General features: G+C 38.4%; 2 protein-coding genes across 2 annotated transcripts; both read right to left on the minus strand.

The window, feature by feature from the left end:
* Window positions 1-41,649: 41,649 nt before the first annotated feature.
* LOC149188318 (putative LRR receptor-like serine/threonine-protein kinase At5g48740) lies at window positions 41,650-43,317 on the minus strand. Its single transcript, XM_089412991.1, has 5 exons — window positions 43,102-43,317; window positions 42,940-42,999; window positions 42,656-42,845; window positions 42,394-42,526; window positions 41,650-42,280 (listed from the first exon to the last, which is right to left on the minus strand). The coding sequence occupies exons 1-5, from the start codon at window positions 43,151-43,153 to the stop codon at window positions 41,966-41,968; spliced, it is 750 nt and encodes a 249-aa protein (XP_089269117.1). The 5' UTR covers window positions 43,154-43,317; the 3' UTR covers window positions 41,650-41,965.
* An 18-nt stretch (window positions 43,318-43,335) lies between these two features.
* Window positions 43,336-46,740, minus strand: LOC149188319 (uncharacterized protein At1g24485-like). Its single transcript, XM_089412990.1, has 10 exons — window positions 46,469-46,740; window positions 45,738-46,305; window positions 45,119-45,583; window positions 44,891-45,017; window positions 44,712-44,783; window positions 44,364-44,432; window positions 44,192-44,263; window positions 44,013-44,087; window positions 43,663-43,848; window positions 43,336-43,549 (listed from the first exon to the last, which is right to left on the minus strand). The coding sequence occupies exons 1-4, from the start codon at window positions 46,551-46,553 to the stop codon at window positions 45,014-45,016; spliced, it is 1,122 nt and encodes a 373-aa protein (XP_089269116.1). The 5' UTR covers window positions 46,554-46,740; the 3' UTR covers window positions 43,336-43,549; window positions 43,663-43,848; window positions 44,013-44,087; window positions 44,192-44,263; window positions 44,364-44,432; window positions 44,712-44,783; window positions 44,891-45,013.
* Window positions 46,741-72,089: the final 25,349 nt, after the last annotated feature.

The raw sequence follows: 72,089 nt of genomic DNA on the forward strand, positions 1-72,089 counted from the left end.
CGATCCCACAGATTGATGTCCTCCTAGATGAGCTGAAGGGGGCAAAATATTTTAGCAAGATTGATTTGAAGTCAAGATATCACCAGGTACCAATCGAACCCTCCAATGTGTGGAAGACTACCTTCAAAGCCAAGGAGGGCCTTTTTGAATGGTTGGTTATGCCTTTCGGATTGACGAATGCTCCTGCAACCTTCATGAGGCTAATGGATGACAACTTGCAACCATTCACCAACTCATTTGTAGTGGTATACTTGGATGACATCCTAATCTTCAGCCAGATTTGGGAAGAGCACCTCTACCACATCCGACAGGTTCTCCAAACACTGCGGCAACACAAGTTATGTGCCAATTTGGAGAAATGCCCTTTTGGCATGACCTAGGTTTAGTATCTGGGATACATTATTGGTGAACAGGGGGTGCATGTGATCCAGCCAAGGTCCAAGTCGTTCAGGATTGACCATCTCCAACCACTCTGACAGAGCTTTGCATATTTATCAGTCTTGCCAACTTCTACCGCAGGTTCGTGTTGGGATTTTCTCATATCACTTGGCCCTTGAGTCAAGTCACCAAGGGAGGAGCGAACACAAATTTTTTTTGGTCTGAATCTCAACAAAAGGCATTCACAGAGATGAAAGATCGCCTCTGCTCAGCACCAGTGCTCGCATTACCAGACTTGCAACAACCATTTGAGGTCGAGTCAGATGCCTCTGACTATGCTATTGGGGCAGTCCTTACTCAACACGGGCATCCAGTGGCATAAAAAAGTGAGACACTTTCAGACACAGTCTGGAAGTATCCCACTTATGACAAAGATATGTATTCCATTATGCAAGCCTACCGACAATGAAAGCACTACATTTTGGGGAAGGAAACGGTCATCCACACAGACCACCGACCCTGGCAGTTCATACAGACCCAAGGGAAATTGCAGAATGATCGCCATCAGAAGTGGTCCACATACTTGCAACAGTTCCATTTGAATATCAAGTATAAGAAGGGCAACACCAATAATGTTACAGATTTCCTCATTCGACCACCGATCATGGCATTAACCACCATGCTCAACTATTGTGGGAATGAGACTTCTGATTCGCCACTTCTCTACAAAAGCGACCGAAAATTCGGCCACACATACCAGACACTCTTGGAGGGTCAGCATGTTCCAAATTGTCACCTCCAGGATGCCCTATTATGCCACCTGGGTCACCTTTGTGTTCCTTCAAGCGAGCATGCCAAGATGATTTGGGAAGCACACTACAGTCAGGCTGTTGAGCATTTCGAGGTTGATAAAACTGTGGCCGTACTACAGAAGTATTTCTATTGGCCGAATCTTCTACAGGATGTTGGGAAGTACATCAGATCATGCACTTCCTGCGCCATTGCCAAACTGACCATCAAGAAGCAAGGCCTCTATATCTTGCTGCCTACCCGAAGTCGACCTTGGGAATCCATCTCCATGGATTAGATGTTAGGCCTTCCTTCCACTAAGCATGGAAAAGACTGTGTTTTCTGGTTATCAACAGGTTCTCAAAGATGGCCATTATGGGGTCTTGCAAGAAGAATATCACAACAGAAGCCACTACTAAACTCTTCTTTGAACGAGTGTGGGTACACTTTGGGATCCCATAGTCTATCATCTCAGATCAGGACAGCAGGTAGTAAATTTTGGTCCAGTCTCTGGTCGATGATAGACACCAAACTCACTAAGTCCACAACCTTCCATCCTCAAACTAACGGCCTGACAGAGGTTGTCAACAAGATGATTGTACACATTCTGCGCATGTACAATTCAAATCATACACACACATGGGACGAGAGCCTCCCCTATGTTTAGCACAGCTACAACCGGGATCTCCACAACTTGACTGGCGACAACCCTTTTTAGGTGGGCTTGGGATTCCATCCACTATGTCCCATTGATGTGTCCATGCCATTTGCAGCTAGTCACGTAGATTCGTCTCATCTCCAGTCCAAAAAAAATAAGGCCAACAACTTCATTGAGCACATCCAACATATTCACTAATAGGTCCATGAAATTCTGAAGAAATCAAATGCCAAGTACAAGTAGCGACATGATCAACATCGGGTGCCACAAAGTTTCAGATGGGCGACAAATTCTGGTTGCATTTGCAAAAGGAACACCTTATTGGAGCCTATCAGAAACTCATACCACTTTGATATTGTCCTTACACTATTACCAAGGCTGTGGGAGACAATGCATTTGATCTCATCATTCCCCCATTCCTTAGCCTGCACGCAGTGTTCAATGTGGACCGCCTTCGGCCATACTTTCCGTCATTACTAGACACATCCAACATTGCAGAACAACTCACACCCATAGAGTTAAATCCAAATTGCATGGAACAAGCTGCAACTGATCGAATCATGGACACACAGATCAAGCACACTCGCCAATAAAATATGCAACTATATCGAGTTGTCAAAGCTGGCCAACTCCTTCACTAGGGCAAGTGGCTCACCAGGGACCAAGTTCAGCAGAAGTTTCCTCATCTCATGGAGGAACTCAACGCAATGGGGACCGTTGCTTCCTAAGGGGGGAGGAATGATACAGGTGGATATTGGTGGCCACCCGCCAACTCCACTTGGACCCCCACCATTGTTTCTTTCAGCTTTTTAGTTTCCTTAATTGTAGCACAATTTACTATTTTTAGCAGCTTTTCGGGTCTTGAACTTCCGAAGCCGTTTTGAGGCCCTAAGCAATGTTTTTTGGGAAAAGTGGGAGAAACATGGGTCCATGGACTAATTTTTCTCTTCCCAAAGTTGTATTTCTCAGATAGATCTTTCTAACAAGATATTGTACACATCAAATGGAGATCAGATGCCAAAGTTATGACCCCGGGAAGTTGATGTACCAATTTACTCAAACGGGGCCCACAGATTGGCATTTCATCTTCTAGGGTTAGGATTTTGGATGTTTAGGGTTTTCCATTATTTCTCAACAATAAATAAGCCTTCGAGCCTCATTGTAATAGAGTTTAGAGGCATGTAGCCACCACATCTCTTCTCAGAGATAAGCTACCATCGCCCTAGCTGGTTTATTTCCATTTCTGTTTGTAAGCATATTTCAATATTTTACATTAATGAAATGAAGTTTTTTTCTATTGCATCTTTGTTTTTATGGTTATCTCTGTAATTTTTTGCGTTCCTATTTAAATCTAGATCAGTGCTTGTTGGAACCAAAACTAGAATAATACGTGTGTCCATCACCTCTCTGATTTAGAGTATCTAAGAACCTGTTATCTCTAATCGTGTCATCCCTATCTGACCTATTCCCACCATGATATCTACTGCCATATACCCCATTAGTCCTATTCTCCTATCCATGATTGATCCTAAGCAGTCATTATCTTTGCAAATCTAATAAACTTTGAAGGATAATTGCATTAACCTCTGCTTGTTTCTCATCTTCATGCATGATTCTATCATTATCTGCCTTGCAACTCCTTATTTCCTCCTTCAAGCTTCTCAATGTGTTTGCTAAGTCATAGGAATAATAACCACCACACAATTCATTTGATCCATAAGGAGAGTATCGAGAATTGTAGTCTGCCATCTTACTAGTCATCTTTGTTGTTTTCTTCCTGCAAATCATACCATGTAAGCTAAACCAAAATATAAACACAATCAAAATACCTTTGTATAGTTGGGGGAGGATATCTCATCTGCAAGATCAACCATATTAGCACAATACATGTATAAACATAATCATAACAACATATAGATATCATCCTAACCATAGTCCAGTCATCAATTCATGACCATGTCAACCACATATCATGACCTCAAGCATGAAAACTACATCCATATCAATGTATGCATAATCAACATATGGGCAACATGTATGCATACACAATACGTACAAACATTGACATGCATTACCAATGCATACCCAACCTATACTCATGATAAACACATCTAACAACACACCAGCCACTTCCACATGGAGACATCACATTTCTAGTAGCTTCCCACTCCATGATAGCCCTTCTCTTCTCTAGATCCATTTCTATGCCTTCCTTGGAAACAACATGTCCCAAGTAATACAACTATGTCTAAAAGAAAGTGCATTTACTAATCTTATCATACGACTAATGCTCTCTCAACAATATCAATACTACTACTAAATGCTTGGCATGCTCTTCCTCATTCTTAGAATTAATCAAACTGTCATCGATGAATCCAGTAAAAAAATTGTCCAAATAAGGACGCTACACACTATTCATCAACAGCATAAAGGTAGCTAGAGCATTAGTCAAACCAAATGGAACTACAACAAACTCATAATTCCCATACCCGGTTCGGAAATTTTTCTTGTAGATGTCCTCTTTGATGAGCACCAGTATTGCAGCAAGGATGTTGCAACTCCTAGGCTACCAACTTTACTTATCAACCCAGGGCTCATACAAAATTGGAGGTGGCAGTGTTATATGCACAAGTAAAAGTGAAGCTCCTGCCTGTTGTCACTATTCATCCAGCGAGAGACCCCAGGAGTTCCAAGCCAGACTTATATAGAGTCAGAAGAAGCTTGATTCTTTGATGGAAGAAGAGAAAATCTATTCTAAGAGAGCTACTCTACTGTAGTAATGAGGAAAACAACATGTAATGCTAAATCACACCATATCATAATTAACCATTTAAACATCTATGCTAAAAAAAATTGCTAAATCAACACTAACCTAATGCTGCTATCTAAGTTGTAATGGAAGTAAAGAGCATCAAACCATACTAATGTGTGAGCAAGAGAACTAAACTAAATCTGTTTTCATTTTTTTGGGTTTTTTGGTAAAACCAAGCATGCAATTTATTTGTTCTTGTGGATGTGACAGGTGGATGGAAGGTGGTTGAGGATGGCTAAAAGACTTATGGAATAATTGGATGGGGTGGAAGGGTCATAGGAGGCTTTTTGTGACTTCCTAGAGGTTCCCCCATCATTTCGGCCTCAAAATAGGCCGTTTCAGGAAAACCTACAGGATGTACTAGAAACCTACTAGATGATCCTGTAGGAATTACAAGAAATCTACAAGATACAACCGAGAGCTAATTGTGAGGTGTTGGAGGTGTTGGGAAGCTGGAAAAAGGCATGTCATGAGTGGGATAGGGTGTTAGAATGTCTAGGAACACTCAGGAGTCAATATCCAAGAGAAGAGATGGCTAGATTCACTCAATGTGTCTAGGGGGATTTCAATGAAAAAGAACAAAACAACTAGTGAGGGTGATGGTGGAACAAGAGATGGTTAAGTTTGATGAGGTGGAAGATTGATGTTGGTGATGAATTCTAGACCTCCTCCTGAAGTACCTGTAGTGCTTAAAACATGTGTGTATTTCAAGAACTAGGCAACAAGATACATCTTCATAAACTAGAAAAGCATGAATCAATTGCCCATATTTTGCATGAAGAAAGTGTTGAAGGAAATGAGAACATGAGTGAGATCATATTGCAAAAATAGAGTAATGGAAAAAGATGAGAATGAGATGAACCAAATGCTGAATCAAGACAACAAACTCCAAGGCTCATGCAAGTGTTAAACTCACATGGACAGCTAAACAGATGGAAAGATAAATCAGTGATTGCATTTTTTATTAACATAAGATACACATTTATAGTACAATAGGTGACTCTTGGGATTCAGATCCCAAGGTCTCTTGGACTGCTTTGTCCATTCAACTTCCACGCTAACCCTTTAGGATTAGGTGTCCAACATTCCCCCCCTTAATCCGAAGGGTTATGTATGAGTCCAAGAAGAGAGTTGTAATAAAACATGTGCAAAAAATGCATGGCAGCACTAGGCTGAATGTGCTCTATGAAATGTTGGTAAAAAAGGGCGGTGGTTTAAGGATGACCACCAACACTGGAACGCTTAGTGCAGTTCCCGGAACTCTTCCAAAACTGGCAAGAAACTGGTGTCTTCTGCTAGAGGAAGTGATCCTATTGTTTTAAAGAGGGAAACCTTCAACCATAAAAGGGAGGTCTCACCCCGCATAAAAGGTAAAACTTCAACCTGAAAAGGGAAGTCTCAACCTGTGATGGTTTAAGGATGACCAACAACTCTGGAATGCTTAATGCAATTCCTGGAACTCTTCCAAAGCTGGAAAGAAGCTGGTGTCTTCTGCTAGAGGAAGTGTTCTCAATCTGTGATGGTTTAAGGATGACCAACAACTCTGCGATTCCTGGAATGCTTCTGAAACTGGCAAGAAGCTGAAGTCTTCTGCTAGAGGAAGTGTCCAAGATTGCCAACTGAAGGCATGTTCAGGCATCTTTGTCTCTGGCTACAACTCTGAAACTGGTGTGGCAGGTTGTGGCTCAGGCTCGCTTGATGTGACTTTGAAGCTTGTAGATGACCATCATTTCCCCTCCTGTCAGGTACAAGGTGAGAAGATGGAGAAAACTCAACTGCAAGACTGTTTAATACTCTGGAACAAGTTCTGACATGTGTTTGGAATATCTTCTTGGCTGTTGATGCCCATTGCCAAGAAGCGATCCATCCAAGATGAATCTTTGTTCTTGCAGGACGTTTGTTTCTGAAGCATCTGTGTGAAGAATGACTGGTTTTATGACAGTGCTTACATGGATGAAGATCAAAACAGTGATCTTTCAAATGGCCAACTCGTTCACAGTGTTGGCATTTCACGATCTGTTGTTGTTGTTGTTGTTGTTGTTGCTGTGGAAGAGGGGCAGAGTCTGGAACAGCTGAAGCTGAACTGTCATGAGAAGCAGGTGAACTGTCATGAATGAATCCAGCACTCTGAAACTGAATGGGCTTGGCATAGTCTGGAATATGAAAGGACAAGTCCTTGTCATATCCAAGACCAGTTCTGTGCTTGTTGTGGACAAGTTGTTCCCAAGGTCTGATGATGGGCTTGGGAAGTGCAGACTGAACCTCTGCATCTGCATGTAACTTTGTTGCTTTATCTGAATGAACTGTAACATTATTGACTTGTTGTTTATGGGAGTCTGATTCATTGTTCTGAACAGAAACTGGTTCAAAATGATGACTCCACTGGTGTAATTCTTCCTGCTGTAGTTTTGTTTCAAGCTGCAAAAACTCAATATTCTCATGTGCAGTTTGCAGAGAGGTTTGGATGTCAAAGAGAGTTTCTTTGTTAACTTTGACCATCTCATCAACAGTGGAATGAATTAGGATATTCAATAACTTTAATGCATCTTCAAGTCTGGCCATTTTTCTTCAATGTCACTTAAAAAACACAACTGAGGCAACAGCAACAGAAAAATAATATTGTACTCTTACTACAAGATATTGTAAGGGCTTATCAAGTGGCAACAATGTCGCGAAAATGGTTGATGGAGCAGGACCTGAGTAAGCTGGATGTTACCAAGTTAAACTACAATAAACATTTCTCGTCAAGCTACAATAAACATTGGTACAATTGGGCACATGGTAAATCAACAGTCCACAGTTTGTTTCAAGAATGAACTGGAGCATAACATCACCAATGCAAAAAATATATAAATGTGAAGATGAGCATTGTCCTCAACTTCAAACTTCAGAGCATCTAGCTGCTATGGAAATCATGCAAAATCTTTACAAGAAACTGCTCCAAAATCTCTACAAGAAACTGCAAAAAAATGACTTCAAAAAATGTCTTCAAAAATGCTTCAAATTCACTTCACAATGCTGATCACTTCTCCACGAATCACTTCACTCAGAGGTTGTTTCAAATTGTTCCATGGACAACACCAAATCTGCTTCGAGGTGGCTTCAATACTGCTCTTAAAATCTGCTTGAGCATGTGCCAAGTCATAAAAAAATTGTTGGTCATTGGAAGATCAACCCAACAAATCGGATCTGCAACAAATAAAACTCCTTCAAGGCAAACAATCCAGGTAACAATCCGAGTTCGAATCTGAACAAGTGCTCAACAGAATATTCACCTCAACAGAATATTACTTGAAAAAAGATGACTAAACTCAGAGATAGTGAAACCTGGTATACACACTGCCCAGAAAACTTCAACTCAATGTTTACTTTAGCAACAGAGGTTCGACACTTTGTGCTATTTAATGGATAACAATAGACTTCACTGGAATTTGAGTCCCAGAATACCAAAAACTCGGATAACAATAGACTTCACTGGAATTTCAGTCCCACTTCACTGTATTAGTATTTCAAGTCCCGCAATTTCAAAAGCCACTTGCAGCCAGGTCACGCACAGATCATAAAATAAAGCACAAAATTTTTGAAAAAATATCTCTCACTGTAATTCGAAACCAACAATCCCCGCAGGCCAAAACTTAAGTACTAAAACTGAACTTAAACGTTTACTTTCTCACAGAGTGCATACAGTAGAAAACCCCTTTACCGGGCAGCGGCTACCATGGCGTGAAGCCCCTCCAGGATACCACAGCTGTACCAATGACATTTGAAGCCCCCACAAGAGCACTTGCCGCAACATCAGAAGCAATACCAGCACTCCGAAACACATTAGTGGAGTAATAAACAACCGCATTTAAAAATCTCAGGTAGAAGTAAAGCTGGTACAGGACCAGCTCCCAAAGGAAAATGAAATGACATACATGACAGTCCCGAGAACAGTCTTTAAAAAACGCAGCGATACCAATTCTATCAATTACCACAGTCTTTACAAAAAAACGCAGCGGTTCAAATGCACCAGGTTACCATGTCTTTTGAAACATCCTGGATTTCCACCTTTGCTCGCAAACGATATTTCTTCAAGTGGTCAAGAAGCTCATATAGGAAATGAATGTCGACGTCAGCGAGCAGGGCAGGTTGATGTGGATCTCCGCCCGAGCCAGAGCCGGTCCCGTCGAGCTTTTCCTCGGTCCGGATGGGGCGATAAACGAACAAGTCATACAGAAATCTTCCCTGGGGAGTGAGAAACGCCGTATAGATTGAGCCGCTGAAGACTACAGGCTGGTTCGGCGTTGGCACAGGTTACGATAGCTTCAACTCATCAACGCATCAAGGTATCTCTTCAACATATATCACTTCGATATATATCAGTGCAAAAAACTGTTAAAGCATAATATATATCAATGCAAAAACTCCGCTCCAAGCATAATATTTTATACTATAATATGAGTCATACAATAACTTTTTCCGCTGCTAGCACATTACAAACGTAAACAAGCCTCAAAACACCGTCAGGCATCACACCACAGCCTCAAAACACCATCAGGGAATACATGATACCATAGAAGTTTTAAAATGCCAACGAGAGGGCGTTAGGTGGTCTCATCAACAAACAGGCCCAAAAGCATACAAAAACTCAGGCAAGAAAGCATACACAACTCGCATTACTCCGCATCTCCACAAACAGGCCCGATCTATGGGATTTGTTTTTCGACAGTTGTAGGTTATGCCACCATTACAAAAACGCAGAATCTTGAACGCAGTCTTCTTGCGTTGCTTCAACCAGCCAGATGCTTCATGTCACTGCTCTTCTCCTCGCTGTCCAATACCACCTCGCTGCGGAACAATGAAAAAGACTGTTGTGGAACTTTCAGTTCAACAATGAAAAAGACTCTTCGAACTGTGAGATCTCTGGGGAAAAAGGCAGCAGCGTCTTGAATGAAAAGGGCGCTATTTTGGATCTGAGACAGTTCGATAGTCCACGAACGGGTCGATGGGGTTCACCTACAGTTTGCATAGCTATATCCCTAAAAGAGCTTTCGCATCAAATGCAGGTCATGGCCTTCAGGTGATGTAGAATATGCAATTAGTGTTTCAAAAAAAAGACCAGCGGAAAGGGAGGGCGCAGTCTCTGGCAGTCAGAGAGCGCAGGGCGTTCAATATCAATCTGAAACGCATCAACGTTCATAGCTCAGGAAATACATTCAATATCAAAACGCATACCAATTATTCATGGTCTGAGGGCGCAGTCTCCATGTCAGGACAGAGGGCGCAGTCTTCAGCAGTGGCAGCGCTATGTCAGGCATATGCGCAGAGAATATTGTGGACAGATGCGTTTATGCAGACAAAGGGCCAGGACTGACATGCACATAACAGGCCACAGAAAACAAGTGGCTCTGATACCATGTTAAACTCACATGGACAGCTAAACAGATGGAAAGATAAATCAGTGATTGCATTTTTTATTAACATAAGATACACATTTATAGTACAATAGGTGACTCTTGGGATTCAGATCCCAAGGTCTCTTGGACTGCTTTGTCCATTCAACTTCCACGCTAACCCTTTAGGATTAGGTGTCCAACAGCAAGAACTAGAAATCTGTGTTTTTGGGGCTACTGAAGGGCCTATTCCTCAAGTCATGGTCCTAGAGCGAGGAAGTGAGGCCAAGGCACCTGCTGACAACCTTGTGGTGATTTTTTTTCTCCTTGCTAACCTGCTAACTGAAAGAAGGTACAAATGGAAGCAAACTAACATACAACCAATCTAATCTACACTGCTGTAATGGAAATGCAGCTACTTAAGCAAATGAACAATCAAACTATGAATCTATGCAAACATACTTGTACAATAAAGAGGAGCCTTGGCTGCTAGGGTTGGGCCCTAACCAAGAGCTTCAGTCCTCCAAGCTAACTCAGTGATGGCTCAAAACAAAACTCATTCTTATTATCAAAACGATAGATTACATCAAAAACTGTCACAAGTCTTGTAGCTTGAAAATAGAGTAGAGTTTTACAATAAAAAATCTGAATCCTATTGAGGTCCTAGGCCTCTCTACTTATACATATGAAGTCTCCAACAACTTCTTTAAAATTAGGGAGGCTCGGCTCCCAAAGCCTAGATAAACTGTTACTTTTTCTTTCACTTGCTCGGCTACCTTCTAGCCCTCATGATTTCGTTGTTTGCACTCCAAGCTAATGTAGGAATATTCAAATGGAGGGGTAGTAAATGAGGAGGATTTACCTCCTATAATTCCTCTCCCTTGTCCCATTCAAGTTTTGACCAATGTCTTTGCCAAAATTCCTTGCATTTATCCTTTAATCTTGCATTAAATGCACATTAGACCACAAAGCAACTATCATCTCACAAACAAAATATAATCAAAAGTACGCAATAAGTTGTGAGAATAGTTGGTTTAACTAGGCTAGGAGGTGAATTAAGGCCCATATAATTACCCAATGATGAGGCTCATCATCCCCCACCTACTAAAAGTGTTAATCATCCTCTGAGAAACTTAGTCAATGTCCATGTCCTTCATGGCTCTAGTAGCCTCTCTGACATCCCATGCCTCAGTTGTGGTCTCTTCTTCTTGTTCATAGAAGCCTGCTTTATTTTCTACTTCTTTCCACTGCCTCTTTTCCTCTTCTTCTTTTCTCCCTTATGGCGTCCGTAGGAGTAGTGGTGGACTAAGTTTTAGGCCTATCCAATTGACCTTCAACCTTTGCATTGATTGCTTATACATAGGTGTCATGTTGAGTTCCTCTTTCAAGCTTTGAGGGGAGTGATATTCCCTAATCTTCAAGCTGTGTGGCAGTGTGTTCCATCTCCTTAGGTAGGCATGTATACTACCATCTCCTAACAGCCTAAACATATCCTCAAAATGTGAAATTACTTTCTCTTGGGCAGCAAGATATATAGGTGCCAGCTGAGGATCATTTTCAATCAAATTATGGGTGCTGATTATGGCCATGGGATTTGATTGTTCAAATCTTATGAAAAGAGGTTCATTTTGCTCTCTAGCCAATATTCTTTTCATCTCTGCAGCCCTTGACTCCTCATGGTTCATCCATGATGCCAAAGCCATTAATTGTAGATCTCTTAGCTTGGCCTCAGGATCCCAAACATTCATGTCTGTGAATGCCATGTTGTGCAAATAAAACTCAGCCAAGTTGGCCCTATCCTCTAGTGTACTTTGATCACAAAGATCAATAAACTGCCTATAGTCCTGAAATGGCATGGTGACCCTTTGTGCTGGTGTTTTAATATGAAACTGCAGCCACTATTCTTTGAGGTAAAGAGAATAGGATTTAACTGGCATCCTACACTGGATGGCCTCCAAGGAGAGGCTGGCCATACATGCTAGTTGGTTCTCCCTTTCCTGCAACTGTCCCCTCAGCCATGCATTTTCCCTCTCAAGTTGGTCTCTCATTATTGCTTCTCTGTCCCTTAAGCCACTTAGCTCTTTGCCCATTTATTTGAGCTTCTCTTCCATGTGCCCAATGTCTTCCACCCCTTTTGACTTGGTGATTTGCATCCATCGGTGGGTTCTGGCCCTCTCCTTCTCAAGTTCAAAAAACAATGGGATGGAAAATTTTTGAGGTATCACCCTGCCTCCTTCAATAAACCGATAGTAGGAGTCTAGGTTAGGTTGGGGGCTTGGTTCCTTTGTTTCAGGGTCTTCTTATTTTGTTTCTTGCTACTCCCCTACCTTGACTTCCAATTTTTGTGCTTCTTGTAGTTTTTGCAGAGTATCCTGTAGGACTGTTTTTTCTTCCTTTAGGTTTTGATGTGGATCTTGTAGGATGGCCTTACCCTTTAGGGAAGTTGATCTGGTACTAGGCCTTCTTACATAGGTGATTAGTGACTTAAGGGAAGGCATTTTGCCTCTTGGTGTAGGGGAATCTTCAATCTCAATTGGAATTTTTGTGGATACTTGTGGCTTCCCTTGTTTGATTCTTGTGCTCTTTCTTGTTCTGAAATATAGTGGGGCTTGCCTCCTTCTTTTTCCTTTTTGCTTGACTAGGGTGCTGAGAGTAGTGAGGAAAGCTACTACCTCCCTCTCAGTAGCCTCTAGGGACACCCTAGGTGACTCCTCTTTGTGTTCTTACCTTTCTATTTCAATGCCTTCTTTCTCTCTGTTTTTCTTATCTCCTTCCTCTTGTTGTTCTTCCTCATCTCCATCAGTTTCTTCCTTAGTTTCCTCCTTTGTTCCATCATCATCCTCCTTCTCTTCTCCCTCTTCTTCTTCTACTTCATCATGTTCCTCTATATTAGTTTCTTCTTCATCCATCTCATCCCTATCTAGCTCTGTATCTTCTTCTTCCTATTTTTCCTCCTCCTCACTGACAGAGGGACTAACATCATAAGTGAGGGTTTTGATGTCATCCTCTGTTGGCAAGTCTCTGAAGACTGACCATGTTATAAGGATTCTGAGATTTTGGAGGGCATCCTCAATGATGATCCTGATCAACCCATGGTGAGCCAATTGTTGGGAATTTCCTTCCTTTACTTTGTTGCTGGAGTCTATGAGTGATTGCATCAAGAAATAGGGTATGTTGAGTCTTGGTGAACTGGTGTTTATACCCCAAATATTAATTCTTCAAGGATCCTAAAATGGTAACCATAAACAACACTATATCTACCATCGCATGAGATATATTTGATGAGTTAGTAGCCTACCTCACCCCATGGGTATGTCAGACTATCCCTCCTTACTCCATTTTTGTCCTCTATGGGTTCTTCACCTTCTAAAAAGAATTTCCTTTTTGCCACCTGACTATCTCCTTTGTCTTCTTTTCTCCATGGAATTCTTAGGGGAAGTGTGGTGACCCTACTAATGAGCTCTGGGGTGAGATCTATAGTGAGGCCTCTAACTAAAATAGTGGCATGGATTCTGTTGTGTGGAGTGAGGGAATGAGAAAATTCTTGAGCCACCTCATCATCATACCCTGTGAATTTTTCGAAAAACCCCATCCAGTTGTGTCTTGTAAAGATTTCAAGCACTTGGGGGTGTTTTTGTATCCTCACAGTGTTTGTGGGTTCTCTCCTATTAAACCCTCCTATCATTTTTCTTATGAGGCTTGAGGAGAAAATGAGAGGGTTGACACAAAATTTTTAAATTCAGGAGGAAAACAGAGTTTACTGTGTATGTAATTCACCTCCCACAGTTGCTAAATTCACTAGATTTTAGAGCATTTCTAGTTCATTTGCTTGTAAATGGGGATGGATTTTTATAGCCTACCTCTTTAGAATGGTGGCAGTGGACAATTCCTGTGATATCCCCTCTTGAACTCTTCTCTGCCTATAAAATTATCTTGTTGAGAGTAGTGAGGGTAGCTACTGCCTCCATCCAAGTACCTCTTGAACTCTTCTCTTCATTATAAGTATCTTGAATTCAAGCCAACTCAACTCTTTTTTCCTGATGTCTATGGCCTACTTTATATCTTCCCACCAGATGTCTGCTTTACCTTTCACACTGAAGATAGCTATTGTAGCCTTCATATTATCTATGTAATTGTGCAACTCAAAGAACTTCTTCATCGCAAGCAACCAAGCCTCTGCATCCCCTGTCTTCTTCAAATCTCCATCAAAAGTAGGTGGCTTATCTTTCTTAAACTATCCGAAAAATATCCCCTGTCAGTCCTCCTTTAAGGATGATAATGATGACGATCATAGTTCTTGTCAGAACCAAAACTAGAATAATACTTATGTCCATCACCTCCCTGATCTAGAGTATCCAAGAACTTGTCATCTCTAATCGTTTCATCTCTATCTAACCTATGCCCACCATGATATCTATTGCCATATGCTTCATTATTCCTATTTGCCTATCCATGACTGATCCTAAGTAGTCCCTACCTTTGCAAATCTGGAAAACTTTGAAGGATAATTGCATTAACCTCTACTTGTGTCTCATGTTCATGCATGATTATATCATTATCTTCCCTGCAACTCTTTAATTCCTCCTTCAAGCTTCTCAATGTGTCTATTAAGTCAGAAGAATACCCAACACCACACTGCTCATCTGATCCATAAGGAGAGTCTCGAGAATTGTAGTCTACCATCTTGTTAGTCATCTTTGTTGTTTTCTTCCTGCAAAGCATACCATGTCAGCTAAACCAAAATATAAACATAATCAACATACCTTTGTATAGTTTGGGGAGGATATCTCATCTACAAGATCAACCAGATTAGCACAATACATGTATAAACATAATCATAACAACATATAGATATCATCCTAACCATAGTCTAGTCATCAATGCATGACCATATCAACCACACATCATGACCTCATGCATGAAAACTACACCCATATCAATGTATGCATAATCAACATATGGATGACATGCATGCATACATGATACATACAAACACTGACATGCATAACCAGTGCATAACCGACCTATACTCATGATAAACACATCTAACAACACACCATGAACTTGCACATGGCAACATCACTGCAACCATGAACAACACCATGCATATGCAACAAGCACATAGACCATAAGTATAACTAACACATATGAAACCGACATGAATGCATGACCAACACACACCACCCATGTAGTCCAAGGGGTGAACCATGCTCTGATACCACTTTGTAACATCCTCCTCCCACATTTACCCAAGTTAACTGATCTGATGGGGTAAACATGTGACGAGAGGCTACTACAATCTTATTCAACTCCCCATATACAATTAGGGAAGTGGAACTGACACAAGACCACTAATTTGACCTTCTACACATACCACAAAACCTACAAGAGCCAACCAACCCTTCGAGGTGATCAAGCCCTGAGACAACTTGACATTTCATTTCCCTAGAGCCTCAGTCACTCCCATGACATGGGCATGCATGCGACTGGGGCCCTCTAGTCGCTCTCACAACATGGGCATGCAAGTGACTGGGGTCTTTTTCAACTAGTTCTAGTCTTGCGACCCCAATTTATGTGCCACTTTTTCTGGGCCAAGACTCAGACCACTGCCCAGAACTCCATGAAACTTTCAGGAATGAAAAGTAACATCGGAATAATGGTACAAATTCAAACACTTGAATAAATACTTGACTGGACCCCTACTATCCATGACAGGAATTTTGTTAAACATGTCGCAAATATGCATTCTACGGGTCCTAACAATAGATCTGAACATAGGGTTCTCATACTTATCTGAAAATCACTAAGAAGCATTGATGCCTTATCACATTAGCTGCATTAACATATATTAGGTCATATATTCATTGTACATTCATTTACAAATCAAAAAATGATGAGAGCCATAGATCATCATTGTCATAAAAAATGCTCATAACCAACATATAACCAATAGAAATAATAAAGATACATAAACCATAAATGCCTCATATGAACCAGTACATTTGCTCATAAAATACCAAGGAAATGAACTCTTATTAATGAATACAAAAGCCAACTTGGTATGGGACTACCATGTTCCACCTGACCATAGATTGGCTGAGCCAAGTCTCTCTTTAACCAATCAGCCTCATGTCATATTCCAAGCATGAATGTGGGACTTATAACCAAAATCAACCGAGGATTTTTGAGGCTACACCACCTAACCCTCAACAATAGAACTAGCCTTTACCGCAATCCCCACTAGATCACTAGGCCACAAACAATAAACATATAATACCATGCTTTACCGCAATCCTCACTAGATCACTAGGCTAAAACCAAGCATGGATGCCACCATATCTCTCCACCTAGACCGTAAGGAATTTTTCTATCCCAACCTCTCGGTTTTACCGTGTATCCTACCATTACCAATCAAAGGATTCTGAGGCCTATGGGGTATCCACCCCCTGGGCTTTACCATGTATCACATCGCGAGATTCCTAGGCCCAATCAAGGGTATTCACCACTGAGCTTTATCATGTATCTCGCCATTATTGGTCAAGGGATTCCTAGGCTCAATCGAGGTGTTCACATTCAGGATTTACTGTGTATCCCATCCCGAGATTCCTAGGCCTTGTGAATAATCCTGGGACCACCCCACTCAGCTTTGAGTCCATTTGATAATGCAATTCAAGCACATACAAAAGAACCCACCACACCATGGCTATCTGGAAATGACAAGGCAAGGATTAGGAACATTGTCCACCTGTCAAAACCCATACCCATGACAGCAAGAGAACCGAGAACACGCATACCTAACCATGCATGCCAAAACCAACAAGGAAATCACACATGCAAATTGATACCTGCAAATAATCATGTTGTAGCTGCTCAATCCTATTCTTGCTTGCTTGATCTTTGCTTCCTCTTGCCTTCTTTTATTTTCTTGAACCAATACTGAAGTGCTCCAAGAAAACTCTAAGTGTCCAAGAGTATGAGAGAGAGAGCTCCAAAACTGAACTGAAAAAAGGTACTAACTGATCCTCATAATCATTTTTATCAATGAGGCTCTATTTTCTTCATTTTCCTCCTCACATGCAACCTGTGGCCTTTCACCTTCCGTTTCTCCTACTTTCCTTTATTTTCATAAATAAAATGTCAATTAATATGATTTTTCCTTTTGCAAAGCCTTTTCCATTGTCTTTTCCAATTTCCTTTGCCATAATAAACCAAAGGAACACCCACTCTAGGATGTCTTTCCCAACATTCAACTTGGAATAAGTGTAAGTGTGTTTATTATTTTTCCTTTATTAACTAGTATTACATAGAATTTTCACAAGGGTTGTTACATATAAATTTACAGTTATTATTTATATTTTATATATACTTTAAATTTTGTGTGTGTCTGTTGAAAATGCAAGTCAATGGGGACACCCTAACAGTAAGCCAACATGGATGCAAACTAGTCAATTTAGAACAAGGACTCGATGACCAGGTGGTGAAGTTGGTGTTAAAGCAACTAATAAAATATCGTATCACAAAAAAGAAAGAAATTTGGGTCCTACAGCAAAATCTAGGCCCTCCAAGGTTTTTCAATTTTCATGTGGTTTTATGTATTGCAAATATGCACTCTCTTTGGGAAAATTTTGCAAAGTATATGGGAGATTCCAATGTTAAATTGTAATTCAAAAGTCATGTAGAGGAAAGAAAATTTTGTTCTGGATATACTAGAATATCAAAGCATTGAAATCACTGAAGAATGTAAGTGGTTCTAGCCATGTAACCATATATTTTAATACATTATAATACAAATTTTACCAGTCTATTTAAAAAATGAATTATATGTTTTGAAATATGATGGTATTTTTTTTCAGCAAAATTGTTACGAGACTACCCATTAGAACTCATTTATACGGCTTTTTTCCACAATTTTTATAAGTAGAACATGTCTCTATAGATTTGAACCAGCCACAACTAGAAACTAGAAACACAACGTGTCCCTCTACTGCTTGAGATAAACTCCTTCGACTTTTTGAAAAATTATGGTTGCAAATATCAATCATTTGTATTTAAATTAATTTTAATATATATATATATATATATATATATATATATATATATATATATATATATAATTATAATTATAAAAAATTATCAGAAAAAATGTTTGTAATATTATTATTATGAAAAAATTTACAATATAACAAATTGAATGAAAATATATTTATTACATTTCAATTGAGTTGAAATTATATATATATATATATATATATATATATCTTCTCTATACTAAAATCCAAAGCACCTCGAGCATACATTTTACAAAAATAAAAATATTATAGTTAAAAAAAGTTTTTTTTATTTATCTTTTTAAAATTTTATTACTTTATATATATATATATATATATAATTTGATTTTTTATGGTTACGAATATTAATTTTTTCTAATTTAAATTTATTTTAATATGTATATTATAATTTTTTTGAAATATTATAGGTAATTTTATTAATTTTTTTAAATTAATTTTATTGTTTTTGAAAAACAAATTACATCATATCTTCATCTCAAATGAACCTAATACACCAAAATACAATATCTTCATCTCAAATGAACCTAGTACACCAAAATACAATTACTCCATTTTTGATATCACATTCCAATGACGAATTTTCCATTTTTCCTTTTCTTTTGTGAACTTTTTTAAACCTTTTCTTTTGTTTCAAAATTTATTAATAAAAACAAATTTATATCATGATAAAGTGAATGTTTATACATATTTTTTTTATTACTTTTCAATTGAATGGACTTTATGTTTTATTATTGTTATTTTTTTTATACAACACTTCATTTTAATGTCATAACAACATTTTACATATATAAAGTGTGAACCTCGGGACATGATAAATATAATGTTTAGAAGTGATTTTTTTCCAAGAAACCACATCGAATATTTTCTTGGAGCCAGATATAATGTTCTTGTGTATAATGTGCTTGTGTTCTGCGAGGTTTTTTATTGGAGAGTGTTTGGATTTCTTAGTGGTAAAAAAAATTATATAGGCGTTTGAGGCTAAATATTGCATGCCATTATCAAGATATCCATGAAAGAATTTTAATTTTTATATAATTGTATAAATAAATAATAATCAAATCATAAAAACTAAAGTTATAATGTGAGCATTTTTTTGGTTTTTATTTAGTTGTATAAATAAAGAATAATCAAATCATAAAAGCTAAAGTTGTAATGTGAGCATTTTTTATACTAAAGATAATTATTTAATAATTAATAATAAGGTTAATTAATGTAATAATAATTAATAACAAAGATTAATTAATTAAATTGGTTAATAATTAATTAAAATTGATTTTTAATATAGTTTATCAATAATGAATAATTAAAATTTTGATTTAATGTAATAATGTAAATACAAATTTAAAATCTAATTTATAATATTACATTATTATTATTAAAATAAATATCAAGTAAGGTATTAATTAGTTTTTAAATTAATGTAATAATAATGTAATTTAGATTTTATAATAATTAAAAAAAAATATGAAGTGATGTATTGATTAGTTTTTGAATTAATGCAATAATAATGTAATTATTAGATTTTATAATAATAAGGTTTTTAAATGAATCTAATAAAAATGTAATAATGAGATTTTAAATAAAGTTTGATTTAATGCAATAATGTAAATTAAATCTTAAATTAATGTAATAATAATTAATTAAAAATGGTAATAATATAGTTTATTAATAATGGTTAACAGTAAATTTGATTAATAATGATTGATAACAAAATTAATATAATAATAATGATGATGATGTAATTAATTTAATAATAATTAAATTAATGCAATTAACCTAGATTATTAATAATGAAGATAAAGTTGAAAATTAAATTTTTGTTAGTAATGTAGTTAATACTAGGGACCAAGACTTGCTATGTTTCCACCCATCATCACGATTAAATTTATTAGGTTTTTTTTCTATCTCTAAAGCTTCTATGATTTTTCTTTTTAGCATAATGATCAATAGACACAATGACTTTGGCATTTTCCACGCATATGTGGCATTTGATTACTATTGAGTGCTCAACTAATGCATATTCCTTAGATATATCATGGTTGGTATCACAACAACGCTCCTTAAGCATAGCATGGATTGAGTGACTAGTTTCTCCAATGTAAACCTTTCCACATCGACAAGGGATTGCATAAAAGCCTTTGTTTCTTTTAGGATCAACTTGGTCTTTAAAATGGTCCATCATTTTTTGTAAGGAGTTAGGAGGAGAGAATCAAACCCTAATTTGATTTTTGTTGAGGTTTTTGGCTATCTTGTCAATAGTTCCTTTTATATATGGAAGTTTGATATTTACTAAGAAGTCTTTTTTATTTCTATTTTTTCTATTATTATTTAGTGAGTTTTTGATAGTATTCCTAACTATATTTTCATTGTACCCATTCCTTTTGAATGCCTAGTTGATATGTTCAATTTTGTTATTTAAGTGATCACTGTGACAAAATCTCTTAGCTCTAATGGAAAGGGTGTTTATTACACTTATTTTTTGTGAGGGGTGATGGTGAGAGTCCTCTTGAATATATTTATCTGAGTGGGTTTTCTTACGATAAACTTTATGAGCTAACTTACTAACTTCCATTTGGACAGAAGGATTCCAAGGAATGATAATTCTCCATTTTCTTACAATTCCATAGTGAATTTAATATTGTTCATTTGGTTATTCATATGATCCAAGAATTATTTAAGTCTTTCTCTGCCATGAGGCCAAACGAAATGACTCTCATCCACAAATATTTTCCAATGTATAGGCACAAGAGAGAAAGAGTTGATGATTTTTTCTTCAAAATATTCTTTGAAAATATTTTCAATCATAGGGGAGAGCGAATATCCCATATAAATTCTATCAGTTTGTTCATAAATTTCCCCTTTGTAACTAAAATAAGTTAACTTCAAGCATATCCTCACAAGGTCAGTAAATTCATCAGCATTTAGTTCTCTAATGACTTATATAGCCTCTTCTACTGAAACACTATTATTATATAATTGTATTACATCAAAGCTTACAAGAGTGTATATTTTAAATTAATTATGAAGTGAGCAGAATCTTTGATGAAGGATTGGTTTTTTCCAACATCATATTTGAGTTTTTCTCTTAGAAATTTAGCTAACCCATATTAAGGAGACCCCGTCTTATTGACAATAGGCCAAAGAGGATAACCTTCTTTGTGAACTTTTGGTAAACCATATATGTGATGTAAGATAGGGTTCCTTGGAACAATTTTATTTTTTATGCTATTATTTAAAGATGTGTTTTGTATGGCATTTGCAATACCTCTTATCACCTTGTTGCTTGGATCCATGGAAATTCTTCTATCGTTGCCTTTAGTTGTAGGATGTTCCATCATTTTTTTAATGGTATTCGTTAATGTTCATGATCAAAGTTCAATTTCCTTTGTCTTCCCTTTAATATCACAATCTCCTTATGATATTAAATTAACAAATATTTTTATGAAAATAAAAATAAATATAAAATATATTTTGTAGGAAAATAAAAATACTAAAAATAAGATTTAATTTTCAAAATTTTATTACTCAATATAAAAATTGTATTTTATACATTTTTTTATTTGTAATAATTTTTCTCCCATTTAAAAAATTCAAAAAGAAAATTTGTTTTATTAAATTAAACATTTAGGAATAACTCATTGTTTTTAGTTATACCATCATAAATCCATCTTAACTCCATATCTATCAAGTTTCAATAGGGATCAAATATCTCAAGATGCTAACCTCTTTTTTAGTGCAAAACTTGAGGAAAGGTTTGCACCTCTAGGTATTTGATTCTTTAGTTTCTTGGTAGATTTTGAGTTAAGATGGACCTATGTTTGTTTTGAGCAACACACTAATAAAATGTTTTCACTATAATAATTTTTCTATTTTCATTTGTTTTATACAATGAAGATGTCAAGCCACATATATGTAGCTAACATTGAAATATATTTTTTATGATTTACATCATGTTAATACCCCCTCATATAGAAATAGAAAACATATATCCATAGGATACTCTCTCTCTCTCTCTCTCTCTCTCTCTCTCTCTCTCTCTCTCTCTCTCTATATATATATATATATATATATATATATATATATATAGATATATATATATATATATATATATATAGAGAGAGAGAGAGAGAGAGAGAAGGGGTCACTTTTGTTATTAATATTTTTTGAAATGTTCCCCGAATGGGGTGTCTTCGAGATAAAAGGGGCTCGTGGGCTGTTGTCATCCCACTTGGCCTAAGGACTAGGTGACGTGGCAACATGTCCCCATGATAGTTTTTATAACACTATGCTAGAGCATGTTGCCCATCATTCTAATTAACATGTAGGCGACCCTCACTATCATTCCAATTGCTTTAATCTCCATGCAGTGGGTTGCTAGTGTCATCCAGTGGAGGCATCATTTATCCATGGCGTTAAGGCTTATTGTTTGGTTTATTTTTAGCTATATTGTGCTTGGTGGGGATGACGAATTGATTTGGGAAACAGTCGGGACCTGTAACACTACCAACATCTTGCCTTTGTCTAGTTCTTCAATGATCTAGCCTGAGAAACGACATTCTCCTCAGTTGTCATTATGTTATAACCCAGAAGGATTTCTTTTTTTTTTTTCCTGAAGTAAGAGACAAGCCTTCTATAACATTAATAAAGAAAATTAATTACATCAAGTACAAAGCTCAAAATGACCTGTGGGCCCCGGGCCGCACATTGCTCGAGGAGAAATCAAACCCTACTACCAGAATCTCAGGAATTTCAAACAATAGAAAATAAAAATTTTACGGTTGGGGGTGAAGAGAAAGGAAACCAAGTCTGACAGGAAACCCGACGCTCAAGACATGTAAACCCATCTGGGAACTTATATTTATCCCGCTTTTTACATCCTAACCGTCCGATCTGCTTTCCAGATCCAACAGTCTTGAAGGAAGGCACGAAACCAATCTGTGCAGCTCTAAACCCCCGGACCCACCAACACGCATGATCGATCTCAACCGTCGATCCATCATGATTGATCCAACAGACCAAGCTAATATCACACAAGTCAAGCTGCTCAGACATTAATGAGCGATGGGAGCAGTATTTGGCTCCCCCTCTTGGCCACGCGTCACAAGCTGAATGGAATCGCTTCCAAAACTCCAAAACCACTTCCCACTTAGAACGCTTGCGATATACCACAAACAGCTCCGAGAGTGGTAAAGTATCCAAAACGTGAGCACCCAAGGTTTTACGCCCGCTGGAAAAACCCATAATTCGGCCCCTCACACTTATCCGACCATGCCAAATCTCCCGCCAACACTACATAGACTCAGTATTGTCGAGCCTTTTCCTTCTGTAGCATCTGATTCCGTAAATAACTAGGATGGAGAGGCCGACAGAGAACTGCCTTTTGTCGGTAATCGATTGAGAAAAAGGTCGTAACATCAAAAGAAGACCTATCATCTGGAATCAGCCTCCATGTCTTTGATTTGAACCACCCTCCAATCTTCCTCAGCTTGGGCATGACAAGACTCCTTTAATTTGTCCTGAGGCATATCCTGCCCCTCCATCTTGACCTTGCCCTCAGTACAGATTACTCCTTGATTAGCCAGAATGTCTGCCAATTTATTGGCCGATCTTCAAACATGATTAAAACTAACTGTGCGAAGGCATTGGAGATGAGTCTGAATCCTTTGAAAGACCTGGATCAGCCTCCAGTGTTTAGAGACTTTTTCAGGGGCAGTGCCACAACTGATTCTCTTGACCGAATTAATAGTTAGCTCAGAGTCAGCTTCAACAATCACATTTTGGCAGTTATCCTGCTTCATAAAATCCAAACATTGTTCCATAGCCATGAGCTCCGCCATATTGTTAGTGGCCCTTCCTAAATGGTAGTGAAAGATGACAAGAATGCTGCCATTTTCATCCCTTAACAGCCCTCCAAAACCAGCAATACCCGGGTTTCCCTTTGATGCTCCATCAATATTGAATTTTAGAAAACTCTGTGGGGGAGGGTGCTAGATATCCTGTTCAGTGTCCATCCTCACAAACTTCCTTTCCAAGACCAGAAGAAAGAGCCCCTAAATACCCAACTGACAAAGAATCCTCAAAACTGCAGATGAGGAAGGGTTCTTTGGGGGGGGGGGCGCCTTTTTTTATCTTTGAAGATTCTTTTGTTTCTTTCTTTCCAAACATTCCATATAATAAAACCTGGCATAAGAACCCAAGTAGTGTTTATAACTTCGTAATCTAAAAAGTCACTTCTCCACTTGGTTAGGGTGTTGATAATACACCCATGGCCTCTGTCTGTCTGCTGGAAAATGGCAGCAAAAGAATTCCACAACCAAGAGGTGAAACTGCAATTATTAAGAAGATGCTCCATAGTTTCCTCTTGTTCACCACATAGATAGCATCTGGAAGGCCCCAGAACACCTCTCTTCCTGATATTATCCCAGGTCAAAATTTTCTTATGATAAACCAGCCACATGAAAAGTTTGATCTTCATCCAGCCTTGATGCCTCCATAGATTCAACCAGATCCTGTCCGGAGCATGGGAGTCTAGCTCAAGGAGTAAGCGTTTTGCCTCCTTAAGATTAAAGGAACCCTCATTGTTGTTGCCCCATCTAAGTTGGTCATGCCCACCTGTGACTAAAATCCTCCTTTGTTCCACCAAATTCCTAAGTTTATTTGCCTTTTCTTTCAAAGGGTTGTCATCCCTATAATCCATGTGCCTCCAGGTTCTCCATTTTCCTGCACTATTGGTTTGATCCCAGAAATCTTTAACCATGATTAGTCCTTTAGTGTCTGTCTCATTCTTGAGTTCCATAAAGTCCTCTATTAGTAGTATAGGTTCCTGTTGCCATTTATCCTCCCAAAATAAGGCTAGATTTCCTTCTCTAATTTCCCAGAAGTTGTTTTTTTGTATTAATTCTCTGTTCTCCCAGGCCTTGTTCCAGATATGTGAGCCTTTTATATTTCCAGACATTCTGATGTGATCACTATATTGCCAAGTGCTGGCATATTTTCCTTTCCAAATACTAGCCCATTGTGCCTTTGGATCTTTGACCCATCGTCGCCATAATTTAGCCCCTAAAACCTTGCTAAGAGTCTCAGGATCATCCAGTCCAAGACCCCCATAGTTTTTAGGTTTGCAGATTTTATCCCAGGCCACCAAGGCCCATTTCTTTTTCCTTTCCGCCTCCTTACCCCAAAGAAAATCTCTTTTAATGGATCTGAAATGTTGCAAGACTCCTTTTGGAGCTGGGATGGCTGATAGCATGAACACTGGGATAGCTTGGAGAACAGCTTTTGTGAGGACCAACCGTCCAGCCAGATTTAAAGATCTTATAGTCCATTTCTTAATTTTGTCCTGCATTTTATTAATCACTGGCTCCCAAATGCTCTTGTGCAAAGGTTTAGCCGTTAGTGGCACTCCCAAATATTTTGAAGGAAGGACATCTATTTGAAAGCCCAAAATTCTGGAAATATTCCTTTGAACGACTATGTTAGTATTAAACAAAAGAAAATTGATTAAGAAAGATTGACTTCCATACCTGAATCCATGGCAAAATCACACATAATTTGTTTTTATGCGAGAGCTTCTTTGACCGTGGGTATTCCCTGCAACATGGTATCATCCACAAATTGTTGGTGAGTCAAGGCTTGTCCATCATCAGAGAGATGGAGACCTTTAATCTGACATGTTTCTTTTGCATGCTTGATAGACCTACCCAATCCTTCCATCATGAGGATGAAGAGAAAGGGAGAGAGTGGATCTCCTTGCCTAAGGCCTCTAGAAGGCATAAAAATCTCTAAGGGAGAGCCATTAACCAGAATTGAAAAGCTGGTAGAGGTCACCAGGGCCATGACCCATCTAACCTAGTTGTGATCAAACACAAAAGTGATAAGAACTTTCCTAATGTAGGTCCAATTTAGTTTATCATAAGCTTTAGCTATATCCAATTGCATAATCATACCTGCCTTCCTATTGCTGGACAGCGAGTGCACCACTTCATGAGCTTGGATGATATTATCAAGAATTTGTCTACCTTCAACATATCCAGATTGTTCCATAGAAATCAGAGAAGGAAGGAGAGGTTTGAGACTATACCTTGGATATAATCTTATAAACCACCTTGCACAAAGCTAATATGGGCCTGAACCTGTCAGGAGTTTGAGCCACGTCCTGTTTAGGGATCAGGGAGATGAAGGAGGTTTTGAGAGCCTTCAAAATGGTTTTATTCCTCCTGGAATCTTCTACTACATTCATAATATCCTGTTTGACTATGCTCCAACAGGCTTTAAATAAAACCATGTTGAAACCGTCAGGGTCGGGCGCCTTGCCATTCTGCATTTCCTTAAGGACCTCACTGACCTCCTCTTCAGTTACTGGCCTATTAAGGTTGAAATTGTCCTCATTAGACACCAGCCTGGGTATATGTCTAGTAAGAACTCTGATGGACTATTCTCGGTCTGGAATGGTTTCCTTTGCTATATCGCTAAAGTGTTGAAGTAGCACAACTTCTATTTCTTCATGAGAATTAAGAACATTACCACCCTTGTCCTTGATTGAAGAGATCCTGTTGTGAGCTCTGTTCGCAATTGTGGATCTATGGAAAAATCTGGTATTTCTCTCACCCTCTTTTAGCCATTGAACTTGAGACTTTTGTCTCCAGAATATTTCCTCTTGTTTGCATAAACCCTCCTAGTCTTGATGATATTTGGAAACTTGATCACTTTTGTCTTTATCAAAGCCATCCATGATAAGGGCTTGGTTTAGTACCTACATTTTGCCTTCAACAGATTTTTTAGCTTCAAAAATATTGCCATATTCATTTTTGTTCCAATCTTTAAGCCTGAGCTTGATGTGTTTTAGTCTTTTTTGAAGAAGGAACATTCTTGAGCCCTGAATGTTCAAATCTTCTGCCCACCAGGTGGCAATGTTGCTTATGAAATCTGGGTGGGAGAGCCATATGTTCTCAAATCTAAAAGGTCTATTCGTAGCAGTTCCAATGCCCTGAACCCTCAAATGAAATGGCTAGTGATCTGAGCCCCCAAAGGGGAGAACTCTAGCTATCATTTCTTTGTCTATGAGCATAAGGTCCTCTAAGATTATGAATCTGTCCAATTTAGAAGCCACCTGAGATTCACTTCCTCTTCCGTTATTCCAAGTAAAGAGACCATTACTTGTTACAATGTCCACTAGCTTCATATTATCTATGAAGGGTTGAAAAGCTAAAGAATCTTTGCTTGTAATTCTGGTCCCTCCTTTCTTCTCCGAAAGTGATTTGATCATGTTGAAATCACCCCCAAGATCCATGGTAATTCTGCATGTTTGTCTCTGAGATCTTCCAGAGAATTTAGAAACCCGAGTTTATCGTCCAATCTTTAAGGAACATACACATTCTTAATTAGGTAGGTATCCTTGTCTCCCACAGGCTGAATAACCACCAATAAATAATCCCTAGATGCCTCCACATCTATAATGTTAATTTTTTGGGGATTCCAAAGAGTGAGAATACCTCCTGCAGTATTCTCTGTTTTGACTTCCAGAAACTCAAAACGATTGAGCCATTTGCTATGGATTTCTTTTATTTTTTGAATGGAACATTTGGTCTCCTGGATGAAGATCACATCTAGAGCTATTTGCTTCATTCTATTACTCAGTATTCTTTGTTTTCTTTTACTACCTAGACCCCTAATATTCCAAGAAGTGAACTTCATAATTATAGATTTATGAAAGAGTAGCTGGTTAGGTCTTTCATCTTACCTGAATCTATCATTAGCTTTCCACATTCCATCAACAACTCATTTTGCTTTTTTCTACCTCTTTTCTTTCCTGGGTTTCTGGGTGCTAATCCTGGTGTGGTTTTCATTGTTTTCACACCCTCGCTACTCTGCTTATCATTATTTCTTTGTCTCTACATCCCTATGGTCTGGGTTTTCCATAAAAACAACTGCTACACTCTGGTGAACTCCTCTGGGGGTAAGGAGTCTACGCCTTCCCTGGTTCCTTGATCCAAGAACCCTTCCAGATCTAGGTTCTCTTTCTCAAGTATTTCCTGTAGTTCCTGGTCCTCCATTTCCATCTCACTCTGGGTCATTTCATGGTCCATCTCCAGCTCTACTTCCTTCATTGTAGTCTCTTTCTGTTTAATATTGTCTTATACTTGAACAATATCTTCTTCTTTCCCCTCCTCCACTAGACTTCCTTCCTTTGTTTGGTCTGCATTTGTAATCCCTTCTTCCTCTTCGAGGACTTGGAACCTGTTATGACTGGATTGTTGTTCTCCTGATTTTTGTGTCTTTGGCCCCCTTTTGCTTCCTTTGTCCTTATGTGCCACTTTGTGAAAGCTATCCTCATCTTTCCTTGTGTTAGCTTTAATCTTATTCTCCATTTTGCTGAGAGGGCAGTCTCTGAATAGGTGCCCATGCTCATGGCATTTGCGACATCTGAATGGAATATGTTCATAGTCAACTGTTTGAACCCATTCCTCATCAAATACTTCCAGGATAACTTCATCCGGTAGTGCTCCAGAGAGATCCATCCCGACACATATTCTAGCAAAGAAAGTATACTTTCCCCTTATAGTGGCCTCAGATGCTTTGACAAAGCGTCCTAACTTATTTCCTATGGCAGATAAGGATTCTGTTTGCCTATAATCAAGAGGTAGAGAGTAGAGTCTTACCCAGACCGGGACCGAAGTAAAAGTCTCTCGCGCAGGAACAAAAATCATGATCCAAGGTCGCATATAGAGGCCTGCTGCAGCATAAAAGTAGGGCCCTCCTTCAAACACTCTGTCCTTATCCTCAATATTAAAAAATACCACAGTGAAGAAACCCTTTGACCCAAGATGTAGGTCAATGCTTCCTTTTGGTTTCCAGTGGTATTTAATCCACGTCTACAAAGCTTTTTCAGTGGGCCATAAACCCATGTCTTTACAAATGATTGCATATGTCTGCATGTGTTCCCTATGTGCCTGTAGAGCAGGATCATTTAAAACAACTTTGGGTGAAACCACAGCTTTGGTTTTACAAGGCCCCTTTTGTGCCTTATCTTTTGTTCCCTATTCCTTGTCTTCTTCCTCATTTTCCTTAGTGTTATTATTCTCTTGATCCTCTCCAATATTTCTCTAACTTCCTTCTGAAGGACCTCTATCCTTGTCCATTGGTTTTTTACCCCTGTTGGCCACAGCCTGCTTGTAGGAGGGAGTGGAGCCCCCTCCTTCGTGACCATCCATGAATAGAAAACTCTGTGCAAGCCTGTAACCCTAGCAATTCGTTCTGTGCAGTCCCTTCATCATGCAGTGTCAAATCTAAAGCATAATCCAGAAGGATTTCAACATCAACTTCAATTGCAACTCACTACATATGTTATCTTTCCTCCCCACTATAATTTTCTTTCTTTTCTCAATTTCTCACCCTTTTGTATGTTGTTATTGTTCCAATCCACTCCTATTATTGGAATTTTATGTTCTCTATATCCCTATCCACATATCAGTAAGCAATCCCCAAGAATTATTTCGACCACCACCTAAAAGCCTTTCGTTCTCCTCTAGATTTTTGCTCCTACTTAATCCTCTAATATTCCTTTCACCTACATAATTTCACTTTTCCTGCAACCCCATTATGCATTTGGGTGCCACTAATGAGTTCTCTCCAATCCCTTTGTAGTTATCAATTGGCACTCCCTTACAATCAATCTCCTTGCCATAAGAGGGCACAGTTAGGAGTTCCTTGTGACAATCATTCTCCCGATAATGTCCCCTCTTCATGTGTTTTTGTGATGTGGTGTCTCTTTCGTGCTAGTTGATACTTCTTCTCCCCATCTCTGGTGTGAGCGTCTTTTCACTTTTCTACTCCTTTTTCCATGCCTTGACAATGAGCTTAGGTGCATATGGGGAGTGGTTTATTATCAAGAGGGCCCATGGGGGTAGCACACATTTGCATCACCACTTGGAGGAAGCAACCACCCATTACCAAGACCTCACTCTAGGGCACATCCAGAAAGAATTCACCCATGCCAACGGAGAAGGTTCCTCTCTTCGACTTCATCTCTTGGACATGGAGGTTCTAAGAGAGTTGGTAGATTGTGATCCCAATACAGGTCACTCTTCAGGAAGGTTTATTGAGTACATGTAGATAGTTGACCTCTATTGGCATATGAAGTTCTAATGAGGTATAGCTCTCTTGGATCAACAAGAGCATTGGAGAGACATTCTTCACTCTCTTGAGAAACTACACTAGCATATGAAGGATGTGGACCGATGGATGGAGTGCATAAAGTATCATCTCAATATTACTCCCTCAACATGGGGCACAATTAGAGACAACAAATATCCCATCTAGGTCATTGCAATGAACATAGACCCATCTACTTGGATTGTATATCATGGTCTCACAATATTGGTTTTTTGTTCCTTTTGTTTAGTGTTGGCCTGCGATTCCCACTACTCTCATTTGTATGATTTTGGACCACTCCACTCACTTATCTTTTACCTCTCCATGGAGAGTTCATTTTTGGCTTTGGTTGGGTCTCCCCTATGAGAGACCAACCTAAGACTTCTAATATTTTTATGTAACTCCTAATTTTGAAGGTAATACAATTCATTACACAAAAATAAATATTACTTATCTATCTATATATGTATGTATATATCTATAATTATTTTTGTCATTAATATTTTTTTAAATGTTATGTATAAAATTCATATTAAATTTTGAAAGAATTACAAATCTCCCTCACGTCTTTGTAGGAATTTACAGGGTAAGTTCCACAGAAAGAATACCAAAAGGACACTGCTCACAACCAGATCTCAAATCAATACACCAGTATTTTTGACGTGGTTAAAACCCTCAGAGTGCAAGGAGGGAAATAGTCCACGGCCTGTCCCAACGTGGGTACTACAGGCAATTTATTAATCAAAGAATGAAAATTTACATAAGCTTCTCTCATGCACGGATTACCCGAACAATGACCCTCCATGCGCTTTAAATAGAACTCATGGACCAATCGGGTGTCAAGCCACGGATCAAGTGTCGGTAATACCGAGGTGAGAGTGAACCGTCGGATCACTACATATCGTGACCGTCGAATTGTAAGTTACAAAATGTACAATGGTAAAGAAACACACTTTACCTAACTCTATACTAGACCAAGTTGAACTTAACTATATCCTATGTGTCGGAATATCCTAACATCCCCCCTTAAGAACAACTTGGGATAGGATTGAAGGATTTACAAATATGACACAATAGGAGAAGGAAGGAGGCACTAGAGCCTATCCCCCTTAGTGACAACTTCCTGAACTCCAAGCATATATCGAAGTTTAGTGAACTTCGCCTCTGTGAGAGCCTTTGTGAAGATGTCTGCAACCTGATCATCTGTTGGACAATATTGCACTTCAAGAACATGGTCATGAATGAGCTTTCTGATGAAGTTCATGTGTAGTTCAATGTGTTTGCTGCGCTGATGCTGGACTGGATCTTTGCATAGCTGAATGGCACTTTGATTATCACACCAAAGTGTGGTTGGATGCTGCTGCTCAAAGCCAAACTCTGATAGGATCTGACGAAGCCACAAGGCTTCCTTACTAGCTTCCATGGCACCACGATACTCTGCTTCTGCTGACGAAAGAGAAATGGCAGCCTGTTTCTTACAAGCCCATGTAATAGGTCCTGAACCAAGAGTGAAGACATAACCGGCAGTAGACTTCCGATCATCAAGGTCACCAGCCCAATCAGAATCAGTGAAACCAACTAACAGAGGAGCTGCTTTGGCACTGTAATGAATCCCAAACTGTACTATACCTCGAACATAACAAAGTATTCTTTTAGCTTCTTTCCAATGACTTTCACGGGGGTTTTGCATAAAATGAGCAACAAGGCCAACAGCAAAGGAAAGATCAGGACGAGTATGGGTTAAATACAGAAGTTTTCCGACAAGTTGACGGTATAAGGTAGCATCAACTTCAGGAGAAGTACAAGAGACTGAAAGTTTGACTCCAGACTGAAAGGGAGAAGGGGCTGGCTTACAGTCTTCCATGTGAAAATGACGAAGAATATCACAAGCATACTTGGACTGGGAAAGGAAAATACCCTCTTTGGATTGCAAGACTTGAAGACCGAGAAAATAGTGTAAGTGTCCTAAGTCTGTCATTTCAAATTTCTTTTTAAGGTTGGACTTCACATGGTTTATAAGGTTGGGATCACTACCAGTAAGAATAAGATCATCAACATAAAGAACAAGGATGATAAGAGAGTTGCCCACTTTCTTGGTGTAGACAGTATTGTCAGAATGACACCTAGAAAAGCCAGATTCTAAAAGAAAGCTATCCATTTTGGCATACCAAGCCCGAGGAGCTTGCTTGAGGCCATAAAGGGATTTCTTAAGTCGACAAACAAGGCTGGAGTCTGTTTGTATGAAGCCAATGGGTTGTTCCATATAGATTTCTTCCTGCAAGTCCCCATGCAAGAAGGCAGATTTAACATCCATCTGATGGACTTCCCATTTTAAAGAGGCAGCAAGGGAAAGAACAAGGCGGATAGAGTTCATTTTGGCAACAGGGGAGAAGGTTTCAGTGTAGTCAATGCCTTCAACCTGTGAAAAGCCCTTAGCAACGAGACGAGCTTTATGTTTATCAACTTTCCCATCTGGTCCATACTTGGTTCTGTAAACCCATTTACATCTAGCAAGTTTGCGTCCCTTTGGTATTCTTTCTGTGGAACTTACCCAGTAAATTTTTAAAAAATTTTCTAGTTTTTTGGCTTGTTAGGATATTCCGACACATAGGATATAGTTAAGTTCAACTTGGTCTAGTATAGAGTTAGGTTAGAGTTAGGTAAAGTGTGTTTCTTTACCGTTGTACATTTTGTAACTTACAATCCGACGGTCACGATATGTAGTGATCCGACGGTTCACTCTCACCTCGGTATTACCGACACTTGATCCGTGGCTTGACACCCGATTGGTCCATGAGTTCTATTTAAAGCGCATGGAGGGTCATTGTTCGGGTAATCCGTGCATGAGAGAAGCTTATGTAAATTTTCATTCTTTGATTAATAAATTGCCTGTAGTACCCACGTTGGGACAGGCCGTGGACTGTTTCCCTCCTTGCACTCTGAGGGTTTTAACCACGTCAAAAATACTGGTGTATTGATTTGAGATCTGGTTGTGAGCGGTGTCCTTTTGGTATTCTTTCTGTGGAACTTACCCTGTAAATTCCTACAGTCTTGAATGAAATAATAAAACTCTCTCTCTCTCTCTCTCTCTCTCTCTCTCTCTCTCTCTCTCTCTATATATATATATATATATATATATATATATATATATATATATATATATATATATATATATATATATATATATATATATATATATATATATATATATATAATGTTTTACTCATATTTCATTTATAACCCACATTAACTTTTTTTATATATTATATATCAACTCCATATTAAAAATGAAATAAATTACACATCTCCTTTACACTGAAAAGTAAAAATTAAAATAAATTAAGATATATATATATATATATATATATATATATATAATACAAAATTATGTTAATTAATATGAATATTGAAATTTTTTATTTATGATTAATACTAAAATATATTTTTGTTTTATAGATCTAATATTCTGCTTTATTCTCTGCGGCTGGGTTCTACGGGCAAATATGGCTCCCAACTTCGTGAAAATAGTTGTTGGCTCAGTTCCGTCCGCTTCTGGAGGGCAATCTCTTGCCCATATCGTCAGTGAAGCCCCAACTCCCACTATCCAGGTGGTCCAAGCCTCACTCGATGAGGCTTTGAAGTTTTTCGAAAGTTCCCTAATATGTCGATTCAATGGTTTTTTGCCGCAGCTGACAGCTCCCACAATTGGATCTCGGAGGTATGGAAGCCTGTCATTTTTTATGAAATTAATATCTACCCCTGTGCTAGGGGTTTCTTTATAGTAGATTTTGAAAATCCTGAAAGCAGACAATGCATTCTAGATTTCGGCCCTTGGTTTTGGGAAAACTCAGGCCTATTCATGAAGCCATGGAACCCATCATTCGATCTCTCAACAGCAGTCATAACCTCAGCACCAGTTTGGGTGAGATTGCCAAGCCTACCCTTGCATCTCTGGAATCTCTCCTCGCTAAAAGCCATTGGAAATGCAATTGGGAAATTTTACAGCAGATGCCTAGAAACAAAGGAATATGCTATAACCACCTATGTACGCATCTGTGTGGAAATGGACTTCAACGTGGGATTCCCAGCTGAAATAAATCTAACAAGTAAAGACTATGTGTGGAACCAGAAACTCGATTATGAAAGTGTCCTCTTCAGATGTCGATCCTGCTTTGAGACAGTCCATCTAGCCAAAAATTTCCCAAAAGCTTCCCAAAAAAATTCTGCTAGAAAAAACCATCAAAGATCTACATGGTGGGAAGGAGCACAAAAAGAACACTACACTGTCATCAGGGAGGAATACTCTAGAGAAAACTCTGAATCACAAGAAATCGGGAAAGAAAGAAACAACTCTCAAGACAAGCAGGGAGAAAGCCCCGCCCAACAACAAAAAAGTGAACTCGACAACCCCTCAAGCATCAATAGTTATGAGGATTCGAATACCGCACAAAATAAATCTTCATTTAACAACAAAGCAGATCTCCTAGACCAAACTTCTTCTCCGGCTATCTTCAAAAGGACGAACACAATAGATCGTGAAGCTAAGATACCAATGTCCCAAGAACTAGAAGAGATGAAGGAGATGCAAGATAAAGGAAGTTGGAAGGAGCCAAACAATTAAAAACTAAGAAAATTATAGGTCCGATAAACCAATTTGGTCTCAGTAGACGTTAATCACTATCATCATCATCATCATCAACTAAATATAAAATAAATTACACAAATGTAATATCAATAATATTATTTTTAGATGTTATATGTAAAGTCCATATTAAGGAGTGAAAAAATTATAGATTTCTTTATACGAAAAATTATTAATATTATTATTTTTATTTTAACTTTATTTATTGATTAATATAAAATTAATAAAAATTAAAATATTTTATTTTAAAAAAAATATTAATTTTTTGTTATTATTTTTTAAATATCATTTAAATATTTTTATATGTAATATTACTAAAACCACATCTATATTACATTAGAGTATAATGTCCATACCATTAAATTGTAAAGCATTTTTTACACAATAAATATAAAATTACCTGCTACTCCATCCTGCTCACTATAAAATACCTCTAAATGCAATAACTTTACGGGCGAAACAAATTTGTATGTAAAAAAAAAAAGAAAAAAAAATTACATACCATCAAAAATTCATACTGGATGTACTCCTTCATAAAAGAACACTTGTGTCTATTCTATAAATTACATCTTCACGAAAAATCTTTGAAGATAGCATAGGGTCGTTGACTTTTAAAATCGTACTTAAGGGATTAAGGACGGCAAAACTTTGACGAAAAATCTCTGAACATAACATAGGGTCGTTGACTTTTAAAACCATACTTCATAAATTAAGAATGGCAGAACTTTGAGATTTTCACTTTTATAAATTACACGGAGTTGTTTTTGTGTGATTTTTTGGAATTTTGGTGTTAAAATTTGGCAGAAAAATTTGTGGTCAAATTTGGATTTGTGTTATTACACCGTAAAGCGATCCTTTCTAAAATCAACTACCCTCTTGTCTTACTTGTCTTACTATGATCCATACGATTAAAATGTTTAGCATAGTTAATCAAAAATATCATTATGACTTAAATAATAACAGTTAGGAACTTAATCTTTTTCTTGATTGAGAAAAAGTAAATGGCCATGGCTTGCCCTGCAGAATATTGTTATCCTCAAAGTGCAGAAACCCTCCTCTGGCTGTTCCGTCCCTGTCTAGCAAGTTTTGTGCTTGTCCCCGCTAGAGAGGGTTGTCTGCTTATCCCTGCCAATGTCCAGGAAATGCATCACTCACCTTCTTAAGGTTGTGCCTTTTGAGTGTGTTTCCTTCTGTTCCCTTTTACCATAACACATTTGATTAGAATTTTTCTTTGTTTGGCTATTCTGGTTATTTGTTGATATGCTTATTATTATCCATGCTTTTTGGACAGACATTTGGTGGGCTTTGTGCTTTTCCTCTGCCTCACAATGTCGCTTCCTAGTGTGGCGGATCTACCTGTTCCCAATAAGGCCAATCTTTACAAACTGGGCATCTACAGCTGAGATGGTAGTTAGCATGAATGATAGGTCGATAACCCCATGGCCGCAGAAGAAATATCAGCTGTGAAATCCCATTTCCGAGGTGTAACCAAGTCGTCAGGGTCCAAGATGAATTCTCCCTAGTTCTAATTTGTTATTAAAGTGAGTTCCTTAACAAGTTAAGAACTCCTTTGTGACTATGGTTGTGAAAGGGAAGAGCATAGACTTGTACAACAAAGGAACCTCACTTCTCGGGCAGCACAACTAATCTTTACCAGAAATCTTCCTCTGCCAGGGGATTTCAAATCTCAAACAATACTTACATAGCAATAGTCCGCTTTAGCTTCTATTTCTTCAAAATCACCAGGATCTAGGACAAGGAGTCCTCAATCTCTGTTTTTTTCCAATTTACAGTGAAAAATAGATGTCTGCAATCGCACCAACTCACCACTCACCTTCTTAAGGTTGTGGATATTTCTAGATCTGCCTTTTGAGTGCATTTGCAATCGCACCGACTCACCACTCACCTTCTTAAGGTTGTGCATATTTCTAGATTTGCCTTTTGAGTGCATTTCCTTCTGTTCGCTTACTGGATTTATCACTTTTACCATAACACATTTTATTAAATTTTTTCTTTGTTTGGCTATTCTAGTTATTTTTTGATATGCTTATTATTATCCATGCTTTTTGGACAAATATTTCGCAGGCTTTGTGCTTTTCCTCTACCTCACAATATACACAGCGACTAAGCTTCCTAGTGTTAGTGTGGCAGAGCTGCCTGTTCCCAACAAGGCCAATCTTTACAAACTGCAGAACGAGATGAGGGCATGGCCCATGTATCTACCAAATATGGCGGAACTGCAGGCAGAATTGAGGACGTCTTTGCCTAACTGGGTTGGAAATTGTATTCCAGGAAACTTCTCACAATCCAATCAAACCGAGCATTGCATACTTGCAAGTTATTACTTTCTTACTCTTACATTTTCAGTAGAAAATTGGAAATTGTATTTGGCACTGTGGCTTTTTAAGTTGATTCAATGTTATTTCAATCTTAGACTTCCAGGATTTTCTAAGAATGCATAGATCTCATAATGGTATTTTTCATGCGTCTATGGGTCTTGTTATCATGCATCATCCAATAGCACATCATACCTTATTACCACAGTCGATCCCATTGTCTCATTGTCCAACTTAATCCCTAGCACATCTTTGCAGAATACAATCTAAATTATTATTGCATATTTTTTTATGATTCAGCGAAGAAAAGTTTTTATTGACTGAAAATCCAGCACATCAAGAAACAACATGGAATTCCAGACTCCAAACTTCCACAACTATCCTAGTGTTTGAGATTTACACTAAATAAAGAGGGAAAGAAAACTCAAAAAATTAGATTGGGAGCGATGTCGTAAGTCGTCGAAGAGTCCTGTAATAAAATCCTGGATTGATGCCCTTAGAAAAGAATTTGCCCAAATTGATCTCAACTGTCCAAACCATAACTGACCACAACAAACTGCTTATTCACTAAGATCCACAAAAAGTACTATCGTGTAAATCACAATTCCCCCTTCCACCAGCCTAAGAATACTCTTCTTCTTATCTGGTCTATGTGGTGAAAAGTTAGCCATATAGTGATGGAGGCCTTTCCAGCAGGGTTCAATGACACACCTAATATGTGTTAATTGCAGATTATACAAAAATATGGAACTCATCTCTATGTTTAAGCAGAAAAATGGATTTGATATGTGCTAGCCCCCTTATAGGTCCTTTAATAGACTATAATATCGAATTTGATCAGCCTAATACCAGGATTGAACTATGATACTGGAGGTAGTGTCAGATATGACTTATGCACAATGCTAGATAACGGCTCCCAAGTTTAAGTACCAATCTTGGTAGTTGACTTGAATCACAATTCAGTGTGCATGTGTTTATGTGTCCTTGCAGATTCACTACTTACAATAGCCAATAGAGTTTGGTATAATTGTCTACAGAAATACACATACAGTGATATGATATGATCTTAAAATGTATAATTACAGAGTGCATGATCCCTCAGCCATTAAAGCTTTGAAGAGTAACATTCATATATGTCTGCATAGGTATTTACAATTCTAAATATCACTTGATTTCGTTCTAGACCCTGACTGCTAACTCACTATGAACTGGAAATCCTAAACATCATTTAACAGTTATCTTCCTGCACCTCCATTTGGACCGAAGAATTTATATAATAAGGTTGTTAGTTTTCTAGTTTGATTTTGGTTACAACAACTTCCAATTCTACACCTATCATTGCCATGATGATTGAGTTCCCATTACTTAAAGCCTTTGTTGATTGAGTCCACTGAATGAGCCAAGTTCATGTTAGCTTTGGTTGAGTTGATGTAAAATCGTGTAGTGGAGTTGATATCAACTAAGGTCTAGCTGTAGAATTACCAAACTGAGTTGAAGTTGGCTTAGGTAGACATACAAGGTTAAACATACATTCTTGTTATTACTTCTAGAACAAAAAGCTACTCAAGAAACACAACAGAAATATATTATATGAACAGAAGAGAAATGCAGAAAAGTCTGTTCTCAAATTTACTGTTCACAACCTTACATTCACCATCTCAGAACAGTAAAGCAAGAATGTAAATTTCATATAGAAAAGTCTATAATAGAGCAATACAAACTTACAATGGTTCCAGATAATTCTTAGTGCATGTCACTAGAACTCAAGCTTCTCTTGCAATATTGGCCTTGAGGGCTTCTTTTCATTAAAATTCATAATTTAAGAGTTGACAAAATTCAAACAGAATTCATGTTTCTCAACTAGTTGATTCCCTTTTATATCTATTCTCATCGCTGCCTTGTGAACTCTTGGACTTCCTTCTTGGTAGTTATGACCTTTTGATTTAAATATGATATTTTACACCAAGGATTTGTCTTTAGTTGGAGCCATAGGCTACCATGTGCCTTATCATCCAGATAGGCTGACCATACATCATGCTGAGAGGAGATTCCTATTATGCACTTGAATATCAATTGCTCAAAGGAAACTTCATAAGATATCAACTATTTGGGAATAGGTTCCGCACCACTTTTGAGTGTGCTGAGATATAAATTAATCAAATTTATCTCATTTGAATGGTTTGCAATGTATTCCTTTAATATCTCCTTGGATATCCTTGAGGTCATTCCAATAGCAGTCCCTTTATCTCTGATAATTGCCTCTAGGTCATTCAAAGAATTAGTTATAGGTATGGATGAACTCATGTCTCCAAGTGGGGGGAGAGGACATCTTTCTATTACTTTCTCAGCATCTAGGTGCAAGTAGTTACAATTATTTATCGAGGCAATGATATCTTTCTCGAAGGATGCACTTGTGGATATGCAATTTGCTAGAGTTGTATAGTTGCATTGACTCTCCCTTTCAATAATTCGAGGAAGATCATCAGGTGCATCCTTTTCCTCTGCTTGCCATTTCTTTAGTATATTTGATGCTCATTTGGGCCTCATATAATATCACTTTTTTGTCTTTGATGCCAAATAAGTGAGGAATTGAGTGGTGTAACCTTGAAATTTTTGAAGATTACTATACATAAACCTTTGGGCGGTACTTAGTTCATCTTGTAGTTCAAAAGTGCAGGCTTTGAACTTGGGCAGGCTAGTCATGTTTGTTTTATAATGGGCCACTTCCTTCTCTAATTGATCTATCTTTTGTTTGTAGCCCTTTATTTCCTTGACCATATTTTTGATGTTAAATTCAGAAGGAATATAACGTTCCTTGGAATGGTTTTTGGTTTTTAAAAGTATTAAAAATTAGCAAAAATTCTAAAAGACGGGTTAAAAAGATTCACGTCCCAAACATGGCTATCCCAATGTGTGATTCTTCCACATCAACACGAACAATGCGACTCCATTTGGATAATGGTGAAGGCCAAGATTGGGATCCGAGGGTTCCTCCACAACAAAAATATCCGATTGTTACTAACATTTATCCGTGGTAACCATGTATTTTCCGAATGGTCAAAACTCTGCTAAATGATTTTTCCAAATGGTCAAAGCTTTGCTAAATGATTTCACTAGAATCCATTATCACAACAGAAAAATGATTCTTCACGTTTCACGATAAGGGAATCTCATTCTCTGTGAGATTAAGAACACCAGTAGCGGTTTTTCCACATTGACTACATAAGCAATTGTTTGTGGTCTCTAGAAAAATTGAGTATACTCCAGTTATCACACCATATAATTGTAGAAAGTTGAATATGTACATCAAGCTCTACAAGAAAGTGCTACAACCATATATCTTTAGTAATGTTAATTGCACCCTTGTACTCTACCTCTGCCAATAATAGCAGATTCTAAAGTCTAATTTAAAGAAGTATCTCTAAAATATATCACAAGTAAAAGTGGAGAAGGTGTAGTAGGGTGCTCCTGAAGTCGTTGCAAGGGCCCTTCTTAAAACATGACACTTCTCCATATGAATAAGGTATTTGCTGATGAATCTAATAAGCTAACCCTGATCCATAAGTAGCAGTATGGTTATGCTGGTGGATATATTTTCCTCAAAGGTATTTTCTATTTTTGAAAGACATTTTGTTTACTCATTTTCAACTTCAATGATTCTTTATATGTCACACTGTTTCTCGAATTTATGCCTTATTACATTTCCTTTGCAACATCTGGTGCAATTGCTAGTTTAAACTAATTTTTTGACTGTATATATGTATTCAGTGCCCGGAAAAATTCCAAGGGCACTTCTATTGTGCAGAGATTACCCATCAAATTCGTGATTTCAATAAATTGCTACTAGATTTTAGAGAAATTAAACCAGAAAAATCCACCGAAAAATAAACATAGAGTAAGATGGTTGACTTAGAAAAATTAAACCAGAAAAATCCACCGAAAAATAAACATAGAGTAGGATGGTTGACTTATAAACCCATGCTTCCAAACCGAGTTAATTTTTATTCTAAATATAATATTTTATTTAATTTTTTATATATATTTTAAAATCAAAATTAATTTTTAAAATATATTTTATGCCTATAACATATATTAATAAATGAAAAACAAAACATAAATTTAAGTGTATAAAATTTAGTTTTCTCTTTTCTGTTCAATCTAGGATAAATATAAAATGTATATTACATTTAATTTTTGATGGGTATAAAATATTTATTATATATATAATAAAATATAAAATATAATATATATGGGAAATTTTGGTCTGCCTTATAGATTTTGTGATTTAAGTAAAATTATGGGTGCTTCAAAATTACTCCAAGCATGAAAAAGATCCTACAAAAACCTATAAAAAAATCTTATAGTAAAGATTTTAAAAAATGGTATAATATAAATTTAAAATATCCCCTCTATAAATTCAAAATTCAACATCCTAAAAAATCACTCCTATCTACATAGATTGTAAAAAATCACAACTTGTGATTTCAACCAATCTACCAAATTCTTACCAAATATAACTAAGCCAAAAAAACCTACATAACTTCTAAGAGATACTACGCGATTTTAAGGTCCCTGTAAATTGTGAATACCGACATATCCCAAGTATTGATGTGCAGCGAAACTAGTCAAAGTTGAATTTGGGGGCGGCGCTTTAAAAACCATGGTCAGGGCCATGAAAACATACATATGGATAAGAAGAAATGATCGACGTTGAGTATAATTTCCGCGACACGTGCAAACAATTGAATGCCTAAACTTATCTTCCGACTTGAGGCAAGTTGGAGCTGTTGTCATCCCATTTCATATCATCCACCCGTGAACAGCTAGGGCCGGCCTCAGAATAACTCGTCCTCTCCGATATTGGAAGATCAGATTCAGGTAGAACACCTCCTCTTAACTCTGTCACTACCTCATTTGCACTGGGCCGCAATGATGGCCTACTCTGAACACATCTAAGTGCTAACTTGGCAACATGAACAACGGATATCGAGTCGTAGTTTCCGCCCAAGCTCTTGTCTATGATAACCTCTATTTCGTTAAGATTTTCATCCTTCTCTGCATACTGTGTCACCTACAAAAACATTCGTTTATAACCATTGGTAGTCTGATAGAATATACAGTTGAAAAAAAAAAAAAATATGTTGATGTTGCAATTTTAGAAGGATGAAAAATCAAATCCATTACACATTGAACGAGGTCAAGTTCATCTTCAAGTACATTTGCATTTATAGGTGGTCTGCCGCATTTGAACTCTAACAAAACAACTCCGAAGCTATATACATCGCTCTTCTCCGTCAACATTTGTGTGCGAAAATACCTGTATAAAAAAATTCCCACAAAATCTTAAGCTGTCCCAGTACACTAGAAGCGAAAATGAAACTGCCTTTAATAATTAATCCACTTCCTCGGTAAAAGTAATGCACAAAGGGTTGTATATATAATTTACGGTGGATCGAGGTATCCTGGTGTTCCTTTCACGAGAGTGGTAACATGAGAAGCATCACCAGCAGTTGTCAATCTTGAAAGACCGAAATCAGCGATTTTTCCTTTCATATTGTTGTCTAGAAGGATGTTGGCAGTCTTGACATCCCTGTGAATTATCTTTGGAGTGCAACCCTCATGAAGGTATTCCAGTCCTTCAAACAGAAATAGTTGGTCAGATGAGAAATATGGTAATCAATTGATCACAAAAATATATTGTTCATCAAGTTACTTTATGAAAAGTATTACCCTGTGCTGCATCTAAAGCTATTTCGACCCTAGTTTTCCAATTTAGTTCATAACCAGGACCTGCAAACGAAATCAAGAACCAAAAGAGTTTTCATTACTTGATCTATTTGCATTCTATATATACCAACTCAATCAGACATGCCTCTAAGCAAATACATTTACCATACAGGCGGTCCCTGAGGGACCCTCCAGACATGTGCTCGTAGATGAGCATAAGCTCTCTCGATTCATTACAATAACCGAGTAAAGACACCAAATTCTTATGATGTACAGTGGAAAGAAGATTAATCTGTTCATCAAGTATGTTTAATTACTATTTGTGGATGCAGCCAAAACATTATCAAATTGAATCCAGAGATCGAACCATACTAAATGCCTTAATCATATCAGACTTACCTCATTCAAGAACTCCTGAATTCCTGAATTCCTTGTCTGGAGAACAAGGAGAGTACTTTTACTGCTATGTCCTGCTGTTTTAATTTGCCAAAGAATACTGATCCAAAACCGCCTTGCCCAATCTTCTGACTAAAGTTCTGTGTGGCTGCCAGTATCTCCGCTAGAGTAAAGGCGCGGAACTTTGTTGTATTTGGCACTATAACCATGGAGTCCCCTGCACCTTATCCATCGGAGTTAAGTTAGAAGAGTCCTAGATTGCTCCAGCTCTAGAGACCACTACTACTTTGTCTCATATTAAAAGTTGGAAGATTCGAGATATTTCCTGACCTCCATACAGTCTGCGGCTCTCTTTTCTTCTGGATTTCTTGCGATGGACAACAATGCCCACTATCAACAATAAAACAATGATTTAGACACCCAGTTATTGATCCCAGAGGCTCCCAGAAGCTCGGTGTCCGTTTGTGCTTGCTCGAATTAGACGGGATAAATTTAAGGTAGGGGTTCCCAGAGGTTCTGCAACATGTAAAACGAACACGACTTAATGTCAATTCGATTCAGTTTCATTTCTGTCTGCGGTATTCGGGTCATTGATCATAGGTTTTCTGAACCTGAAAATAATATAAGAATACTAATCTGTGGTTGAACGCACCAAATACCAGCATTAAACTTTATATTACCTGATTTTCAATGAGGGCTGCTTGGAGATAAGTTGCGCAGGAAATACACCACTGAAGTTATTGTTGTCTATAAACCTGTGCAATGGCGGTTGTTTAAATCTGTGGTCGTAACAGTAAAAGGAAAGGGCTGCTCTATGGTTTGACTACTTATTTGCGTGAAAGAATGAGAGAGAGCGTGCAACTCTTTTAAATTTTCGAGGCCAGAGAGCCAGTCGGGAACGCTTCCGGTCAAGTTGTTGTTTTGGAGATGTCTGCACAATAAGCGAATTAAATGAATGTTTTATTAAATTAATCCAATCAATCCAGGTTTTCGTAAAAGCCTAGGGTTCATGTCGAGAACAAAGTACTTACAGTCCCTCCAACATGCTTAAATTGGAGAAATTTGGCAATGGTCCCGTAAGATGGTTATTCTCAAGTGACCTGGTTATGTCAACACGAATGGATGAGTCCTACTTGCTGTGTGATGATTAGCAGACAAACTAGGTTCACCTCATGCAACCTTGGTGACCATCAATCTTGATATTACATTTGGCAAACTCTGAAGAATGCCCGTGAACATCTAGACCAGTCTCACTAATTTCGAAAAAATTACACCAGTAGAAGATTCAAAGTGGCCATCGATACTTCTTGATGCTATTTCCCAGTATAAAAAACTAGGTTATGGATACAAATGGAAAGAAAATCATAAAATTTCCTTACAGGTAGACTAATGCAGTCAATTCACCAATATTATCTGGTACCGATCCTCATAGATTCCTTCCTGACAAATTGCTGCCAATATAAGATTATATTAACCCTTCATTATTTTATCACCGATAAGTTCCATCAGCTTTACTACTTCAAATATAAAAGAATGAATTGAAAGCAATGAAATTTACATTTCTGTGATTCTAACGACCGCAGATCTGTTATTACAGCCAATTCCTTTCCACTCGATTACATAGCAAGGATCTGAAATCCAATCTGTTATGTCAAACCTCCTTTTAATAGCCTGGAGAGCTTCAACTGCAGTGTAAACACTAATTAGTTGAACTTAATCTCGGTTTAAACTTAGCATCTGGAATTTTAACATCAGGTGTTCATGTTTTATGAGTAAGGGCACTTACTATCCTTTGAATATGTTTGCTGGTTCAGTATCAAAGAGAGAGTAAAACTCAAAAGCGTTGAGTATAAGACGAGTCGAATTGGTGAACGTAGGTTCCAGTACTAAATCCGATCCTGTGTCGGTCGTCAGAAATGCTCTTTCTAAGGTAGAATCATTTGGCACCATAGTGATATTAGAAACTATTTGACCATTTATCACAACGGAAAAGGTCATATTAAACGGCTCGATATCTGCGAAATATAACAACAATAATTTCCTGTCGCCTGGCGGTAACGTCTGAGAGAAATTTAGCATTAAAATAGCCCTGCTTATCCACGCCGTTTGCATCACAGCAGATGGCGGAAGGTTCTGGGTATCGTTTCTTGAAATAACTTTCTGCACACTCACACGTTGTACAAAAGCTGCATCAGCCGGGTTTACACCGATATCTGTGAGCCACAGGCGGTCAAACTCATCTTGAGGATACCTATTCACCATGCAAAGTTATTCATAAGACAAAAAAGTATCACGCCTGCAGAACAACGACAGCAGTAATCTTCTGCATATTTCAAAATTTGATATCTAAAACTTGTGGAGTTTAGATTTTCGTATGCAAAACATAACAATTTCAAAAAATTTACCTGACCCATGATTCTCCGCCGAGATCATATCTTGAATGTAAATTCAACCTTGTTCCTGGCTTAGCCTGTTGATACATGCCATCCCGGAGGGTCCTCAACTCGATACCAGAGATATAGGGATCATCATCCTCAGAGGTTCTGATCAAGCAAACATACAGCACTCTGCCTGAACTAACCAACACATCTTCATGTCTCAATGCATCTTTATATATATCTGTTATATCTGTGACTGTTTTGCTTGTGAACGTTATGTTATGCACACCCAACATATCCAGTGTCTCGATAGAGAAAGCGAAACTAATTGGAAGGTGTGCGAATCCACTGTAATTTCCAATGGCAAACCATAACCTTACGAGGAAAGGCACACTGGGAGTCACAGGTAAGTGGTAGCAAGACTTGTTGAGAGGCTTCGGGAAATACCGTAGACTATGCATGTAGGAACCATTTCGACTGGCGTCTCCTATGTCTGCAGTCTCACCGACCTCTATGTAATTGGTATCGGAGACCCATGTGATGCTGTTTTCTGCGGTGTGATTTCTTCTCGCTCCACAGTCGATACTGAGAAATCCTGGTGTCTCAAAGCATATCTTGTCAGACAATACATAAAAACAATAAACTATGCCTGACAAAAGAACAAAATTTGAAGGATGATTCGAAAATAATTTCAAGGATGACCCCAAAATAAGAAAAAAACAACTATTCCGTTAATAGTGCTCCTGTGAATTAATCACCTGGTTGAGCATTAACAGTCAATAATTGGGAGAGCAGGCTTACAACCAGCCAACCAGGGTATTTGCCCAAGCCGATTTTGGCCATGGTCGCATTAAATTTTAAGTTGCCATCCTGTTCCAAGATCGAAGAGAACTACTTCGCGAGGAGGATTCAAAAAGATGAAAGTCTCACTTTGAAAGCGTTTGAAATAATCCTGAATGCTGACTTCTTGTCGGTATAAGATTCTTTGAACGGATCCCGCCATGACGATGTGCGCATGTATCATTTAGGTTTTAATGTGACCGTGAGGAACGCTTGCGGAAGTTTCCATTTGACCACATATAATTAATTTATTTTTGGTTTTGCGATAACCCCTCAGGATAATAACTTAGCCACTTGTAGGTTTCAATACTCTCAAGATAAAAGAAAATCTGGAATATTAACTAACGCAAATAAAAAATAAAGCCTTAAAATATAATATTTTGGAAAAGAAAAAGTTATGGTAAAGGTTAATCAAAATTTTATATCTACTAAACGGGAAAATTAAATAAAATATGATACGGGATATATCAAGATAAAAGAAAATCGGGAATATTAACTAACACAAATAAAAAATAAAGCCTTAAAATATGATATTTTGAAAGAAAATTTATTGTAAAGGTTAATCAAAATTTTATATCTATTAAATGGACCAATTAAATAAAATATGATATTGTGGGTAAATGATGGTGAAGATGCTCCAAAAGGATAAGGATGTTAATTGATGGTGAAGATGCTCTAAAGGGTTAAGAATGTTAGATTTATGTTTGAGGTACTCTATTAGACTGTGGTTAAGGAAAAACTTTATATGTTAGTATAAATTTGTGAGTATAAATCAATAATGTGCATGTATTAGTTGAAGTTGAAGTGGTCTTGTGTGTGTTTTATGTTCTCTCAAACAATTAGCTTGACAAGAACCTAGGTATCCAAAATTTGTTGTTACATAGATGCTCTTTCATGTTCTACGTAAAATATATCTTCCCTAATGTGGCTTGCGGTAAGGTCTTGTAACTTGGAATTTATTTTTCTAGGTAGTGATGGTTGCGAGGATGACCTCAAGAAGCACACTCCAGATAGTAAATCACTCCCTAGCAATCACATGCACTTTGACAAGGCATGGGGAAGGATGCAAAAAAGAGACAATACCAAGATGCTAAGGGGAGAGGGGAACAAGCAAGTGACCAACTGAGAGAAGCCACATGAGGAGGGAAAAGGGCCAGATGGTAGGAGGATAGGTAAAGACAAGGAATCAGTAAGGCAAAGGTAGATGAAAGACCACAAAGGGGGAGAGAGAGAAGAAGAAGGGAAGGGACGAATCCAATTGAAACAATGGACTAGAAGACACATGAACCTATAATATGTATGCTATATAAAGCATTCAATTTCTTAGGGGCTAGATGAGAGCTATAGGAAGACCCCAGTTGATAGGGTGGCTAAATGAAAGTCAGAAAAAGGAACATACACATAAATGAAAACTAAGCCATAGAAGGAATGCAAACTAGAGACAATGAAGATGCCTAGCTAGGAGGTCCAACACTCAAAGAAATTAACCACAATCTTGCAGTGAAAACCAAGTTTAGAAACTACTACATGTTTTCCAATTCAACTTGGAGAAGGAAACAACAACGCCAGATCAATATGCTAGGAAAACCAAATGTATGGTACCCCTGATTCTGCAGCTACGAAGCACAAACTTGCTAATTATGGGATGACAACTAAAATTAGAGAGAAAGTGAATTGGGATTGGCCAAGGCTCACAGAAGTGGGTCAACGAGTGCCCATGGAATGAGTTTCTAATTGCATGGAGGAGGCTACATATGGAGGGAGCCAAAAACTAGATAGTCCAAAAGGAGGTAATAACATGAGGAGGAGAGGAGTGAATGACATGAGGAAGAAATTTGACTTTGCACGAGCCGAGCCTTGGAACACCTCACAAGGCAACCAAAATTCAATGTGGGTGGCATAATCCATTACTATTTTGGTGACCAGTATTCAGATTGCATGAGGCGGCCTCAAGTGAGGACTTAATAATCATGGTTATGAGGGTGTGCTGCCATGTCCCCCAACCACTTGGCTTGGTGGGGTGGTGGTAGCGTGCACCCCCCACCCCACCCTTTTTCTTTATGGTGACCCCATCCAAGATGGATGCATCCTATTTTCTAAGCTACTAAAATTCGTCTTTAAGAGGAGACTCCTGCAAGAGGTTCCAAGTGGTAGAAAGAGCTACCAAAGAATACAAACAACCATGATTATCTAGCATATATGCTACTTTGTCATTAGACCATTGAACACGGGAAGGAATGACAAATGGGATTTATGTTAAAAGGGACAAGGCCTTTGATGAGCGCCAGTATTATAGCAAGAATGCTACAACTCCTGGGGCTACCAACTTTATCAACCTAGGGTTCGTACAAGCTTAGAGGTGACAATGTTGACTATACACAAGTAGATGTAATGGGTCCACTCTTTTTCACTGCTGAGTTGGTGATAGACCAATAGGGTTTCTCAAACCAGCCTTCTATTGATTTAGAAGAAGTTTGATTACCAACAGAGAAAGGGGGATTTTACCCTAATTGAGATAATTGAAATATTGTCTATTGCAGTAATGAAAGACTGAAATAAATGTTTTAAACACACCACTCATCTAACTACTTGCTAATAGATCTTGCTTAAGAGGAATTCTAAGCTAACATATGTGTAATCCTAACTATCCTAGGCATGCAATTTGAGATAATCAAACACTTTATTGTTGTGCACATGAATGAACACAATAACCTTTTTTCCTTTTTGTCCTTTTTGGTGAAAATATGAATGCTAATTCTTCTTGGTGGTATGGCAAGTGGGTTAGAGATGGTTGTGAAAGATCAGATGGCTTGGGAGGCAAGTAGGGGTCTTCTCCTATCTTTCTGGATGCTTTTTCCACAAATCGGCCTCAAAACAGGCCACTACAGGTCGTCCTACAGGATGTCCTAATGCACCTACAGGATGTCCTAATGCTCCTACAAGATCCCTTGTATTCCTACAGGATCCGGTCGAAAGCAATATGAGTTATTTGGAAGGTAGTATAGGGCTTAGGGAAGGTGAATGATGGAAGATACAAGGCAAGGGAGTGGCTAGGACTTCCTCAGAACTCAAACCAAAGTTTGTAAGATGGTTGGATTTGCTTAACAAACGTGGAAATATGTTCTTGTGGAAGGATAAATTGGTTGATGGACTTAGTGCCTCTTGGTGATCATGGATGGGTGAGGTTATGTTGGGGCTGCTGACATGAGATCTTCTTGCACTATTGAAACTCCTGGAATACACACATCACTGGCATTTACCCATGAATCATGTTAAATAAGAAAGATTTCCAATCAACATAAGAAAACATAATTCCATTATTTAATTGCCTAGTTCAAGCATGGAAATATTTGTAGAAATTTGTGAAGCACCATGAGATCTAATACAAGGTTGGAAATAGCAGAGATAACAACTCAAACCTATTCTTGAAAACTAAAAAGATGCTGACCTAAGTAGCAGAAATCCCTACATTTCATAAGAAAGCAAAATTCTGTCTTTTTGGGGCTGAATATGAGTTTTTCCTCAAACCATGGTCCTTGAAGGGAGGAGTGAGGCCAAATCCACCTGCTATTAGCCTTTTTGGTATTCCTTTATCTCTCTAAAGCTACTGCTAAAGCTATGCACAAATGGAAGCAAACTAATCAAATTCACCACTACTTGCAATGAAACAATGCTAAAATCAATTCAACAATTAATCTATGAAATAACCTAAGCATACAAGTACAATAAGAGGAACCTTTGCTGCTAGGGTTGGGCCCTAACCCAAGATCTTCAACTCTCTTGGTCAACTCAGTGCTGGATCAAGGAAATTCTCATTCTCATTATCAAAAAATTACATAACAGTGTTTTTCCACAAACCTTTAATTCGAAAATGTTTAGTGCTCTTACATTAAAAAATCTAAATCTTAATGAGGCTCTAGGCCTCCCTATTTATACAACTGAAGTCTCCAATGACTTCCTTAAATCTAGGGAGGCTTGGCTCCCAAACTCAAGATGAACTGGTTCTTAACTGTCACTGGCTCGGCTGCCCATGATCTCCATGACTCGGTTGCTTGCAACTTTGAGCTAGTGTGATTTGATTGAGGGATATTCGAATGAGTGAGGATTTAATGAGGAAGATCCATCCCCTATAATCTCTCCTTCTTATCTTATTCGAGTTCCTACACCTTAATTAACCAAAATTACCATGATTTGCTCCCAAAAACCTATAATCAATGCACATTAGCCCACTAGACATAAAATCTTACTTTTACTCATTTAATTAAGCAAAATATAATTAAAACATGTAAGGAATTATGAGAAAAGTTGATTTTAGTAAAGCTTGGAGGTGCATTAAGGTCCATATAGTTACCCAATGATGAGGCTCATCATCCTTGCAAATGATATCTTCAAGGTGTCATCTTACAAAGACTTTATAAATGGGGGTTCCATTTTGAAGTTTGCAGATCATGTTAATGATAAATTATGAGTCACCTTCCACAAAAAAATTGGAATAGCCCTATGTTTATGCAATTTCCAACCCGGAGATTAGGCCTTTCAATTCCGCTACAATATTGTTGTTGATTCCTGAAAATATAGAAATTCCTGATGCCTGAGATTAGGCCTTTCAATTTCACTGCATGTTTTTTCCTTTTTAGTTGCATGTACATCTTCCGTCTTTGTATCTCCAGTCTGGTCCACGGTCCTCTTATGTGATTTTTCCTTGGATACTAGACGCTAGGTCTCCATCTCTATATCCATAGGCCATGAATCAAGTTTAGCTTTCCATTCGACCTTAGGCCTATACTCATGTTCATAATTTGAAGCTTTTATATTCTATCTCCTTTGGGCAATGACACGATGAGCGTCATAATGCCAAAGATCCCCTAGGTCAAAATTTATCTTTTTTGAGCAATGATTCAACTGCGTTGAAGGTCTTCCTGGAGTTAATAGAAAAAGGCCCCACGAGCTTTCCCAATTTAAACATATGTCCTTCTTTGCAGGGACAAGGTCGAGTTGGACCGCATTGAGACTCTGCCTGATGAATTCTAGATAAAAGATCATCATAGGCATGAACACACGAAGATGGTAAGTGGGAAGTTCTCACCCATAAACCCTTATCTTTGTGTGATCCTCAAAAAGGTACCAATCCCCTACCTTGGTATCTTTGGTAAGATCGACAATCTCTCTTTTGGGGGGAGAAATCTGGAGGGAGAAAAACCATGGATATTCTTATATGCAATGGTCATATAATTTTATATAAAATGAGAGTAACCATCATAATTTGACATATTTCTAACAACAGTGTCCCAGTCAAACAAAAATTTCCTCTGCTTTTTTCCATCCACCAAGATGAGGCCCGGACACTAAAACTCATGGGAAATTAGGGATAGGATGGGTTGTATGTGTTCAGGAAAGATGGTGATAGGCAAGTTGTTAGCTACAGGCAGAACTTGTAGGCCAAGGGTCGGGATCATCTGTAGGAAATATTGTTGCTCATTGGTTGGGAGGGTAAAGTAATGATAAACTAGGGTGGCATCAGTAAACATTTGGGGTTCTAGAGAAATGGGATAAACAAAGGCTTTTTGAATCAAATTTCGGGTTACTTATAGAATTTTGGCCATGGAGGAGGAAACGAAGAAATTATTCTTTTCAATGTAGGTTGTGGCCAACCAGGAGATGAATTTAGGAAAATGGTGCACATAGGGTGTGATTTGATAGTATACATCAGAGTCTACTAACCAGAATGGGTCTTCTCATTTGACATGGTTGTCAGGCAGGTAAAAATAGAGGTCTGTAAGGTGGTAGGCATAGGTAGGGTCAACAATCTATGCCTCTATGTCCATGAGGGGGTCAATGCTTGAAGAGGGTATGGCCTCTCGAGCCTTTGTGGTCTTGGGAACTTCCTTCTTCATATTTTATAAGCATCTGAGAAAATTGCAGGTGGAGAGGAGTGGGTGGTTGCCTGGTTATCGTGGAGTGGGTAAAAAATGACATTGAGGGAGGTATTTGGCCAGCTGAGAGCTCAAATGACGTTATGAACAAGCGATAAGCGAGAGAGCGGTGCAGTTGAGAAAACGTTTGAGAATGGAGAGACGAGAAGGATTTTATAAATGAAGTGAGGGTAACGGTTAACTAACATGGGGATGATGTCATAGGAGGGGCACGTGGCTAAGTGAGATTGGGCGATGGTGAGGACAGGTGGATAGGAGCGGGGGCAGGTGAACTTACCATTATATCTTTGAATATACTTTGGCTTGAAAAGGTGTTCACAGATTGGCCTACATGGTGCGTGGTTCCCACTCTCACCATCCTCCATTGAGTTGGATAGCAGGAGGCTAGATCCCGCGCTCTCCCCCCAGAATGGATCTGGACTATTAGATCTAGATCTGAATTTTCAACTCCCGCGGGGGGAGCTTGTATAGCATTCGAGCAGGTTACCCCCACCCCGAAGTGCTTCTGGGGCATGTCCGGGTGGAGATGGATGACGATCCTCTCGAAAAATATTCGATATTTAACCAGTAATGCGCGCCTATTTAAAAACACTCCTCTGCTCTGTTATGCTTTGTCGATAGGGGTTTTATGAGGAACTTTTGTGCTTTAAGCCCTTCCATTTTGGCTCTAGGCCCTGACAGTGGCCCCCATGGGTGACTTAACTATCTTTTGAATTTGGGGGATTTACCAAAGATTCAGAAGTTGCTTTAAAAGGAAATTTTGGATCTGATCCCTTACTCTAATATAACAACTAATTGAAAATGATTATGAAGGATAACAAAAGGATACATGGCATGTTATGCAAAATCGTTCTTGGGGAGAATTCAAAAGTGACAAGTTTTGGGAGACATAGACTTGGTGAATGAAGAAGTAGTTGGTAAACCCAGAAAAGGAAGAAGAAACGAACATATCTAGTAAATATAAAAGAAACAAGAAGACTTGGTGAAAGAAAAAACAACTAATAGACATTGTGAAGAGGTAAATGTACTCAATGAAGTAGGTTGGTGCCTATAAATATTTGCAACAGCAAGGATTAGTGTCTCTTGTAGATTTATGCCTACAAAGAAGTAGACGGGATTGGTCTCTCTTGTAGGTTGGTGTCTTCAAAGAAAAAATGGGATCGGTCTCTCTTATAGGTTGGTTCCTACAAAAAAGTAGAGGGCATTGGTGTTTCTACCATAAATTGGTGCCTACAATATCTTTCATATAAAGTTTTGTGGTTTTCTCATGTGAGTGTTTCCACATATATCTCATACTATTTGTTTAGATTACGATATGATGTTTTATTATGTTTGAATGGCATTAGAAAAGTAAAAATTGTCATTAAACTGATTCACCCCACCCTTTAGTATAATTGTGAAATCCAATAGAGGTTTTAGGAAATTTCTAGGGATCAAGGGTGATGAATGACACCTCAAACTACCATAGATGACCTCATGAGGGGACCTTTGTCATTAAAATGGGAACATGGGAATAATTAGGATATTTTAGCACTATGTAACACCCCTCCATACTAAAATAAATAAAAAATTACTTATAGAATAGAACATTCCACAAAGAATTAATACCACACACTTTTTACACCAAGGCAACACCACAATTTCTCTTCAAAGGAAATGGGTTAGTAGCTTTATAGTTGTCAATTGTTTAAATAGTTAAGTTGACATACAATATTATTCGACCCAAACAACATCATATCCAAATAAATATTTATGTCACTAGAATCCACATCCAGCGCTCAGGGTTTTGTCCTAACCTAAGGTTTAAACATTACAAGTTTGATTTCTTAGTTGGATATTACATTGGAGGTGTTATAATGTTTCACTCGAACTATTGGGAAACTTCTCGAACCCTCGCCTGCCTGCCCTTGCGATGGACACTTGGAATTTGATACATCGTCAATGGTGGAATGACTCTACTAAGGGAGAAAGTGGTTAGGGTATTACCCCCTCCCAAACCGTCGTTCTAGTTTTTATTTTTCGTTGTTCCAGAGGATGGTTTTTCTTTGCACTCGTGACCCATTGGCTCATCTAACACCTGCAACACTACTTTGTCGTTAGATCATCGAACACAGGAGGGAATGACAAATGGGATTTATGCTAAAAGGGACAAGGCCTTTGATGAGCACCAATATTGCAGCAAGAATGTTGCAACTCCTAGGGCTACCAACTTTACTTTATCAACCCGGGGTTCGTACAAGCTTGGAGGTGACAATGTTGTATACACAAGTAGATGCAATGGGTTCACTCTTTGTCACTATTGAGTTGGCGATAGACCACTAGGGTTTCTCAAACCAACCTTCTATTGATTTAGAAGAAGTTTGATTACCAATGGAGAAAGGGGTATTTTACCCTAATTGAGATAATTGAAATATTATCTACTGCAGTAATGAAAGACTAAAATAAATGTTTTAAACACACACTCATCTAACTACTTGCTAATAGATCTTTCTTCAGAATAATTCTAAGCTAACATATGTGTATTCTAACTATCCTAGGCATGCAATCTGAGATAATCAAACACTTTACTATTGTGCATATGAATGAACACAATAACCTTTTTTCCTTTTTGTCCTTTTTGGTGAAAATATGAATGCTAATTCTTCTAGGTGGTATGATAGGTGGGTTAGAGATGGTTGCAAAATATCAAATGGCTTGGGAGGCAAGTAGGGGTCTTCTCCTATCTTTCGGGATGCTTTTTCCACAAATTAGCCTCAAAACATGCCACTACAGGTTGTCCTACAGGATGTCCTAATGCACCTATAGGATGTCCTAATGCTCCTACAGGATCCCTGGTATTCCTACAGGATCCGGCCGAAAGCAATAGGAGTGATTTGGAAGGTGGTATAGGGCTTAGGGAAGGTGAATGATGGAAGATATAAGGCAAGGGAGTGGCTAGGACTTCCTCAGAACTCAAACCAAAGTTTGTAATATGGTTGGATTTGCTCAACAAACGTGGAAATATGTTCTTGTGGAATGATAAATTGGCTGATGGACTTAGTGCCTCTTGGTGATTATGTTGGGGCTGCTGATATGAGATCTTCCTGCACTATTGAAAGTCCTGCAATATACACATCACTGGAATTTACCCATGAATCATGTTAAACAAGAAAGATTTCCAATCAACATAAGAAAACATAATTCCATTATTTAATTGCCTAGTTCATGCATGGAAATATTTGAAGAATTTTGTGAAACACCATGAGATCTAATACAAGATAGGAAATAGCAGAGATAACAACTGAAACCTATTCTTGAAAACTGAAAAGATGCTGGCCTAAGTAGCAGAAATCCCTAAATTTCATAAGAAGTCAGAATTCTGTCTTTTTGGGGCTGAATAGGAGTTTTCCCTCAAACCATGGTCCTTGAAGGGAGGAGTGAGGCTAAATCCACCTGTTATCAGCCTTTTTGGTGTTCCTTTATCTCTCTAAAGCTACTGCTAAATCTCTACACAAATGGAAGCAAAATAATCAAATTCACCGCTACTTGTAATGAAATAATGCTAAAATCAATTCAACAATTAATCTATGAAATAACCTAAGCATACAAGTACAATAAGAGGAACCTCTGTTGCTGGGGTTGGGCCCTAACCCAAGATATTCAACCCTTTGAGTCAACTCAGTGCTCGATCAAGGAAATGCTCATTCTCATTATCAAAAAATTACATAACAGTGTCTTTCCACAAACCTTTAATTCGAAAATGCTTAGTGCTCTTATATAAAAAAAATTGGAATCCTAATGAGGCTTTAGGCCTCCTTATTTATACAACTGAAGTCTCCAACAAATTCCTTAAATCTATGGAGGCTTGGCTCCCAAACTCAAGATGAACTTGTTCTTAACTGTCACTGGCTCGGTTGCCCATGATCTCCATGACTCGGCTGCTTGCAACTCCGAGCTAGTGTGATTTGATTGAGGGATATTCGAATGAGTGAGGATTTAATGAGGAGGATCCCTCCCCTATAATCTCTCATTCTTGTATCATTCGAGTTCCTACACCTTAAGTAACCAAAATTACCATGATTTGCTCCCAAAAACCTATAATCAATGCACATTAGCCCACTAGACATAAAATCTTACTTTTACTCATCTCATTAAGCAAAATATAATTAAAAAATGTAAGGAATTCCGAGAAAAGTTGATTTTAGTAAAGCTTGGAGGTGCATTAAGGTCCATATAGTTACCCAATGATGAGGCTCATTAGCCTTGGAAATGAGATCCTCAAGGTGTCATCTTACAAAGACTTTATAAATGGGGGTTCCATTTTGAAGTTTACAGATCATGTTAATGATAAATTATGAGTCACATTCCACAAAAATTTTGGAATAGCCCTATGTCTATGAAATTTCCAACCTAGAGATTAGGCCTTTCAATTCCGCTACAATATTGTTGTTGATGCCTGAAAATATAGAAATTCTTGATGCCTGAGATTAGGCCTTTCAATTTCACTACATGTTTTTTCCTTTTTAGCTGCATGTACATCCTCCATCTTTGTATCTCCAGTCTAGTACATGGTCCTCTTATGTCATTTTTTCTTGGATACTAGAGGCTAGGTCTCCATCTCTATATCCATAGGCCATGAATCAAGTTTAGCTTTCCATTCGACCTTAGGCCTATACTCATGTTCATAATTTGAAGCTTTTATATTCTATCTCCTTTGGGAAATGACACGATGAGCATCATAATGCCAAAGATCCCCTAGGTCAAAATTTATCTTTTTGAGCAATGCTTTAACTGCCTTGAAGGTCTTCCTAGAGTTAACGAAAAAAGGCCCCACGAGCTTTCCCAATTTAAACATATGTCCCTTCTTTGCAGGGACAAGGTGGAGCTGGATCGCATTGAGACTCTGCCTGATGAATTCTAGAGAAAATATCATCATAGGCATGAACACAAGAAGATGGTAAGTGGGAAGTTCTCACCCATAAACCCTTATCTCTGTGTGATCCTCAAAAAGGTACCAATCCCCTACCCTGGTATCTTTCGTAAGATTGACAATATCTCTTTTTGGATGGAGAACAACTATGGATAATCTTATATGCAATGGTCATATAATTTTATATAAATTGAGAGTAACCATCAGAATTTGACCTCTTTCTAACAACAATGTCCCAGTCAAACACAAATTTCCTCTACTTTTTGCCATCCACCAAGATTGAGGCCCAGACACTCAAACTCATCCACATGAGTATACACAAACAAATAAAACAACAAATAATAGTACCTGAAATAGGATGTGGTGGAAAAATGGTGCAGCTGAAATCTTATGGCCTCAGATAGGTAAGTTGGAATATCAAATAGGTGGCTAGGTTGCATCATTTTCCTTAAAAAACCAAAGGTTGCTTTGTTTTCTATGTTGGCATCATCATCCCCCAACAGATGGGAAATTAGGGATAGGATGGGTTGGATGTGCTCAGGAAAGATGGTGATATGAAAGTTGTTATCTACAAGCAGAGCTTGTAGGCCAAGGGCTGGGACCATCTGTAGGATATATTGTTGCTCATTGGTTGGGAGGGTAAAGTAATGATAAACTAGGGTGACATTAGTAAACAGTTGGGGTTCTGGAGAAATGGGATAAACCAGGGCTTTTCGAATCAAATTTTGGGTTACTTCTAGAATTTTGGCCATGGAGGAGGAAATGAAGAAATTATTCTTTTCAATGTATGTTATGGCCAACCAGGGGATGAATTCGGGAAAATGGTGCACAGAGGGTGTGATTTGATAGTATACATCAGAGTCTACTACCCATAATGGGTCTTCTCCTCTGACATGGTTGTCATGCAGGTAAAAACAAAGGTCTACAAGGTGGTAGGCATAGGTAGGGTCAACAATCTATGCCTCTATGTCCATGAGGGGGTCAATGCTTGAAGAGGGTATGGCCTCTCAGGCCTTTGTGGTCTCGGGAGCTGCCTTCTTCATATTTTACAAGCATTTGAGAAAATTATAGGTGGAGAGGAGTGGGTGGTTACCGGGTTATCGTGGAGTGGGTCAAAAATGACATCAGGAGGAGGTACTTGGCCAGCTGAGAGCTCAAATGACATTCTGAACAAGCGATAAGCAAGAGAGCAGTGCAGTTGAGAAAGAGTTTGAAAATTGAGAGACGAGAAGGATTTTATAAATGAAGCGAGGGTAACGGTTAACTAACATGGAGATGATGTCATAGGAGGGGCACGTGGCTAAGTGAGATTGGGCGATGGTGAGAACAGGTGGATAGGAGTGGGAGCAGGTGGATTTATCGTTATATCTTTGAATATACTCTGGCTTGAAAAGTTGTTCGCAGATTGGCCCACGTGGTGTGTGGTCCACACTCTCACCATCCTCCGGTGAGTCGGATAGCAGGAGGCTAGATCCCGCACTTTCCCCCCAGAATGGATCTGGACTATCGGATCTAGATTTGACTTTTCAACTCCCGGGGGGGCTTGTATAGCATTCGCGTAGGTTACCCCCCTTGAAGTGCTTTCGGGGAGTGTCCGGGCAGAGATGGACGACGATGCACCCGAAAAATATTCGATATTTAACCAGTAATGCATGCCTGTTTAAAAAAACTCCTCTGCCCTATTATGCTTTGTTGATAGGGGATTTGTGAGGAACTTTTGTGCTTTTAGCCCTTCCATTTTGGCTCTAGGCCTTGATAATGGCCCCCATGGGTGACTTAACTGTCTTTTGACTTTAGGGAATTTACCAATGATTCAAAAGCTCCTTTAAAAGGAAATTTTGGATATGAGCCCTTAATCTAATCTATCAACTAATTGAAAATGATGACGAAGGATAACAACAAGATACATGGCATGTTATGCAAAATCGTTCTTGGGGAGAATTCAAAAGTGACAAGTTTTGGGAGACATAGACTTGGTGAATGAAGAAGTAGTTGGTAGACCCAGAAAAGGAAGAAGAAACTAACATATCTAGTAAATATAAAAGAAACAAGAAGACCTAGTGAAAGAAAAAATAACTAATAGACATTGTGAAGAGGTAAATATACTCAATGAAGTAGGTAGGTGCTGATAAATAATTGCAGCAACAAGGATTAGTGTCGCTTGTAGATTTATGCCTACAAAGAAGTAGATGGGATTGGTCTCTCTTGTAGGTTGGTGTTTTCAAAGAAGAAACGGGGATCCGTCTCTCTTGTAGGTTGGTTCCTACAAAAAAGTAGAGGGGATTGGTGTTTCTCTCATAAATTGGTGCCTACAATATCTTTCATTTAAAGTTTTGTGGTTTTCTCCTATAAGTGTTTCCACATATATCTCGTACTATTTTTTTAGATTATGATATTGATGTTTTATTATGTTTGAATGACATTAGAAAAGTAAAAATTGTCATTAAATTGATTCACCCACCCTTTAGTATAATTGTGAAATCCAATAGAGGTTTTAGGAAATTTCTAGGGATCAAGGGTGATGAATGACACCTCAAACTACCATAAATGACCTCATGAGGGGACCTTTGTCGTTAAAGTGGGAACATGGGAATAATTAGGATATTTTAGCACTATGTAACACCCCTCCATACTAAAATAAATAAATAATTACTTATAGAACATAACATTCCACAAATAATTAATACCACACCCTTTTTACACCAAGGAAACACCACAATTTCTCTTCAAAGAAAATGGGTTAGTAGCTTTATAGTTGTCAATTGTTTAGATAGTTAAGTTGACATACAATATTATTCGACCCAAACAACATCATATCCAAATAAATATTTATGTCACTACAATCTACATCCAATGCTCACAGTTTGGTCCTAACCTAAGGTTTAAACCTTACAAGTTTGATTTCTTAGTTGGATATTACATTGGAGGTGTTATAATGTTTCACTGGAATTATTGGGAAACTTCTCGAACCCTCACCTGCCTACCCTTGCGATGGACACTTGGGATTCAATAAATCGTCAATGATTGAATGAATCTAATAAGGGAGAAAGTGGTTAGGGTATTACCCCTTCCCAAACCCTCATTCTAGTTTTCATTTGTCGTTGTTCCGTGGGATGGTTTTTCTTTGCACTCGTGATCCGTTCGCTCATCTAACACCTGCAACACTACATCACTGGCATCACTAGCTCTGAATTAGTCTCGGGTATGGATTAATGACTTTCTTTACCAAATATTGAGGAATTCCCTTGTTCCTGATTTATCTTTGAACCTACTTTACACCCTGGACAAGTCTCGATGCTCTGCTTCTAGCTACTATGGAGCTGCCACATAATATTTTTCAGGTGATGAGTACACTAAGAGGGTTTTTCCCCACAGGTTGCGGTTGGGTTAATTTTTTCTCCACCTTCCACGGGTATATCAACTTTGTCAGATTACAAAGGTTTACTTTTGAATTTTTTAGGTCCATCAATTGCTTTCATGTATGCATATCTAACTTTTTCTTCCACTGGTTTGATCATTATAGGTATAGCATAAAAACCCTATTTTTGCTTGGTCTCAAAACAAAAATCTTGTGCAGAGGAGAGGAATTAACCATTGGCTCCTATTCCAAGTATTCTCGGAACCTGTGAGAGTTTGACACCACGTTTGGATTCTTTCCGTGTTCACCTACCTCTCTACCTGCCATAATGGCATTTGAATTGGGGGTTTGTTGTCCCATAGAATTCCTGAAGAAAAATTAGTAGTTTTATATCCCATGGCTTCCTATGTAAAGGGATATAGTTTTCTCCATCTGTAGCAGAATAACTTAAGTTGAATGTTTAGACATCCTGGCTGCTCGATTATATACAATGGTTCTCTCCATTTCTATAGAGTTATAATCGTTATGGATATTATTAAATGTATTGTCTCAATTTTACAGTTTACATTTCCACAAATTTTATGGGTTTTAAAATTCATTTAAGCTAGTGCTTGTAGCAACAGTCCTCCTCAAATTTTCTTAAATATTATGGTAACATTTTTTTTTGTCAATAATTCGAGTTTCTGGTTATGTAATTATGGTTATATATATATATATAGATAGATATATATATCTATATATATCTATATATATATCTATATATATATCTATATATATATATATATGATATTCTTTTACATATCTATGATGTTTCATTCCAAAAAGGGGCTTACCATTACAGTGTTGAATTCGATTCTTATTATTTCGGCCTTTCTGGCCAAGCATCAACATTACATATAATAATGGTTTTATCTACTTTGTATAACTTCTGAATTTATTTATATTGCACATTCCATACATAACCCAAAGTTAAGTAATAATTATTTTTTGATTATTACCTACTGTAGATATTAAATATTCCCCACCAGGGTTTACTTTCATTTTTCCTTCTAGACCTTCCACCTATTTTTAAGTTTTTGTTTAGGGTATCAAACTGTCAAGCTTTGGGTAAGTTGTATTTGCTGCAACACCCTCCAAAATTTTGTCTTGCACTCAAATTTCAGAGCCTTCCTTGGTTTTTTCCTTGATTGTTGCAAACAATCAAGCTCATTCCATGAGTTTTCTTGAAGTTCTTTGGCCCCTTTCGCTTGTTGGATTAACTATTGTCTTTTGACATGTTTCTCTGTTGTATAATGTTTGTGAGGATTTTTCTGGTGGTTTTGAAGGTCATTATTTGTGTATATGAGTTTTTCTAACCATCTAAATACTTATCGCAACCTTACATAAAGTCTTGATTGTTGTCGCACAAGTGTCATCATGGTCATCCCAAATTTTATCTTAAGTGTCGCACTAGTCGCATCTTGTCATGAGGCAATCAAACTGAGGGGAATGCTTTGTTTGTTTTTTCCAATGATCTATGTTGTCATGTCGTAAAATTATGCTAAGTGTGAGATCAAATTTCAAGTTCATCACGAGTCCATCTACCTTTCCACAATTAACCATTTTCAGAAAATCTCCCTGACCAGGTAACTTAGCTTCACCAGGCCCTAACTGAGTTGTGCACTGCATAATCTCAACCCTCTTAGATGTGACCCTACTACCTAGAAATGAACAATGCATAGTCATTGTCCTCCAGGGCTACTGTTATGTGCAATTCCAGAGTCCAACAACCTCCCTTGACCTCCAGAATTGCACAGTTGTGCCTCTCAGTCTGCCTTGAACTACGCACTTCACACCTTCAACCCTCAAGTTTTCCCTTTCCTATAGGAATTTCACAATTCGCAGAGAGACCAACCGTCCTTGGCCTCCAAAACTGCACAAATTCTTCCTCCAATGCCCTTCCCTCAGCTAGAGCTCACTACCTTCAGAAAATACAGATCTACCCTTCAATCCTCCCTGCTACCAAGTTCCCCTTGCCTCCTGAAACTGCGTAGTTTTTCCTCCCAGGGCCCCATCCTTCAGTATCCACTTCCTTCTTGAACTGCGCAATATTTTCCTTCAATGGCCACTGCGCAAATGTTTCCCTCGGTGGGCACTGCGAAAATTTTTCCCTCAGTGGCCACTGCACAAAAATTTCCCTTAGTGGTGACTGCACAAAATTTTCCCTAAGTGGCCACTAGACAAATTTGTACCTTAGTGGGCATTGCACAAAATTTTCTCTCAATGGGCACTACGCAAAATTTTGCCTCAGTGGCCACTGTGTAAATTTTTCCCTCGGTGAGGACTGCACAGAAATTTACCTCAATCTGGCCTGAGCAGCGCACTACACAATCTCTGCAATCAAGGTATCCCCTTGTCTTTTGGAACTATGCAATGCACAGTCACTGAGCCCTTTCTCCTAGCCTATGACTTGTCCTGGGGTCAGTTCATGGATAATAATGCATCATCTTAGACTAGGGGCTTTTCGGATTGATGTTGTCCCATCATGAGTGAATTGCAGAAACAGGTACACTATCAAGTCATGACGAGATGATGAAGAATGAAAAGGAGGAGGGAATCATGCCTAAAGATTTTCTTGCAACTTAACTCACAAGTAAATCTATTAAGAGGAAGCAAAGGGACACAAGTTTTCAACTGCCATCCAAGACTTAAGATCATTTAAGACTCTACATTACCAAGCCATGCGGATGAGAAGAGAAAGCATATCCAACATGACATATAGCACTTAGGAGCAATGGTGACCTTACATTTCCCCATCATCAAGCAGTCCATGTTAGTAGTTTCATGTCATGTCATGTCATGAGTAGTCATATGCCACATCACTATTGTGAACCATGTGTATTGTATCCAAATGTATTGTAAAGTGGAAGTCCAAAGGACACACATGAATATGAAGAGTCATGTAAGTTGAAAAGTCATATGAAGTTGAACAATCATGAGGGTAGTCAAAGAGTCACAAGGGGGAAGCATTACCCCTTGGTTATATATACCCCCTCATTGTATGAGCATAAGACTTTTCACCTTGGCTCCTCCTGCAAGCCATTAGAGAGATCAACTAGTTCTTTCAGGAGCAAGGAGTGGATCCAATGTCCCACTATTAGGGCTACTGATGTAAATTGTAAACATGTGTCTTGGAGCTTTTGCTCAATAATAGAATCCTTTTAAGGCCATCACGTTCTTCATGAATGGACTATGAATGTTTGTAAGACTATTATGTGGATGTTTGTATTTCATGCTTTATTTCACATGTACTAAGATAGTTGAACTATTTTGGTTATTTTAGTGTTTATCTTATTGATAACGTGTTGTAATGGTTGTTATTGTTGTCCCATCCTTGTGGTCTATTCCATGGGATACTAGACAGGTCTTTCCTTTTTTGTTGGTTGTAACGACCTTTGCATCCGTTGTGGACTATTCCACTGGACGTTAAACGGAGCCTTCTGGTTCATGTGTGTCTTTTTAGAGCCTAAATCTACCTTAGGCTGAGAAAGGCAGGATCTAGGGTAACATCAAACCACGCTTAACCAGGTAGCTAGCCTACTAGGTCGGGAGGGCTCTCCTTGTCAATCTCAGCAAAAAATGAGCAATGAAGCTTGAGATGACCTGATGTGAAGACTGATTTAGGCTAGGTATGTGTGTAGAAGAGTTTGATTGAATTTGATGATTTTTTGTTGGCTCAAATGGAAAGGCAGAATTGGGTTTGGGGAATGAGGCTCAGTTTTGCAGAGATCTCTATGGGGCAAGATAGGCAAATGGTTTGGTACTTAAAATTGAATGAGATTGAGAGATTTTAGACAGGTGAGGAGCTGAAGAGGGCAAGAAAGTCTCAGGGATCCTCTTCAAACAGCTGAAAACATAAATAACTAAGCAAACCCTAGGTAGAGCACTGCAATTTCAATGGATTCTACCTTTATCCTTGTTTGATTTAGTTAATATGAAGCAAAGAGAGATGATGGCATACATAAAACACATGTAAACTAACAATTACAAGAGGAAACACAATACCAAAGCAAGATGCCACATGAATCCCATAAAGTGTTGCAAACCCTGGTCTATTCCTTAGCCAAACTACTGAAATGTGTATACAATGAAGCTCCAAGCTTTCTCAAAAGTCCAACCCTTGCTAATGACTGAAAAATCACAAGATATAGGCAAAAAACAACTCATCCTAGCCTCTAGGGGTATAGCTCATGAGTTTAGGAGTTGTTCCAATCAATTCTAAACTGAGAACTAAAAATTAGGCAGTGGAACAGCTTGCCTCTAAAAACTAGGGAACTGATTCATTTAGTTGCAAACTACCTTTTCATGGATGAATCTACCTATATGAGTGAAAATTTAGCATAATTACATCATGATCCATCAAATTACATTAAGTTACATCATGAGTTTGACATTTAGAAGAAGAAAAGTCAAACTGTTAAGTAACTTGGCGAAAAACAGAGTATTTTTGGTCAAACTGAGCACAATTTCCCCAATGTGTCGTGCTGATTTCCCTATGCATAACGCTTTTTTGCAGCTGCTTTTGGAGGCCTTCCTAGTGTCCAAATTTGCTCCAAGTGTGCTTGTTGGAAAAGTCTACCTGTCTACTTTCCAGAACAAGTATAATTTTTTAATTTTGACTCCATTTTCCCCTCCAAAACTGAGTTCTCCCAACATTGTTTCCTGTGTGTCCAAAAAGGGGCAGAAAGGTCAATTTTGAGGTGTTTTTGACCTATTTAGAAGCTCAAAACCTGTCAAAATTTCTCGGCCATTTGTGGGCATGCATATTTTTTCATGAAAAATCCAAATATGCTGAGTTTTCCTCAAAAGGATGTCTCCATCAGAAGCGAGCGCCAAGTGGCGCGACACATTGGGCAAAAAACTCTGTTTTTTAAGGCAAAAATTCCAAAATTACAAAAAGTGCCCCAAATTTTTTGAAATTTGGGCTGAGTGCCCTCCATTAAGTGCTATGTTGGGCCAAGGAAGTCTCAACCAAGATCTTAAATCTATCTTTCTCTTTTCGCCTCCTTGATGCCTTCTTCAACTTGGCCTTCAGGTTTCTCATTCTTGCCTTGCACACTTTGTTTCTTGCCAAGTAATGATGGGCCATGTGCCTCAACATATTTTTCTCATTGTTGGCCTTCTATAGCATCCTTTCTAGGTGCATGTTTGTTCTCTCAAGCCAAGATTCATGATCAGCTTGAATTTCTTGCTCAAGTGTGGTCAATTTGATTTTCCTCCTCTTGGCAGCTTGCCGATTTTGCCTTCATGTTTTTGAGCTCCATGGAAGAGTGGGACTGATGAGGGGAGGGTTTGATGCTAGTTGTAAGGTTTTAGGGAATGAAAGGGTTTAGGGGATGATATTTAGGGTTTGGGATGGCAATTAGGTTTTTGGGGATATTTGACTAGGGTTTGGGATAGTGGGATTAGGGATTTAGGGTTAGTTGATTAGGGATATGGGAAATGTGGAATGGGTAGATGAGAATGTAAAGAGAGGGAGAAAATGATTGAGGGAATGAAGGAGTGAGGGAGTGAGAAATGGCTAGTAGTGGAATTAGTAGCAAAACATACAATTTGCAAACCCTATGCAACTGCTTTTGGCAAGAAATGTAAAGAGGTAGGGTTTTGATTTTTTCTCATTAAATCACCATAAACACCAAGGTAACTCATTCATTGGTCATGGAGGGATGTTAACTTACTTCGGAAATGAAGAATTTAGCAATTTTAGAGTCTTTGGAGGAAGATTTGAATGGATTTTAGGCTTTTGAGCCCAATGCGCCGCACCATCTCAATGTGTCACGCCAGTTCATTTTTTACACTGCAGAGGGTTGCCCAATGCGTAGTGCCATCTCAATGCGTAGCACCTTTTTTCAGGAGACTTTTTGAGGCCTTTCTGGTGTCCAAATTCGGCGTAGAATAGCTCGTTGAAAATCTTATTGAGTCTAATTTCCAACCCAACTGGAATTTTTCAATTTGGAGTTCATTTGCCCTGTCAAAAATCAAATCTCCCAAGACTGGTCAAAATGTGCAAAATGAGGCTGCCTCAAGGCAGAGTGTTGTTGCAGTCAACTTTTGAAAGTCTTCCTAAACTCAAAATTGAGCTCATGATAGCTCATTAGAAAGATCTTTGTGTCTAGTTATCATTTCACTCATCAGAAAAGTCATCCGGCCAACCAAGCTAGGAGAAATCCTGATTTTCCCAAGGTCACTTCAGAGGTGCATCAATTCTCCTGAGGAAACTATATTTTTGACATTTCTCTAAAACCATGACACCTGTGTAAAAAATGAAGGAGGTTTTTCTTCCTTGGCCTATTTTGGAAAAAAGCCTCTCTTAGTTTTCCAAAAGTCATCTTTTATTGCTCAGAAACATCATTGGATTAAAACCTATCCCGATATGTGGAACACAAGATTTGTCGAAATGAAATGAAATGAAGGGGATAAGGGGCTTATAAATTCTTGAGGAAATTTTGAGAAGTAGGGAAGGATGTTAGGAAATAGGGGAAAGTGGAATTTCAAATATTGAGTGAGGGGAAGGGGTCCAAAAAGGTAAAACATAGGCCTAGCCTAGAAAATTGCCAAGTTGTAGCAAGAAACTAGGGTTTGTACGAAAATGAGGAATTTGGGGGATCTTAGTGATGGGAAGTGTTTAATAAGGTACATTAAGGATAGGGGAAGGTGTATGAACATCAGGATACAAGTTTTGTTGATGATTTGACCATCCAAGAGAAATTACCTTCAAAACCCTAGGAGAGGGAAACGAACCTTACCTAGGCACAACTGAAGCATGAACAAGGTGTAAAATGACCCATTGGAACCTGACATGATGATGACAACCCTTTGAATGATGGTACACTGAGCTGAATGGTGACATGGACCGACATTTGGACAACTTTGAAAGGAGTGAAAACAAACCCTAGACCTAATACCTAGTGACCAAATTTTACTTGAAGACTCACTAAAATGACAAATTTTTGACCTTGACACCTTAAAATCACTTTGTAAGAGCATGTTTGATAACTGGAGGAAGGCTGCAAATACTGACACTAACATTGGCTCCAATGGGGATGGTAGCTCCTTGGAGGTGCCAAGAACAGCAGATCTTTGGGAGAGCAGACCAATGCCTTATCCATTGGGCAATGGAGTTTAAAACTCAAGCTGAAATGCATGACTGAAAACTGACGACTTGACGACACAAACTAACTCTCACTCAACTAAAAACTGACTCGACACTTAAACACAACCGACAAACTGGAAATGATGCTCAATATGAAGCTTATTCAATACAACCTACTCTAGTTGTTCCATTCATCACCTGATCAAGTGAAATGAAACAACCAATGCAACCAAGTAAGTATTCCGGCTGATGTTTGAATTCTCCGCAAGTGCTCGCTTATGAACAACAAGTGAGAACTACTGAAAGGCAACTCCCATGAAAACTTGGAAACAGATCCGTTGAATGATATGGATTCTCTATTGTTGTTGGGAAAAGTATCCAATTCGGAATGCCCCTATCCCACTCTAAGGTGTGATAGTGCCTTAGCAACAAACGAGGTAAACTAATTGAATATTCTTCTTTATGAAATGTAAGTGAGGAAGAAGGATCTAACTAACCTGTGTCTTCCGCTAGTTTGCCGATCCAAATCACTCCTCTCTTCAGTAGCTCCCAGCTTCTTGCTCCTTCACCGGCCCAACTTCACCGAATTCCTGCAAGATCACAAGAGAGAGAAACTACACAAAGATACAGATATACATTCATAAAAAGCTCAAGATCAGATTAAGCTAAACATGTAAGCATAACAAAACATCATTGGTATACAACATGTAGGAGAAACTCAAATAGTTTATTGATATGATAATAAAGTCCAAGAGGAGATACAACCAAGTGAGTTCCGATCCAGCATCTACCTCCCAGAAAAGGAATCCCTTCCTCTCCTCCAACAAAACATAAATCACCCAATGTACTAATCTCAATCTCAAACCAAAAACAATTCTCTGCAAAGTACAAAATTCCAGCCTCCTGAACCTCTGGGTGAGAGATCCATATATAGATGTAAGCAGAGAGGATGAGTCAGCTTATGTTTTGACTTGTGGCTTCTCTCTATCAGTTCTTGCTTCCACTTGGAGGTTGAGAACCTCTTACTCATCACTAGTCGAATTCATTGAGGCAAGTGTCATTGGAGAAGATTCTGGAAGCTTCCAGGGTCTTTCCACCTCGTTGAATGAGCTTGCCATTTGTCATTTCCCGCTCAACGCACCCTGGTAGTGCTTCCACCTGCGTTGCAATGCACCTAGCCAGTGTAGACTTTGCATTTCAACACAGGCAGCTAGTGGAGCCTCTGAATTGATCCTGAATTGACTATCTCTGAGTGGTTTTTGGTGGAGAACTTCTGGGAGAAGCTGTCATTGGTTGACCTTGTTCCTTTAGGAGCTGTAGCAACATCTTTGAATTATGGACATTTCATGCTTATAGCTATAAGGCACAAAAAATGTCTATAACATTTTCCCCCTAAAGTATGAGGTCGTTTATCGGGTGAAATGCTTTATTAGGAGGATCCGAAGTTCATTCAATGCTGGGAGGAGACCTGTAATAAGATACAATACAATACATTATTTTTCATACTGTTTTCATGATCTAGCTGAGGCGGGCATTCCCATGCTCAGCTTTATAAATTCATTTTTGTGTACATAGGACAGACAATTGTCTGATGATAGACTGATGATCCTGCTGAAATCATCATCCTTTGGTAGGATGATTGTCTGTGCTGCAATGCTGTACATGTCAATGTCTTTATTTTTCCTGAATATATATCGCAACCCGGATGGATGAAACTAGATCCGGGGTCTTCAAACTCGTTCGATCTTCACTCTAAGTACAATTCGATCCATGTGAGAAATGTTCTGAAGTCGAACATGCAAAGACATCGCTTGATTACCAGTCAATGAGGTAAACCGTTAACAAGCGCGAGAGGAATCACCGATAATGATAATGACCCTCAAGGTACTGCAGTACAATTCACGTGGTGTGAATAAAGGACTTGGCGTCGAACACCACGCAAAATCTTTCGGTCGAAGGTCATTGATGTATACCTGTCGCCGGAAGTGAGAAACTTGCCATTGAGGCATGCAAGCTTCAAAGTACTGAAAGGGGTGTTCCTAGATCAACTTCTTGGATAATGAGCTGATGTCGACAAGAAGCGATCCGTCAAAGGAGGGCCTTAATGTATCCCACATCAGTGACACGGAACGGAGCAAATGATTTTGATGGAGGTGAAAACGATCTGACGATATATGGTTCAGGGTGGCGGTCATGAAAGAATGAAGGATAATGTATGGTAGTGGATGGAACACGGTTGACTTCTCTGGATGACTTCTCTTGAACATATCGGTGACACTAGTGTGATGGATTGGTAGCATTTACCCCAAAGGTGGATGGTATGGTCAGACCATGGTGATGTGACCGGTGAATGAAACAACCCAACCCGACTCAGGCACGGAGTGGAAGTGTCATGTTCAAGAGCGACTTGCTACCAATAGAGTTCTTTGAGTTTCTTCCCAATTTTTCCCCAGTCATTGCTGACTAGTACCTCTTTATTTTTGTCAAGCTTGAGGAGGATAACATATTCTTGTTCTATAATTTTCCCTTCGGGCAAACCCATCGCTATGTTTTAACGAGCCTAGCGATAGTGAAACTCGTTCTCGTCTAAAGACAAGTTTGTCGCTATTTAATGTTTTTAACGAGTCTAACGACAAAGATAACTCGGTTCTTTTCATTTTTAGAGAGTCTAAAAAGGTACGTAAAGTCAACTCCGAAAGTCCTTTTTCGTCATCTAATCCCTTAAGTCCGAAAAAGTATAAAACAATACAGAAGGGATGAGTTTTCGATAGTTTTAACGAGCCGAACAAACAAGCGCTCGATCTTTTTGTGCAATAATCCCTTAGGTCCAAAAAGATTAAAATCTAGAGGAGGGATAGCACTTCCGAGCGCTTTAACGAGCTGGAAGGCCAAAAATCGGCAATCTTTTCATATTTTACGAGTCAGATGAAAAGAGCTTAAAGGAGACTCGTCTTTTGAGGAACGAGTGATAAAACGGGTTAGCAACTGATTCCAGGTAAGGGTTGGAATTTTCCAATCACAGCAGTGTCACAAGGATGGCTAGTGAAATCACTCTTCGCAGCTGTTCCTCAAAATGGGTAAGCAATCAATATGGAGGTGATTGATCGGCCAATGGAAAAGTGGAGGTGACGGTGCAAACACGACCAAGGTTTTAATGGCTGATAATGTTACATTCACGGTGGTTATTTACCGGAGGGTAGTTCATTTTTTAACGAGATTAAACGCGGCAAAACACTGCTCGGTCTTATGTTTATTTTTTAATGAGCATGAACTATGTGCTAAAACTGCTCGATTTTCCAGTCATATGATAAGAATGTCTCATGTAAGATCCCATTTTTTATGGAGCTTGCGCCTCACAAAGCTATGCTCCTGGAATCCTTTCTTTATGCAAGTTTGGAAACGACTAATCCTACGAGTTTAAAGGGTTAGACCTACAGGTTTAAAGGGAGGACCTAAAAATTTTAAAAAATAAATAGCCGCCCCTTGCTTGCACTCCAAAAGGGTTGCATGCCCCCAGGTATAAAACAGAGTTTCAAGGTTACCCCTACTTTAGTCCGATAAAACATTTGTTTCAGCGAGAGAGGCCTACCTCTTACAGGTCACCCAAAGATTGTTCTATTAATCTTTCAAACAAAACACTTCTTCGGCAATGTCTACCGAGATAGACAAAGGTGATTGACTCAGTTCTGTCAACTCACATAACTTTGACAAGAGAATCTTATTCTAGAATAACCCCACTTCCAAGACGGACGGGGTACAGACTAGTCATATTCTCCCGCGGAAACCTACCCTATACCCAAAGTTTTCCTGCCGAAGCAGACCAGGACGCATGCCCCCTGGGTTCCAGTCATATCCCTCTGAATTACTCGCGCTCATCGGGAGGACGGACCGTGGGTTGAGACATTTCTTGCGTGAAGAGACCATTTAGGGAAGGTATATGACTATTTGCGATGCGTGATCCGGGAAATGAAAGCTGGTCCACGAGCTTGACCATTCTTCCTTCGTGCGGAAAACACATTACTCTAAAGAGTGAGGAGACGATGGCTCCCATGCAATATATATAGTCTCGTCCAAGGAGTAGGTTATAATCCAAGGGTCCTTAAACGACCATCACGTTCATTTGAACGGTCTTCCCTTTCAATGTGATAGGCACATTGGGGAGGATCCCTAAAGGTCGACTGGTTCCTTTATCAAAGCCTGTCAGATT

This window comes from Pinus tabuliformis, chromosome 3_1, assembly GCF_031772625.1.
Source record: "Pinus tabuliformis cultivar Carrire ecotype Pingquan chromosome 3_1, CPIR1, whole genome shotgun sequence".
Lineage (NCBI taxonomy): Eukaryota > Viridiplantae > Streptophyta > Pinopsida > Pinales > Pinaceae > Pinus > Pinus tabuliformis.

Coding starts and splice junctions, on each gene's coding strand:
- LOC149188318 (XM_089412991.1), bottom strand. CDS start 43,153: ATGCTCATCTACGAGCACATGTCTGGAGGGTCCCTCAGGGACCGCCTG. Junction 43,000..43,101: donor CCTCAGGGACCGCCTGTATG/GTAAATGTATTT, acceptor TTTCGTTTGCAG/GTCCTGGTTATGAACTAAAT. Junction 42,846..42,939: donor AGCTTTAGATGCAGCACAGG/GTAATACTTTTC, acceptor TTCTGTTTGAAG/GACTGGAATACCTTCATGAG.
- LOC149188319 (XM_089412990.1), bottom strand. CDS start 46,553: ATGGCCAAAATCGGCTTGGGCAAATACCCTGGTTGGCTGGTTGTAAGC. Junction 46,306..46,468: donor GACTGTTAATGCTCAACCAG/GTGATTAATTCA, acceptor TTGAGACACCAG/GATTTCTCAGTATCGACTGT. Junction 45,584..45,737: donor GGCGGAGAATCATGGGTCAG/GTAAATTTTTTG, acceptor CATGGTGAATAG/GTATCCTCAAGATGAGTTTG.